Here is a 61,485-nt window from a genome sequence, read left to right as displayed (position 1 = left end):
TGGAACAGAACTGTCGTTAATCATCTTTGTTCCACCGATGCTTTTACTGTGCAGTGAAAATATCTGTTGTGGATATGAATCTGGCTCATATGAGAATGATTAAAGGTTGAATTTGTAGAATCTTCATTAAAAGCTATATTTTAAAAAACACGGGGTGTTTTGAAGGGTACAGAATGAAAGTATTGCTTTTCCATAAAAAAATATATTTGAATGAATTATTATTTAAACTTTTTCTTACGGGTTTGACAATGTTTTTCTGTAACGTTCTGTTTATATGGTACCATTGCAGGTTGCCAGGTTGTCTGTTCGGGGCGTAGCTACTGTAGGCTGGCACTGTTGAAAGGGAGTTTGCCAATCCTGCAGCTGCTTTTTTGTCCCAGCTGCTGAGTGACCGGAGACGGGCAAAAACCAGAGTCAAGGCCAAGCACTCACTTGATGGACTAACCCTAACATGGGACACGTTATTCAAATCCAAAACATGAATAAGCTCATCTTGCCCTCAATTTCCAAATGAGGCAATGAACAATAGCTTGGGAACCACTGAGGTCATTTAAGGCAAACATTTGACATGTCACAGTAGGAAAAGCACAAGTGTAAATAATGATGGCTGACTTCCATTCAGCGGCTTCAGTCTCAGAGTAAACTAATTGTGCATGCTGACTCAGTGTCACACTGTCATAACTTACTTATTAAGAACCTGTGCTTTTAAGAGCCTATTACCAAATTATTTTTTCACCACATTCAAACAAAGAGACAACCTCTTCTCAAACCAATCATGAATAACCAACTTCAGTTTAAAATCAGCGTCAAACAAGTGTATTTTAATACATGTAAAAAGTGAACATTCCACATAAAATACAGCCTGAGCGTCAAAATAAAACATTTTTACATACACTGCTTCATTGGTCAGTTAGCATACAGTTAATCATAGCCTACAGGCAGCAGTACACACTGATAGTAGCGCTTCAGTGGTGCTTCAGTCCAGTCAGTTAAGCCAAGATGGATATGAGTAAAACAGAAGAAAAGTGAAAATGTACTTTTAAACTTGAGAAATAAAGCTAATCAAAGCTGCAATAACTGATAATTGAAACCCACTCAATCACACCTTTATTCAACTGATGCACACATTGCTCCTTCATTTAACAGTCAAGGCTTGGTTTAGACTCCCCTCTGGGTGGCGCTATTTGGCCGTGCACAATAGACCAAGTTCAGTCATTTTAGTTTGATCAAGTACAATTAAAGAAAACAAAAGCAGCCTATCTTTGCCTCTAATTTAAAAACCACAAGACCTTGATGTGAGCTGTTTCTACTGTTTTTTTGCATTTCCAAACATTTTGTCTCTTTCTCAATCTCCTGCCTGGACAGAAGTGTCGGTGTGTTGGTGTTTGGTTTGGAGTGCTGCCTCTGGACCAGCCAGTGACTCCAGTTTCACTCCTTATGTGTCTTTTCCTCACTTAGAAAATTTCTCCATCTCTGCAAAGTAGCGAAAAAAAAACATCAGGTTAAAGGGGACCTATGCCCTTTTTTCAAAATTCATACATGTTATTCCTATTTAGCTAAAGATTAAAGTGTGCATTGTAAAATATTCATGTACACACATATTCATTATGCCGTAATAGATTATTATTATAATTAGCTTTGAGTTTCTTCCTTTTACAGTTTAATCTTGTTTGGCTGTAATTGCTGTGTTTTCACCAATTGGAATATTTTTTTTCTTTTACATGTTAATCCTGGTCTGGTCTACGACAGTCCAAAAATGTTATTGGACATGAACAACTCTCTCCCAAATCTAAAAACTATGATGTCATTAAATATAAAGTGTGAAACTGCTCCATATATAATTAATTGGGAAATATATAGTAATAGATGACACTGAGAGCACCCGGGGGGATGTTCTGAGTAAATGGGTCAATTTTCTGTTTCACATCAAACAACGTTACAGTAGGATAAAGTTAATTTGGGTATAAAAAGAAAGCAAACAAAATCTCATTCATGGATTATAGACCAGTGTACTTCTCTGGTATATGGCTTTGAGAGAGTAGCTTGTGTTCACACATATTGATTGAACTTTCCTAGGCCATGGAATTAACATACTGTAATTCTTAATTTAGGTGGTGTTCCCCTGGGGGATGAGAATGAGACAATTCATGAGCTGATTTTGCGTGTGTGTGTTACCTTCGTCAAGATCGATAACTTTAGGCTGAGTGTTCATGCGGACCTTCTCTTTCAGCAGGTTGTTCTTGTAGTCTAAAATCATACAGGAGGAGAAAGTCAAAACACACACACACACACACACACACACACACACACACACACACACACACACACACACACACACACAAAGTCGAAACAAAGTCCATTTTCTTTCTTTCCTGACTCACCAAAACTTCTCTCTTCCCGACTGCACACATGCACTTCAGTAACGTCCATCTCAAACTCTTCCGAGCTGCTTGGACTTCTGCTGGACCTATCACGGTAAGATAGAGACGTCTCAGTGTGTGTTTAAGGGTCAGGTGTGTGTGTTTCTGACTTAAGATACCTTAGGGGACTAAAGCCCAGTTAATTGGGGATGGTTTGTCCAACTGATAAAAGTTGTGTCCCCAGTTGGGAAAAAGATGACTTTTAGATCAGTGGTTAGGGTTAGGCAAGTCTCTGGGAATTTAACGTAACTCTATGTCCACAAAAGTGTCCTACGTGAACCGTGTGTATGTGTGAGTGTGTGTTCTCACCTCACAGATAACTGCGGATAAAACTCTGAAAGTACAAGAAAATTAGATGAGATTCAGTAATGTAAATCTAGTGTAAATCAGACTGAGGTACTGCAGATCAGACCTTTGGTTCTACGTCTGCGTGTGATGAGGATGATGATGAGGATAATGAATGCCAGGAGCAGGAAGGAGGTTAGGACGTAGCCCAGCGGCATGAGAAAGTGGTGTCTTTGATCGGGCAGAATAACATTGATGACTCGCGGTGGTTCAGCCTTAGTGGTGTCTGAGTAAAAAAGAAATCACAACAGTCAGCATTTAATGTTCCTCTGTTCTTCATCTTACTTTGTTTAAACTCTGACTTCCCTCCAGCCACCGACAGGTTAATGTTTTCAATAATCCTAAATATGACATCTCCTTATTGGGTTGGCACTGCAACTGCCCACTCTGTAATGGAAACATGTTATGTTTTACACATGTGCGTAGATGGTTGAGTTCATGGCGCTGGTTGAGGTGAGGCATTGACCTTGAATGGTTAAGGTCAGAATTAGCCCATTGGTCAGGGGATAGCTTAAAAATGGATTGGGTAGTGACATGCACAAACTTTGGCTCATACATCCATGGTTACCTGATGACATAATTGCTAATTAATGTACTATCTCCTGACTTTTTCTGCGGTGCCACCAGGAGTTTGAAATTTGTAGGTTTGAGTTAAATAACTAAAAAAAGAACTAGCCATATCCCCCTTCGAATGAATCGTAATAACTTTGGCCATCCCTTCATCTAGCGCCCTCATTAGGTCAAATATTTAAATATATTACCATCAATATTTCCGTCAACCTCATCTGAACTTTGTATTTACTGTTAAGTAGCAACTGTTAGCATGCTAACACACTGAACTAAGATATTAAACATTAGCGTCTAACCATCAGCATGGTACAGTAGTCATTGTGAGCATGTTAGCATACTCATGTTTAGCTTGCTGCTTAATACAGCAGCACAAAAAGAAGCTAGCAAAACATGCAGCTACGCTTCTGTGATAGTGACCAGGTTACAACTTACTTCTGTACTAAATCATTATTTCTTTAGTAAACAAGGAAATAATTTAAAGATGGAACATATTCTCTTTTCAATAATCTAGGCTAATTATTAAAGGCCCACTGTCACTTTGTCTTTCATAATCTCATTTTTGTCACCAATTTGTTTTGGACACTGAACACACTAAGGAACTTTTTAGACTAAATATATACTTAAATTAAACCTGCCTTTGTTCCGAGTTGGTGTTTAATAAGAGTTTGCATTAGCAAACTTCATCATAGGGGCCTCCAAGCCCAATGAAAATCATCTTCAGCCTGTGCATGTGGCTGCATGTGAGTACCCTTATCTTGCATGTGTGTGATGCCACGTAAGCTTTAACACCTTGCTAATTGTTTTATGGTTTTTTTAAACGTGCAATGATATTTCCTGGCTGTAAAATAAATGCTGAACACATTTCAAGGGCAGTGGGGAATATTTAAGCATTAGGTGATTCTGCTGAGTGTTGAGAAGCTAAGGGAGAGGGAAGGCCTGCTTTCATTTTGCCTTGTTAAAAAAAAGTGCAAGGCAAGAAGCAGCTGTCGACCTCAGACTCAAACATATTTGAGCCAAAATGAGATCCAGACAAAAAAGTCATGCAGTGATTTACTTTTCCTGGCAGTAAAACACAGAAAAGTGAAGAGAGGAAGAGGAGAGAAGGAAGGACAGAGTGGGGTGTAACAGAGGACGGGAGCCAAGGGAGAGGAAGGGGCGTTGAGATGTTTCTCCAGAGGTTTGCCTCCTCAAAATTAAGACAGAAAAGACCTTGATCCCAAACACAAACTTAACATGCATGTGCTCATCTGCCAAGTACATGAAAACAACATTTTCATTAACATTTCAAATCCTCTGATCCTTTCATTTACTTTAAAGACATTTTCTGCTGACTTGTACCCAGTTAGGAACATATGTGTTTGTGTTTAGAGTGGTTGCCCCCGTCCTCTTCCTGCTCAAACTGCACTGAGAAATAACTCTGATGGGAGCGGAGGGAGGGAGGGGTGACCTACATCTCTTCTCTACTATTTCAACTCCTCACCCCTGTCCCTCTGTCTCTTCTTTGTCTATCTCCCTCTATCTCAAACAACCTCAGCCCCTCTGTTTTATCCTCTGTGTTGCCAGCTCCCACGCAGATGCAGCAGACTTCCTGTTTTTTGCCCATAAACAACTGAAAACAGTTCTCTTTCTTTATTATACGGGAAGGCAAAAAGAAAGTTAGAAAAGTCATGGTAAAAGAGCAAGTGAAAGGAGGGGGGTGAATATAAACAAACCTGAGCATGTGGGATCTTCAAATAGGAGGAAAAAAAAACAGATTGCAGGTTGGTCAGAGGGAAAAGTGAAACTTCTGCAGTATGTCAAGGAGAGAGCCAAAGTCAACAGAGCAGCAGACAGTCAGACAGGGCAACACAGGAGCAGATAAGGAGATTAAACGCTACAGTGGGTTTCTAATGTCACAGAGGAAGAAACTGTACAAACTCACTCCTGAGACAAATGATTTACGCGTTTTGTTTCTAACCAGTAATTTTCCCATAGTGCCATCCTACTGTATTTATTACAGCTCGGGGAGTAAATGATAAATTGTGCAGGCAGAGCTAGACTTGATTACAAAGACGGTCTCCGACAGATTCCACTGAAATTACATCGGCTTTGGCACCATCTTTCCCACACACACACACACACACACACAGACACACACACACACACACACACGCAAACACACACACACACACACACACACACACACACACACACAAGCAGATGGGACTTGACCACAGGCATTTCTCATTTCTCTCAATGATTTTCCCACATTGATACATCTGCCATTATCGGCTTTGCTTTAGTTACCATACTGGAAACACAGACACATGCGTGAAAAAAAACTCTCTCATTCTACAAGAATTTGAGGTAGGCAGCTGGCATGCCAATGTGCCAATTCCCTCTTCTTCTCTTTTCTCTTCCACTTTCTAATGTGCACTCAGAGAAAGAATTTCCTTAGGCAGGTCAAAGCACTGAGAAATGTGAACTAAACAACTGAGAGAGGAGGAATGGAGAGGAACAAGAAGAAAAGAAAGTGGATGATGCACTAAAGACCAAAACAAAACAAACCACCCAATCGCATACCATTTCAAGATTAAAAGCAATAAAGCAAAAGTCTGTTGAACAGTGTCATAATGATGAAATAGTGAAGAGCGGGGGGTGAGAAGAGAAGGTGTGATGAGCATGTGGTTTTAGGGGTCTGGCGTCAGACATGCTGACAGTGCAAGAAAGAAATCTCTCGTGAAACAAACAGAAATGTTCAGAAATAAGAGCTTTTCTGAGGCAGAAACAACGAAACCTAACGAGAAGGCACAGAAGGGAAGGGTGAGGGAAAGAACAGATGTTTGTGGGTGTTTTTTTATCCTAATTGTACACATGATAGCTCAAATCCACTAAGTCATAAAACAGCCTATCCGCTGAGGCACTCACACTGACTGACTCTGCTTGTGTGTGTGTGTGTGTGTGTGTGTGTGTGTGTGTGTGTGTGTGTGTGTGTGTGTGTGTGTGTGTGTGTGTTTACCTTTGTCTTCACTGGGCAGTGCTTTGGCTGGCAGGGTGGTCTGAATCACTGGTGCTTCCACTGTGACCTGAAACTGTCTTCTCTCATGCAGACCACAGTAATGGTGGTGGAGGTGGCAGGAATACATCCCCTGGTCTGTGAGCTGTGCGTTGAATGTAGACAGACAGACAGGAGGTCACTAACACTGTACTTTTATATTTTCCAACATTAAACGAGAACAGAATTCGGATTGAAAGTCTGGACTGGAAAACTGGCCCCGTTCCACAGTGCGGTTGCAGCCTGTATTTAACATAAATATTCTGATTTATGAGCTCTATCATAAAAATAACAAAGAATAAAAACCCGGTACCCTTGAGATTCCTAGAATGTGATGGTAAACTTCTTTTCTCTGCTTGCCACCACTATAAATGGCACAGAGGGGACTGGTAGGGAGTCCTTTTTGACATATATTGTATTGTTTGTTATGTTACAGTTGTTATTGTTTTAAAAAGATGATCTAGTTGCTCAACTTATTGGGATTGCCAACCTCATTTTCCCAACAGAGAGATCAAGTTTGACTTGACAAGAGCTGCATTAGTAATGAAAGTTCCATGTGTTGTTGAAACACTGTTTAGCCTACATGTATACACACAGTAAGGGAGACTCCAGTGGGAAGTGTACCTCTTACCATAGCAGTATTTTTTTACTATGTGTACCTAAACGATCAGGCTCCTGTGGTGTTTTCTGTTAAGTTACTCTCCATATACGTACCCCCCCCCCCCCCCCCCACAAACACACACACACACACACACACACACCTGCAGATCATTTATGGAAAGTGAAAAGTCTCCCTCTGAGAAGGCTTGACTGCTGATGTTCATCTTCCTCTGAAGGAACAGCGGTCCATAGCTACGCTGCTCCCCAGAGGCGTAGAGGTCCACCAGCCGGTCAGCGCGGTCGTGGCGGACCCCTTGGGACTGGCGGTCCCAATGAACCACCTAGACGCCACCAAGGTAGGGGAAGGAGTTAGATTTTTCAATAAATACCACATAATCCCTCTAAATTAAAAGTAAATCTAGACTGAGATTGTTTGTCAGAAAGAAACCTTACAAACAATCTCGTGCATTCCACACACCTGCTGGTCCTCCTCCTCGTTGCTCCAGTCTGTCCACACGTTCCGCCGGTTGATGCACGGCAGCACCACAGTGCTCCCAAGCAGCACCACGTACACCGCCTTTTGTCCGTCCCAGAAGCGCTGTTCTTTACGACCTTAATGTGTGGAGGAAGACAAACCAGGTCAGCTTCAAAGTTGGTACACCTTGAAGACCGAAGCTGATAGGTGGCGATACGTACGGGATTTGGTGACGTTGAGCTGTACTCGGACTGTCTCATACAGGTGGCAGTAGAGATGGTGGAGGTTACAAGAGTACAGGCCTCTGTCGTTCATCGTCACGTCTGTGATCACATGCAGAAACAGAATATGCAAACATGCTTACTACGAAAAAAAATACAAGGCTTTATATTTTATGAGTTATAAATCATCCATACTACACATCACACTCTTTTTTTTTTCATTCAGCCGTTGGAAAATAAATCATGGCAGATGTGGAATAAGCATGTACGGATGTTAAGAAAATAATCATCTAAAACTCTTGAATCAAGACAGTTACTGCTGTGGAGTCAACTCAATTGTGCTATTGTGTGGATGTATGAAGTTTCCCAACAACCACTTGAATATACTAACCTCATAAACATGAACACTTAAAAATAATAATAATAAAAGATAAGAAGATGACTATTGTGTATCCTTACTAAAATCCTCCTCCTTAGATGGGATGCACTGAGATCTGGTGGAGGGAGCCCTTAACAGACTGTGTCAGAAATGTAACTTCAGCAAACCAAAATAAATAAATCAAGGCAATTTCAGGGTCACTAATAGATAACCAATCTCAAGAAAGATTCTTCTACATTTTGACTTTTGATTTTGTATCCGTATGAATTGAAACTGATGGCTGGCTGGAGGGTTAAATAGGGATCCTAGTTTAGCTTAAGTACAAGTATAAACAATTTGGTCCTGTTAAAGAGAGCTGTAAGATGAAAATGACATTCAAGCAGAGATGTAATGAATCAGACCAATAAAGTAATTTCAGTGGTAACGGGACCAGACCAAAGGAGTCAAAGACAGTGAGTGTGACCTTTGATGACCAAGGAGAAGTTTCCATCCCTGAAGGCTCTCGAGCTGAGGCCGACCCTGCCCGTGTTGTAGGAGTTATAGATCCTCTGGTCCCCTGCCGAGTACATGTCCAGCACTCTCTCCATGGCGTAGTCTGGACGGGCACGGTACATGTCCCAGTGGACCACCCTCTGCCTGTCCCTCACTCTGTCCCTGGTCCACACCATGCGTCCGCTCACACACTGCAGCACCACCCTCGAGCCGGCAGGGGAGCTCACGTTATACCCCGCCACCACCACACTGCTGCTGCTGTCAGACTGACCTGACACTTGAATCACAGGGAGTGTGCAGAGATTTCACTTGTCACTTGAGACATTCAGCATTTTAGTAAATCCATGGATAGAAATGAATAGATGTGATCAGCACGTGTACACACACACACACACACACACACACACACACACACACACACACACGCACACACAGCTAAACATACCTGCAGTGAAGAGGCAGGTCAGGGGGACTGAAATAGAAACAGTAAGGAAAGTGAAAAGAATAATCACTTAAACAGACCCTGCAGACTGCCACTGCATGCTGTCTTATAAAGGTATGACTCCTGCATGTTGGAAGGCTCTCTGAAATCAGATTAAACTTCAGCTGAAGTCGGTTCAGTTGATACAATGATTCAAGGGAAACAAATGAAATCAACAACATCAAACAATAACTAACTAAACATGCCAAATTGAAAACAATAGTCTCGATGCTTATATTCATAATGTGTAGTTAAGCAGAAGACTGTCTTACACCCTTGATGCTTTGGACACTGAGTCAGTAAAACTCATCTGACAGGAACGTGTGTGTTTGTGTGTGAATCATGAGGTGAACAAGAGGAAAGCATCAGGTATGACTTTAATATTAATCTGAACATATTCAGATAATTAACTACTCTCTAAATGTCAGCAGATGAACTTTAATGTCTTATAATATAAAGCTTAATCTATTCAAAGAAACTCAAACGGGAATAAAAACAAATCACAATAAAAACAACAACTATATTTTAAACTAATATATCCCGGTACTGATACAGATGTTTCCCTTATAGGCTACTGTTTTAAAACAATAGTGAAAAGTTATAGGGGTATGCATACTCTGCACGCACCTGAGGTATAAACAATGCACAACAGACCAAATTTCAGCCTACTTACTGTGGATGAAGAGGAGAGCCTGAAGAACGATGTCGTCCCTCACGGACTTCATGTTGAAACTGTAATGGTACGGAGACTTTTCAAGGCTGCGCACCTGAGGGTAAAAACATGTGTTGTGTATCCATCCGCAGAAGGGTTTCATTTGATCTCAGGGTTTAAGGAAGTAACATTCACCGCCACGTTAGTGCTTCAACACCGAACCAAAACAGGACCGAACTGAACTGATCCCACCCGGGAAATGAAACCTGACACCTGCATGTATCCTACACCCCCTAACAGAACTTAACTAAAGCAATTTAACAGGAGCCATTCTTATAGATTCGTCCACACAATAGGTAAGTATATAAAGTAAAGTACCAGGAGCTGAAAATATGAAATTCAAATTAATTTCAGATATAAAACTGTTTACAACAAGCTGGCTAAAAGAAAAACAAAGCCGTACCCATTAACTCCTCGTGCCCCGATACTTCACTTGTAAAGTGTTATTCGTATACAGTACTGATTTTGTGGGATGTTTATAAGTGTACAGTGTAATGTAGTTTTTATATCCTATTACGCTGCTTATATGTATTTTATCACTGTGTAATGTGGTTTTTACGTTGCATGTTGACCATTTATATTTGAGCTGTTTATGTACAAACCCAACTAGGAACACGAGTTGAAAATTAGCAATAGCTATAAACTCTGTACAGCACATCAGTTGCATTCTTTTATTGGAAGTATGTTAAACTGTATCATCCCGATTAAAATAAAATTATATTTTATTCTAATGAAGCAGCCAGAGGACTAGTCGGGTCAATGTTATGCATAGTGCCTATGGAAAGTTCTGATACCCTTTTGAAATAGTCACTTTTTTGTTGTTTCAGCCTGAAATGATTTTTCCGGCGTGATTTACACATTTTGCCTTTCAACATTTCTAAAAATTAATAAAAAATGAAAAACTAGAATATCAGGGTTGGAAAAGTGATGAGTCCCCAGATGTAATACTTTGTGGAGGCACTTTTTGCTTTAATTACAGTCATCAGTCTGTTTGGATTTGTCTCCACCAGCTTTGGGAACCTAGACTGGGGAATATGAGGTGGTCTGGATGTGGCACTGTAACTGCCACAGAAATACACCAACGGAGAAGAAGAGACGGGGAGTCAACTTCCCCAATCCTCATCCATCCTAGAGAGAAATCTGTCGACTGTTTCTGGTGTTTGTGGAGACTTTTGTGGTGTTTTGGACTCTGATGCAGGAATCACTCTGTAGTTAGTGTCCTTAACAAGCAACGGGTGCTGCTGTGAGCCTCTTCCCCGTCCAAAAGCACTCACAAGTGGGTGCTGTCTCGCGACTTTTCAGACGGCCTTGGCAACTTTATTAATAAAAAGCTACTAGGGACCGATTTAGCGACTTATTCAGATCATCAGGGAAAATAAAAATATATGGTCGGCCTAATTCATTCCCATGCAGCCTCTCAGAGTACAGTTCAGTCTGTGGATCCGTGTCTCTCTCCACGCAGCAGCAATGTTGTTGTTATGTGACACCGCGGGGTTAAAGGCCAGAGGTGGGGCGATGACTGCATTGTTAACAATGTATGCAGTTTCACTGTCTAGACGACAACACCACAGGGGGTGTTTTCAAATCTTCCCACTCTGGGACCCGGTTACAAAAGATACCGTTTTCAGGCTCTGATAACGCCACCTGCATGTGGATGGTCAGCCAAAATGATACTGAAGTTGTGCGGTTACAGGAAAACACGTCTTCGTGCGGACGGGCCATCACTGTGACATTTTTTTCAGAAAAGGCTTCTTTCTGGCCATCCTGCAATGTAGAACTCGTGAAATTGTTGTCACATGCACAGATGGACCAATCTCTGCCATTAAGACTTGTAACTCCTTTGAGGTCACCATGGACCTCTTGGTAGCAAACAAACAAACAAAGGAAACAAACAATAGAGGTGAAAACAAGGCTATAGCTACACAAGACTATAATTTTTCATTAATTGAATCCTCTAAACGTTTAAACACATAAAAGCAATACAAGTAAATGTGCACCATATCACATTTACCAGGGATACTGTATATTACAATACAATATGCTATTCAGCAAAGCCTGTGAATATTCTCATTTGTCCAGCTCATCGTTATCCCCAAAGCAATTTCAGTCAAAAGCAACTGGACTTGGTTATTTGTCTAGGAAGACGTTTCACCTCTCATCCAAGAGGCTTCATCAGTTCATGTACGCATCTGACCAGGCTGGGACTGGTCCAACTATCTGGTGTGGAGATCCAGGTATTTAACCTCTCACAAGGCAGATGATGTCACTGGAACCCTTTGTGCTCCAAGTGCCAACGACCGTCGTTAGAGTGGCAGTCGTTGGTTTCGACTTTGTTAGTGCTCTATTGGGTCTTAGCGACAGTCGTTGGTGTCACAGGAGGCCATTTGTGAATAGTTGTTCTTTGAGGTTAGATTGTTGAATCTCCTGGGAAGGGATGAAAGGGCAGCATTGTGAATTGGAGATAAGTGGTGTCTCAGACCTCCTCCTCTGTTTAGCGATGGTTTCTCCACTTTTACATAGATGCTTCTTTTACTCCTTTTTCAAACCATCTGTCCTCTCTGTCCAGGATGTGGACATTGTTGTCATCAAAGGAGTGCAATTTCTCCTTGAGATGTAAGTGGACAGCAGAGTCCAGGCCTGAGGAGTGAGCTCTCCTGTGTTGGGCCATGCGTTTATGCAGTGGTTGTTTTGTTTTTTCAATGTAGAGATATTTGCATTCCTCGTTGCATTTAACAGCATAAACCAGATTGCTTTTTTGGGTGTGTGGTGTTCAGTCCTTGGGATGTACAAGTCTCTGTCTGAGTGTGTTACTGGGTTTGAAATACACAGGGATGCAGTGTTTGTTGAAGATCCTCCTGAGTTTCTCTGATACCCTAGCCACACACCGAATTACTATGTTGTTTCTCTTGTTTTCTTTTTCTTTCTCAACCACTTTGGTTTTCTTTCTGGAAGCAGCTGCCATTTTCACAAAGGTCCACCTAGGGTAACCACAAGTTGTGAGGGCACCTCTCAGGTGCTTGCTATTTAGGAAAGCTTCTCAGCATTCGCTGTTCCTGCTGAGATTTATTCTTATTTAGCTCAAAAATGCCCCTCAGTGGCTTATAGTTGGATAAGAAGCTTGGATCATTGACGTCTTATGTCTTCATTTGATAAGGTAGTCAGTCAGGTGGTAGCAATGTACACATTTGTCCTCAGCTCTACATTTTTCTTACCTTAAAAGATAGTTCCCATACCGGGAGTCGAACCCGGGCCGCCTGGGTGAAAACCAGGAATCCTAACCGCTAGACCATATGGGACTCTTGCCGCGCTTGACTGCGTCCAAGAATCACTCATCATGATTACAATTGAACAGTTGAACACAACAACAATTGAAATAGCCTATTCTGATTTTCTTTACTTGATTTGGATATATAATATTGATTGATCTAGTCTAATTCACACGGTAGTAGGCTTGTAGTTAAAGATATAAAACTGGATCATTTATGTCACTCCCAGCTTATTATTCCGGAAAGGGCTTCTACGGAATTCCATTGCTAGGCAACAGCCTTGGTCCTTGTTAACTTCCTTTCAGTTGATGCCATTCACATTCACTGCAACAGGAAATAAACTAGGGCACATTTAGAATGTTTATACAAAGAGCTTATAATACTATTATTATCATTATTATTCTTCTTATTATTAATATTATTATTGTAGTATTATAACCTCTTTGGTTTTTGTTTACATCTTTGAAAAGGTCTATGCAGATTGTTAATCTGTGTTATTTTATGGTAGACTTTATTTCGTATCAGTACAAGTAAGTTATTTTATTGCAGATAGATTCTCCTCTTGTTAGGGAACCATTTTTTATTTTATTTTACATTTTGTGATGATACCATGGATGCTCAGGGGCGTGAAATACACGCGGAACCTTTGTTTCCGATTCGTTATGAACGGGGCGCATTTGGATGTTACACTTCAGAAGCTTCCCCCTGAAACCGCCTGAAACAAGCGAACTCATTCAAGTGTTAGTGGCTGAAGGTAAACTAGTCTTACTAGTGCAATTATTTAGAAGAACGTCGCCGAGTTGTTTGTATGTGTTATTTAAATGCATATGCTAATGTCGGGGTGTTGTTGTTGGACTTCTGTGAAGCGTTTTAGTGCAGTTACAGTGATTATCTGCGTCAGTTAGCACGCTGCTCGGTGTCACAGCTAACTAGCTAATCACCCGGTGTCACGGAAAATTATTGTCCTGGCTTTTTTTAATAATTGCTTATCTCATTTTTATAGTGCACGATTCTTGCTTAAACCAATGTTCTCTTTCCACAGGTCCCGTGTCAAACGCGAAAAGATGTTTTTGACCAGATCGGAGTATGACAGGTTGGCGCAACACAAACTGCTTTGTCATTTATTCAGCTCTTCTCTGCGGGAACTAATAATACACTTAACACAGCTCAGTTATCTTTAAAAAGTTGCTTGAAAAGGCAGTTTTTGATTTTGAATGCGTAATGAAATCTGGAAGTACCTTTATTTACAACCCTATAGTGTCTTTGTAGCTGGTGGTTAGCTAGCAGCTAGCCACAGTAGTCGTTTTGCAACAAGATAGTTAGCTTTCACTTTCGGTATCGCTAATAAAAAAAACAACTTTTAACTATGAAAGTAAAATGTTGGTGTCTTCTGGGGTATTGCACTCTGTATTAGAGATGCACCCGGGAGGATATCGGCTCTTAAATTGACGAATGAGATGGATCGGATGAGTGCGGCCGAGCCAGTCATATTTTTTTTTCAGGTACTGCGACCTAGTCACTTCAATTCTATGTTTGCAGCACTGGTTAGGGTTTTAGATCACATTTTAAAATATCTGTTTGCAGTGCACTTTACATGGAAGTGTCATTTATTTATTTTTGCTGCTAATATACACTTTATTTGTCAATAAATAATATTAAGTGCATTTATATCCCATAACGTGTTACCCTCAAAGCAATTTCAATCAAAAGCAACTGGACTTGGTTATTTGTCTAGGAAGACGTTTCACCTCTCATCCAAGAGGCTTCATCAGTTCATGTAGCATCTAACCAGGCTGGGACTGGTCCTGGTCAGATGCCTGGTCAGATGCGTACATGAACTGATGAAGCCTCTTGGATGAGAGGTGAAACGTCTTCCTAGGCAAATAACCAAGTCCAGTTGCTTTTGACTGAAATTGCTTTGAGGAAACGATGACCTGGACGAATGAGAACATTCTCAGGCATAATCTGTTACCTTTTTTTAACAAGGCTAAATGTTTATGTCAAGCCTGATGCAATCACTTACATGGACAGGTATACGGTTCATTTTACAATAGTATCGGATCGGTATTGGCCGATACGCTCAACCCGGTTATCGGATTAGATCGGGAAAAAACTGGATCGGTGCATCTCTACTCTGTATAGGCATCTAACGTTTAAACTCTTTCAAGCAGTGACCCTAAACTACAAACCCAACCTAATGCTAAATATATTTCAGAATTAATATTTACTTTATTGCCATTTTAAGAAGATACAACATTTAAAATGCTACTCTATGGTGCAGACGTAAAAAAACACACATCCATAAGAACACACATTGACTAAAACGTCAACAGGGAATGTGAAGATTTAAAAATATATATATATATACATATATATATGTATATATATACATAGGATAAATAATATAATTGTATTTGCATTTATTTAATAGTAGAACAGTTATTTCGATTTATTTGTTGGCAGCAGAAATTATTTTCCACTTGTGTTGAACTGATAACCAATGTTTATAATGATCATTATCCACATCTGTCTCACAGAGGTGTGAACACATTCTCTCCTGAAGGAAGATTGTTCCAGGTTGAATATGCCATCGAGGCCATAAAAGTGAGTATCATATGCGCAATCACCTCAGCTGACTATTATAGACCTTTTCAATGGAATTACATTGGTAGACAACAGCCTGGGTCCTTGTTAACTTCCTGTTAGTTGATGTAATTTACTAAAAAATGGTCTATACTTCTTCTGTCCGATATTGTATACCAAACTTAATATTTTAAAAAACCCACCTCAAAGCTCACACGTTTGTTTGTTTTTTGTCTGGCTTTGCTTTCCTAGTTGGGTTCCACAGCCATTGGTATCCAGACATCAGAGGGGGTGTGTCTGGCTGTGGAGAAAAGGATCACTTCTCCACTGATGGAGCCCAACAGCATTGAAAAGATTGTGGAGATAGACAGTCACATTGGTAAGTGGAAACACAAACTGAATTCCCCGCTGTCAGACTCACTGAACTTCAAATTTAGATGTTGATCAAAAATGAGTGCGTGAGTTTCATTTATTATGCTTGCCTCTGTAATAAGAAAGTAGGTAACGAGTCAGATAATCAGTTGTTAAATTAAACTGTTTGTATTGCGTGTATCATACATTAGAAATTCAATGCATGTCATACCTATTGAAAGAATGGGTGAATGGGTAGGGTAAAATTGAAATGAACAAAAATAAAGGAACACAGGGATATTTAAAAAGATATATGATAACGAAATGCTAATTCAAACTTGATTCAAAAGTAGGAATAAAATAGAGTGAAAGCATTTTTCCCCAGTAAAACACCCCCCTTCGTCATGCTCGATAAGAGGCTGTTCCAGTCATATCCCTTACATGTAACCTCAATGTTTGATCAGGGGCAGTGATTAAACCCTTAACCTGAATATTAATGTTCCCTCAGATGACATGGGATGGAATTACATTGCTCACAGTTTGACTGTGCTGATTGTTACTTTAGGCAATAGCCTGCACAGGACCTGCAGTTTTTTTCACTTTCTTTCTACCTCAAAGGTTGCGCCATGAGTGGCTTGATAGCTGATGCCAAGACTCTGATTGACAAAGCCAGAGTGGAAACACAGGTATGAATGCTGAGCACGGTATAAGCAGTCCCTTGATGTTTTGTTTTACCTGTGATTGACCTGTATATATTTCTCCTCAGAACCACTGGTTCACTTACAATGAGACAATGACAGTGGAGAGTGTAACTCAGGCTGTGTCCAACCTCGCGCTGCAGTTTGGAGAAGAGGACGCTGATCCCGGTGCCATGGTCAGTCACTTGACTCATTTCCATGCTAAAATACTCATCTGTTCAAACCTTTTTTTTTTTTTCTTCAAAGGAAAAGTGTATGATGCTTTTCAAGCGTTCTTCTCTCTCTTCTCTGTTCCTGTGCGCTGTCATCTCTACAGAGCAGACCATTCGGTGTAGCACTTCTGTTCGGTGGAATAGATGAAAAAGGACCCCAGCTGTACGTAAAGATCACCATTTGTGCACCTTACATACTTGGCATTTTAAACTGAAACATGTTCACCATTGATTCCGACTACACAGAGACTTGACTGTTATCTGTTTATGAATGAAGGTACCACATGGACCCATCAGGAACTTTTGTGCAGTGTGATGCTCGGGCCATCGGCTCAGCATCTGAGGGAGCACAGAGCTCTCTGCAGGAGGTCTACCACAAGGTACTTATCTGTTAAACAGGAACTAAGCACATTGGCCCTCATTTATCAAACGAACGTACGGCAGAAAAACGTGCGTACGACCATTTCCTGGCAAACTTTGGCATTTATCAATTTGGACGTGAGCGGGAGCTACGATCAAATCTCACGTCAGGTCTGAGATCGTGTATGCAAATTTCAGCCTGTGTATTTGCGGTGCAGCACAGCAAAATCCGGCTGAAAATAATGAACAAACCTCAGCTGTCATTAAGCATAAGCAGTCACATATTAAGAACAGATCAAAACGGATTCTTAAAACCAATAAAAATTGTGGTTGGAGCAATTGATTGTACTCATGTGCGTCTGAAGGCGCCATCCATGAATGATTACGCATTAATCAATTGCAAAAACTACCACTCGATAAATGTACAGGTGATGTGTGATGCCAAGCTATCGTTTTTAAACGTGGTGGCCAGGGGGGGGACACATTATTCATTTATATTTCAAAACAGCTCGGCTCCAGCCCCCCGCGACCCCGACAGGGACAAGCGGTTGAAAAGGAATAAATGAATGAATGTGTTGGTGCACGGCTGCAGGAAAGCGCATTGCAGAGCCAAAGTCATCTCCTCGTTTAGTGGCTACCCTCGATGAATTGCATTAAATCAAACAAGGTATCAGATGGTGACAAAGGTTATCCTCTAACGGAATACCTAATAACCCCGCTACAGAGCAGGAGCGCAGGTTCAGCAGTGCGCACACGCGCACACGTGTCACAGTGGAGCGCAGCTTCGGGTTGACTGCCTCTGTTATTCTTTTCCATACAGCGTTTTTATGGGCCCCTTTTATTCCACTCTTAAGACAAAAAGCACATCTTTATTTTGCTCCATCTCGGATGTCAGGATGCCGCTCTGTGCGTTGGAAAATTTTCTTTTTGTACCAGCGTTCTTCCTCTCCATGTTTGACCTCAGTGGGCGAGGCCTCCGAAACAGGAATATTTAAGGGCGTAACATGTTAATGACGATCGAATTCAGCCGCTGCATTTATCAAGGCCTGCTCATTCGTACGCTGAGATTGGTCCGATATGAATGTTTCATAAATCACACGTGGGTCCTGTCGTACGACCAATTCTACGCCCAGATCTGCGCCCGTTTTCACGCAAGATTGATAAATGAGGCCCATTGTAATGTTTATAGGCTGCTATCTTGTGTGGGATTTTCAAAGTTTTCGTTTTTCAAAGATTTGATGAAATTAAAATTTGTGGAATTTTTAAAACTCATATAGGCACAAGTTTAAAGTAAACAAAAGACATGCATATCACCAGGATTGAAGAGTTGTATCTTTTCTATTTGCCCCCCTCTCCCTCTGTAACTTGTAGTCCATGACATTAAAAGACGCCATCAAGTCGTCTCTCACCATTCTGAAGCAGGTGATGGAGGAGAAGCTCAACGCCACCAACATTGAGGTTCGTTCCTCATTTCTCACACAACTTCTGAATACTTGATTTTAGTACGGTAAGGTGCTTGAAGGCTGGATTTATCCACTCTAATGTGTTATTGAAACTACATCAGTACAAATGTCATCTGGCATCAACAGACTAGTTTGCAAACACGTATTAGTTTGGAACCTCTCAGTTAATTTTCGATTTCAAAGGGCTGTTATCAAAGCTGCAGCCCAAAATGCCTCATGGCACAAGTAGATAGACCTTCTTAAATTACAGCTAAACAGTACAGTAATTGTGTTTCTGAAGATATTTTAAGCAAGAAATAGGCAATACGGCAACAGATTCTGGCTTCCTGGTCTGATGTTTTTATCTGAGTTTAATGAACCTGGTAAGTTGTGCTAGAAGGAGAATGCCAGTTAAGTTTAGTATATAAATTTGGTAGTTACTACTGTGAGTCATCGTCTTCAACCCATCTCACATGAGAAACAGTCGTGATTGGTACGTCAGATACCAAGTTGATGTAAATCTGTATTAACAGGAGGGTGGCCAGACATTTTTGCCAGTGCAAATGAAACATGAGCTCAGCAGATTCGTCTGGTTCCTAGGCTAGTACAGATACCCAGTGCAATTATTTCTACTTCTGTTTGGGGAAAAAAAGACCCAACTCACTTAGCAGTGTTAAGTTTTCACTTGACTCCAAGACTTAAATCCACAGGTTTTTCATTCACGCTTTCTTTCTTTCTTTCTCTCTTTTAGCTGGCAACGGTAGAGCCTGGGAAGACCTTCCACATGTATTCCAAAGAGGAGCTGGAGGATGTAATCAAGGATATCTAGAGCAGAAAAGACCTGAAAGTCTTGGTTTGAGTTCTGGGCAGGAGGGGAGAGGACATGGAAGTACTTCTTGGGCTCAATGTCAGAGGAATCTTTTTGTTATGTGCTAATTTACGTCTTGTCTCTCAGTATCTGTACAACTCTGTACAGCAGTCTTACCAGCACTTACAACTGAGTGGCAAGAACAGTAGATGTGGGGGTAGGTGGTAATTTTTGTTACGAATCAGTACTACAATTAAACTGTTGTATTCACAAAGTGGTCTGACTCTTTGCATTTTTTGCGTTTCCTGTATACTTAGTCTAGTATAAGCTTTTAAAAATCATACTCGAAACAAGTATATTCTATATCACATTACAGAGTTGTAGTGGATGTTTTACCAAACTACTGACACACAGATTGCCAGGATCTGTTCTGACCAGTGTTTCAAAAGTTCAATCTTCTTTGTGCAGAACCCAGTGCACTCAGAATGCCTGACAAAGGTTTATTTATAAAGCACAGCGCCACAGCATGTGATATATCAGTTATCTCGTCCTGTCCACTACTGACTTAATGACCAACTTTACAGCCGCACGTCGTCGTTCATAACTAGACAACAACTTACTAGGATCCACACCTTTGCAAGCATCACCACAAACACACCTGTCCCCAACATATTATGGCCATGCACTTAGAGAGCCTGCCTTATGATACTTTCACCGGTCTTAAACGCTGTAACAAAGAAATAGCAACCAAAAACATAACCTTAGCATACCCAACCTATATTATGATATATAAACTATAAAACTGGCATAAATTTCAATGCTATTTGAACTTACCAAGTATGGCAATCCAATACAAATGTTTTTTACCAAAATAAAGAAGACACTTTTACAAGAGTGATACTCATGGTGAAAGAGAATTACTGGGGTCTGTCCATTACCTGAAAATAGTTTTGTTCAGTTGTTTATCAGAAACAAATACACTTTGTAGTGGTTTAAGCTGCTGATCTGTCATGTCATCCACCTTTTATCTGTTGATAAAATAAATTAAAACTTAATTAATTTTACCATTTTTATTTTTTTCTGCCCTGGCACAAATATTTCACTATTAAAACGTCCTATTTTACTCACCACATTTACCATTCACTTAGAAATAACAGAAAATTAATATTTAAACTTTTCTTCCAAACCAACTGGATATCTTTTTACACTGAAGGTTGATTACCTAACTAATAATAAAAACAATTGTAACGGTGAGTTGTCTTTTTGTCAGTTTCAGGGCTTCATAATCAGGAACTACATATTTCATAGCCTTTTAAAAGTGAAACAAAAACGAATGCTTTTGTTTGTAAATTAATCCCCCCATTTGTTTTGCCTGTCTTCTGTTTCTTCGAATTAAAATAAAAAAATAAATGGATAAAAAGAAGAGGGGTGGTTGAGTCTTGTCGCCCCATGTAAAGAGGCTGAAGGTCCTCAGGGTTCGAGTCCGACCTGCGACCCTTTGCTGCATGTCTCCCCCTCTCTCTCTCTCACAAGTTCCTGTCTGTCCTGTATAATAAAAGCCCCAAAATAAATAAATAAATAAAAATATATATAAATATGTGGTCTTTGCGCGGCCTTTCCACCAGGGGCCGGTATAAAACCAGAAAACCTTTGACATCTCACTTTGGGAAGATTCCTGCCGTCCAATGAGAGTGCAGGTTCTTCTGGTCCTGACCAATCTTCTGCAACGGTGGATGGGCCGTTATTGAAGATGCATTTTGGTGATGAGGGGGCCAGCATGTGGAGCCAAGTGCTGGGACAGAGACGCTTCTCGCTGAGTCCAAAGTTGGGCAGTCTTCTTGTAAACATGATCTCCGTATCTTGCATTTTGGCGCTCGGCTTGCTTTCGTCTGCCCTGGGCACAGACTTCCACCAGGGAGAAAACGTGTCCTTGTTGAGGAGGCTGGGGAGGGAGTTTGGCAGTGATGTGGAGCGACATAGTTTAGAGAAGTCGGAGGTTTCGAAACGCAGCGCAGGACTGAATGAACAGACATGTACAGCTCTGTCTGGAGTAGAGTCTGCCCTGCAAAACAACACCCATTCTGTAAGTGGCTTTTTCAGGTTTCTTTTTAAACCCACCAACACACACCAATAACACCTCTGACGAAGATTGTCTGTGTGTTGCTGAGTGTTAGCTGCAGTTTAAGTTAACTCTGTGGTCACTCAGCAGCACATGGAGCTGCTCATACTGTCCACACTGTAAACTACTTACCCAACATTTTCACATCACACAAACCTACAGCTTTTCCCGGTGCAACAGGATGTAGTTAAGACTCTACAGCTCTGTGATATGAATGAGGAGAGAAGTGAAGCCATGTTTATGGATAAACGGTGAAACGATCAATCGACTAAGTAAAATGACCATATTTGTGTACTCAAAACTCAAAAAGTGTCACAATGTCTGACCTTAGAACAAATGTTGAATTGATTAAATATCTAATCTGCAGAATAACTGATAATGAAAATAATAATTTAGTTGCAGCCTTGATCAAATTATCTTGATGTGCATGCCTAAACTTTAAATAATGATACATAATCGATTAGGCTATTTACTCAATTAATTGTTTGGTCTTTATGCTCGTTTTGTTATTGAAGAGTTCCCCAGATAATGATACAGTTTCGGGCAGCAACTCACAATTATTTACATTATTGTTTAATCTGACAGTTCATATATTGATTAATTACACAATAGTTAATAATTAATCAATGGACAGGTTGATCAGTCGATTAATCATTACGGCCTCTAATCCATTCTAATATCATACAAACCAGAAAAAAATCAACATATTTGAAAAGGCGGAACTGGCAAATGTTTTGCTTGTTTAAACAATCTAGTCACAAACTAGTTTATACTACTATTTATTTTAACTAGTTTCTAGTTTATTTTTCGGCCGATTAGCTTCCTGTTCCCCCTGGTACATCCTTTATAATTGATCTAAATTAATGTAGGTCATCAGTACGGGTCAAATCCATTAGTCCTGCTAACTAATTATGATGAAGAGTGAATGGAGGATGAAACTAAACAGCCATAACTATTTAGTTGTGTTCTTCCTTTCATTTAATACCAGTTTGTAAACTGTGTGACGGCATCTTTTGTTTTTCCTCTTTCTTCTTCTTTGAACTCTTTTGCACCGTAACCCTGATCCCATATTATGATAGACCAAAGGACACCTTCTGTTATTTTAGTTCTGAACACGATGTAATAGGAAGCATAACAAGAACAACCCAGATGTCCAGAGGAATGTTCAAGAATAACAGCTTGGTCCAACGCTTCAGAGCTCCACAGGACAGTCTTCCTGCTGTGTGTGTGTGTGTGTGTGTGTGTGTGTGTGTGTGTGTGTGTGTGTGTGTGTGTGTGTGTGTGTGTGTGACACCTGGGCTAGCTTTTGAGCATGAAAATGATTCTGCATGCTCCCAGACAAATATTTTTAAAATTGCCACATCAGACGAGTCTTGCCTACTCCTATGCTTCTTTATATGCTATTTTATGCCCTGATTGACTACACAGGAAGTGTTTTGTCAGCCAGCCCAGGCTTTGCCTTATTTTCTCTTTTTTGAAGGTTAATTTAGAAGACTGTCTGGTTTACAACCTAGCTTGTTGTTTCTTTCCGTCTTTTTTCTTCTCCTCTCTACGTCCCATCCTCTATCCCCTCTGGCCAAAAAAAGGTAGAGAAAAAACATGTTTTGTTTTCAGGGTGAAGCGTAACTGGGTCGCAGCCAGCTGTGGGAGCACCAAGTAAAGCAGCAGAGTTGATGTTCCACATGGTGTGAGCAAGAGTGAGAGAGAGAGAGAGTTTTGGAAAGTATGAGTTTGTTGATCTACAGGGAGAGAGGTCCAATGAGACCAACAAACTGGTGAAAATAGAGAGGCATTTGTACTTCAATCTCCAATCTTCAGTTACGATCAATTATGTGTATAGTGGTAACCAACCTCAGGGGCTGAAAAATGAAGCCAATGCGGAAGATCCTTGAATGGCCACTTGAGGCTGGCGCCAAAAAGGGAGTCAATCCTCATAGACCTCCATGTTAAAATTTCGAACTTTTTAGCAGAAATAAACACATACAGTCTGGTGCAAAAAACCCTTCTTTGATCTCCATAGCTAATTACATGTAATTTCATCAACTAGACGTTAAAACAACTGTACGGGAGGTGAATATTTTTTGCAACTCACCTGCTTTGATTAAATTAAAGCTATACACAGTTAAGGGTGTGGCCGCTTTGAGTGACAGATGGGTGCCGTCACAAGAGACCGTAGGATTCAATGCCACAAGTACAGTCAATAATTTTCTTGACTAATCAATTCATTGTTTGGTTTATAAACAAAATCAGAAAACAGTAAACAACACTAAGAGTCTATAGTCATTAGGGTTGCAAAGGTGCAGAACATTTACGGTAAATTTCTCGAAACTTTACCCAAATGTGTGCTTCAGTAGTCCAGGGTTCTAGAAATCATCTGTGCATGTGATGGAGGAATGTACCGTGCACAAAGGGGGCGTGGCCTCAATACCCCTGCAGTAAGCAGCTTGCTATGTGCATTGAGGAATAGCATGGATACTCTCAAGTTTACTTGCATGGACTGTTATTTTTTAGTAAAGATTATGCTAAAATATTTTTTTTCCAACTATATTTAAAATCCCTGTTGGGCCAACCTTCAGTTTTGTAAATTCCAGGTTTATTTCCGTTCATTCACATAAACTCTCGTAAATTCCCGTTCCAATCCCATGGAAAGTCTCCAACGTTAAAAATTCACAGTCTTGTGCAATCCTAATAGCAATGCTAGCATCTTTGAGGCTGCACAGTCGTGCTTTGAGCTAATGCTAACACTAGCATGCACAACATTCAAAGAGACAACACTACTATGCAGATGTTCAACATTTATAATGTTTACTATGTTCACCATCTTAGTTTAACATGTTAGCATCCAAATATTTGATAATTAGACCTTAGTATAGAACAGATTCTGCCAGCATAGCTAAAAACAAGTTAGATAATCAAAACAAGTTTGGCTTGACTGACTAATCAGTTATGCAGCTAATCATTCCAGTAATAGATATATTACATATTTTTACTTTTTATGACATTTTATAGACAACCGAAAACACTTCTGCATTGTTTGTCCTGGTTTTGGACAATAATAATCTAATGGCCATAAATACGGCCCTGTTTACATCTCCGCAAAACGTAGCCAAGCATCAGAGGACTGGTGTACAAAGCTTCATGTGTTAGATCAGAGCTGAGAGTGTTTGACCTCCTCTTCTGAAGTTTTATGTGTGTAAACATGGCTGGAGCAGAAAGGTTAGGATCCAGAGCAGAGGGAATAAGGAGCTCATTGTGTTGGCATCTAAACTCTGAGAGAGGACTTTGCTTTGCTCCCACCCACCCACAGTGTATTTCTGAGTCTGCATGAACCTATGTGTCTGCCTGTTCATGTACAGCAGCAGTTCACCTTTTAAATTTGAAAGTTGAATGTACTGAAACGTCTTGATTGTCGTGAGTTATTGTGCAGCTGGCACTTAGAGGGGCCTTTTCAAAGCAGATGATCCCTTAAATTCAACATGTGATACAGCATGAGGTCATGTCTGGCTAGTGAGGCCACATCCAACCAGGTCAAACATTTATCTCTTGTTTTTTTTGCTGACTAATATGTTTCTTTTCTTCTCTTTATTGTATCCTTCACCACTTCTGTTTTTTCCATTACAGAACAGGACAGGGTGATTTACATTGACTCCCTTTCTCGCCCTTGCTTTACCCTTCTGCAGTCAGCAGTTTTCCCACAGACACACTTTCTCAGCCTTTGATTTATAATGCAATTGTTGATTGTTTGGGTTTCGGTCTCAGTAAACTGTAGCCAGTCAAGTCAGCATTTGTCCAGTCAGGAACAGATGTGCAAAACACCCTGCTGCTTAGATCTAACACAGGTGTACAAGCAACTGGCAGATATATTTGCAAAGAAAACAACTTGAAAACTGTTGACCTGCAGTGACCCTTCTGCCTGTTGGCCTGTTTGCGTTCTTGTTTCCTCTCTTGTAGCATAGGGTTTATACAATACGGCATAGCCCAGCGAATGTTTGATACCGGCGAGTGTTTGAGTTTTAATAATCGGACAATGATATTTCAGACAATACTCACTTTCAAAAATGTGGAGCCGATCCCAGCTGACAGTGCTGACCACCACCCCACTGTGTCGCCAGGGTGGAGATTTTTTTTATTTATTTGTTTTTACAATTTTTTTGGTAGTTTTTCTAGCCTTTATTAGATAGGACAGACAGGAAATGGAGTGAGAGAGAGAGGGGGAGACATGCAGCAAAGAGCCGCAGGTCGGAGTCAAACCCGCAGCCGCTGCCTCGAGGACCTTCAGTCTCTTTACATGGGGCGGCTCTAACCACTCAGCCACTGGCCGCCCCGGCAGATAATTTTTTGATATTTTCCCCAATTCTTCAGTGACCACTGTACCACGGTGACATTGACCACTGACAAAGTATTATGAGTGTGTAGCCATAACACTGACATTTATTCAAAAGCTGTGATAATGCTTTACTTTATAAACTACATAGAAACATGGATGGACTATGAGACCCTGGCCACAGACCTGTAAGAGGCCTTCCACCCATGTCAAAAGACATTCGACTTTCTTATTTTATTAATTTATTTTTCTGTTTTTATTTTGTGTCCCTTTGTGGTCCTTGTAAATCTCCATGTACTGGTAGTCTTTTCATCCCTTTTTTCACCCATTTTAGTTTGATGTTACATTGCAGTCATTTTGTATCTATTTTAAGTGGTTATACTTTTCTATGAGTCCTCTTTGTGCTTGTTTTAACGTCTATTTTTTGTTGTTTTCTCCTTGTAGTCACTTTGGGTCATTTGTAGGTGATATGTTGGTTTATGTGTATGTTTTTGATGGTTCTCCATGTACTTTCAGTCATTTAGCTTCTCTATGTGGTTTTATCATTTTGTGAGTCTTACCAGTGCCCGGTAAGCCCATTCAGTAATCTGTCCATGCATGGAAAGGGAGAAGATCAGGACATATGGGGGAGAGAGAAACAGACAGATTTAAAGCCAACACACTATGGTTTAATGGTATGAGTCTGTTGGGAGGACAGGACAGGTCATGCTTTACATTTTTTAACTGATCAACAGATTGACTGGCAGACTGCAAAGGAGGGGGCGATAAGTTGTCAAGCAATCAACCTATTAAGAGACGATGACATATTAGTTTGATGCGATGAAATGATTTATGCAGAGAAGAGCTGGAAAGCTGTGTTCACACACTTGGACAGCCAGGGCCAGCCAGTTTCCACTGGACCTATTTATTACGAGGAGTTTCCAGCAGCCAGACCTGGCCGGCTCCTGTGGCTTTATAGAGCTGTTTGCAGACTCTCCGGGGCTGGACTCACCTTGTAAACATCTCTGCCCTGCCAGCGAAAGAGAGGAGTGGAGAAACCTTTAAATGGCTAAATACGTTGCTGAAATGACCAAAGACTTAAACGTCATTCTGGATGAATAGCCTGAAATTTTGTTTGCAGTCAGCGCACTTGCTGTGAAAGTTCAAGTCTAAACTCGTTCTATTTATTACCTCTACTATTATGTAACACTGAGGTTTGTGTTTTTAGATTTTAATTCAATAAATGCGTTAAAAGTAAGTGTTTTGTATTTTGTTTGCTCTCAGAATAGAATACTTTCAGTCTACATTTACTGTAACGTGTGTGTGTGTGTGTGTGTGTGTGTGTGTGTGTGTCTCTGTTCTGGCTGTGCTCGGAACATCAGTAATTGCTTTGTTCTCTGGCCTCAGCTTTGTCATTTAAGTAGGGAATGTAGGTCACACACGCAGAGTGCATCCAAATGGCCGAGTTACTTTGGACAGTAAGAACAATTCATTCTGCCCTCGCGTTAAGCAAGTGACAGAAACACAAATAATAATAATCATAATCTGGGTTTTCTGAAAACTTTTCTTTTTTACTTCCATTCCAGTTCACCTTCAAAGTGAGGACCATGGGTTCACTGTCACTGGCCTGGGTGGGAGATGCATCAGGGGTGAGTTTGTTTACATGTGTGAAAATATATGACTAAACCAATAAGAAAAAAAAAGACAAACATGTTGTAGAGATGGTTGTGTGATACCTGCTCTCTTCTCCTAGGTGCTGTTGGTGTTGACGACATTTCAGGTGCCGTTGTTCATGATGCGTTTCGGCCAATCTAACCTGTACAGGAGGTGAGAAACGCTTTGTGGTTGATGACACACTAAACAGAGCAGTAAATCATTTGATGTAGCTCTGGTCTGAGGGTCTAATTGCAACTTTGTCACTGTGTCAGTGAAGACTATGGGAAGACGTTTAAAGATGTGACTCACCTGATCAACCACACCTTCATCCAGAGTGAGTTTGGCATTGCCATCAGTCCTGACCACTCTGGCAAGGTGAGCTGAAGTGTATTATTCTTAAGTGCTGAAGATGCAGGACCTTTAACATACAGACCCCTGTTTATGCCATACATGGGTATTTGTGTTTTATTGCGGTTGGTCTATGTAGTACACACTATACTGTTGTGGAATATGACAGATCTTCTCTGTGTTTGGTTTTAGGTGATGCTCACTGGTGACGTGTCAGAAGTCGGTGGGTTTAAACTGTTTCGCTCACAGGACTTTGGCATGACCTTTGTTCCAACAGACCTGCCATTTGAGCCCCTCATTCAGATGCTGTACAACCCTGGAGACTGCAAAGTACTGCTGACGCTCAGTATCACGGTAGCAATTTTCATTCTTCAGACCAAACTAAACCTCAGATCTTAGTTTTGAGTTTTAATAGCTGGATGCCAAACTTTCAAGCTACGAAATTCTTGATTAGGCATAAACTGAATTTTCCCCCTCCAGTTGGACCTGTGGCTGTCTGAGGACTTTGGGGCCACCTGGAGGAAGATCCATGACAGTGTTTGCTTGGTCAGATGGTGAGAATCATCCTCAAGATCATCCGTCATTGTTGTAATAAGTTAGAAACACACACAAGATACGTGGGCACTAGATGCTAAATATATAATGGATGGCATATTGAATAACCAAGTCAAACATCAGGGACTGTAAGAAAATGTTTGTTTTTTATTTTGTTTTTTTAAAAGAAAAATGCAGTTTTAAATGTTTGTTTTGGTCCTTCTACATGACAACCCTGATGATATCATAGTGAAGGTTTATGATTCAAAACCCTCATATTGATCCTATTTCCTACAAGAAAATAAAACCCTGACGTAACTCATCACTTCATCCAACCCTGAGACTTGATTGATGTACTCTACATGTGGATAAATGTATACTTCTGATCCATGGAGCACACACAGTAGTTAATTAGTAAACGATAGATGTTGCTAGAAAAGCATGAAATTAAATATATGCATCTGGGGCATGGAACAATTAAATACCCACTAAAATTCAGACTATGCTTCCTTCTGCAAAAGGAAAAATACCCCACCTTCTTCCCTGATAGCTTTTAATACTTTTATACATTTAGTTGTTAAGTTTTGTGTGTGTGTGTGTGTGTGTGTGTGTGTGTGTGTGTGTGTGTGTGTGTGTGTGTGTGTGTGTGTGTGTGTGTGTGTGTGTGTGTGTGTGTGTGTGTGTGTGTGTGTGTGTGTGTGTGTGTGTGTGTGTGTGTGTGTGTGTGGTCGTGTTTTTGTTATTGCAGCTGTTTTTCTCACAACAGTTTGGATTACTCTTGACTGGTTTTATTCGGGCACCAGAGTTCACATGAGGTTGTGGTGTCAGCCTGCAGTTGTTAGCGCAGTATTGTGGGAACATTGTGATAGCTCTGCGTGACCACAGCTGTTATTTAGGCCCCAAACTAAATTGACTGCAGAGAGAGGGAGCTGAGGCTGCTGTCAGAGTGAATCATGAGTCAGCAACGGCATTCTTATTCAGCCCACAGTCCTTGAACCAGCAGAATCTTTCCTGTGTGAAAACCTTCGTCCCCATTGGCAGCCAACAAAGCCAGTGAGGGCTTGGAGTGCGGCCCGGCGGGGTCGAACAGCACTTAGAAGAAACCACAACTATAATCTATGATCTCTACAAAAAGTGGATTTACAACGATCAGATGTTTAAAAAATGTGAGCAGAATTAGATTGTTCTTTTCTTCAGATTCTTCCTTTCTTTTTGTCACATACAGGGGTCCAAAAAACAGCATCTACTTTACAACAAACTACAATGGGTCATGCAGTAAGACCATATATTTATATCTCTCTATATATATGAAATACATATATATAAAATTCTGCAACACATCTAGTAACTCTTTCTTTTTGTTAGGTGATAAAGGAATGTTGGAGTTAAGGAAGACAGCAGACTATGGTCGAAGTTTCCAGACCATTGCAACAAGAATTTACTCCTTTGTACTGGGAGGGCGCTTTGTTTTTGCCTCCATCATGACTGGCATGGTATGTATGTGTGTGTGTGTGTGTGTGTGTGTGTGTGTGTGTGTGTGTGTGTGTGTGTGTGTGTGTGTGTGTGTGTGTGTGTGTGTGTGTGTGTGTGTGTGTGTGTGTGTGTGTGTGTGTGTGTGTGTGTGTGTGTTTGGATGACTGCAAGTGTTTCTTCACCTTTATTGCACCTAAGAGCAGTGTGTATAATGTTTCTTTATAGGCATAAATGGTAACAAGACATATTTAGACCTCCGCCTGTGCATTTTATGATGTAAAGACTCAGTGGTAGTGGTCTATAGCCATTCTTGACATGCGACCTGTATCTGGATAAGGAAAAACATGTTAATGCAGGCACGCAAAATATGCATTGAGATGAGAATGTGAGTGGATCAGCCAGACGACATCTGGAAGTGGTTTGGCTCATATTGTGATCAAATCTCAGTCAGGTATGATTGTAATTTGTACAGTATGACCACATTCTGAAGAAAATAATCTGCCTCAAATCACGTAACTCTGCCTCTTCGTGCTGGCTGAAGATGCAAAGCTAAAGCTCCATTAAATAGCTTTATGTGATTTGTGTGTGCTGGCCCTTTAACATGGCTTAACAGTGAATATTTCTGTCTTAATTTGTGTGTGTGTGTTTGTGTGTGTGTGTGTGTGTGTGTGTGTGTTAGGGTACAGAGCGTGTGATCCACGTGTCAGTGGATGGTGGTGAGGTGTGGAACATGGCTCAGCTTCCGACAGTCAACCACGAGCAGTTCTACTCCATCCTGGCAGCCAATCAGGACATGATATTCATGCATGTGGACGACCCTGGAGGTCAGAACCAGTGAGGATGCTAACAGTGATGATGATGATGATGATGATGATGATGATGATGATGATGATGATGATGATGATGATGATGATGATGATGATGATGATGATGATGACTATGTTGGTAATTACAGATGATGCAAACGATGAACAATAATTTTGATACTGCAAAATAACGTTTATGCAAACAGTCTAATTAGGTATCCCTAAACAAGATCCTGAAGCTGCAGAAAGTTTCTCTCTGAGGATCAGTAAGCAGCAGCGGCTGTCACACAGTGTATAATACAAACCAGTGTGTGTGTATACTGTGTTGACCAGACTCTGGTGTTGGAACCGTCTATGTGTCCGATGACAGAGGAGCAGTGTTCTCCAAATCTCTGGAGCGCCATCTTTACACAACCACAGGAAGCGACACCGACTTCACTGCCATTACCTCACTCAGGGGCGTCTACATGACCAGCATACTCACACAGGGTGGGTCAGCGTGCTACGTGATATGTACTTACATGTTTAAGAGGGATCTTCTGGTTACAAAAAATAGATTTTATAACATTTAATTACAAAGAGTTGCAATAAAACTGCATTTCATTCTAAACACACTTAGATGTGATATAAAATGGTCTTATATATTGAATTTGGGGCGAAACAGTAAGAAGGACAGCACTGCCTACTCATTTTCACAGAACACTACACATTAATGAATCGATTTCTTGGTTTTCCATCAGTGAAAAATGTATTTAAATGGGAAATAATTTGACTGTACTTGAAACTTGTTTAGACCACCCTGAACATCTCATCACCTGTTTGCAAGTTATTTTATTAATGTACAGTAAATTAGTGACAATGAGGGAGATGGTTGGAAATCTTTCCCTTCTTGGTACTTTAATTCCAGCATTCAGCTAAGACTGAGCTGCTGCAAACTGCAAAGTTTTAAATGAATATTGTGTTTCCATGAATTTCGGATAGTGTAGCTTGTAAATACAGTTTTTTTCTTCTATATTTAAATCTTTGAATCTTTCTTAAACAGACCATAATCTCTCTAACCTAAACAAAAAATAAGGCAGACTAAATTGTGCTGCTATTGATAATTTCTCTAAAGCAAATTCCAGATTGTCTTATTTGGTTGATTTTCTCAACATAGTGATGGTGAACTAGGAAGCAGGAGGGGATCAGTCTAGAAACTGCGGAAATGTTTGAAAAAAGTCTTAAGTGGTGTGTAAAGTTTGTATATTATTGTCTGCAGTCTGTGGGCTAAACGTGCAAAAGAGATCAACATGGACCCTGATGGTGATTGAAGTGTTTTTTACTTCAGATGGTGCAGTGGAGACAGTAATCACCTTTGATCAAGGAGCAAAATGGCAGACGCTGCGCAGACCGCAGAACAGCCACTGTGACACTGATACCTCTACCAACAGGCCGAACAGAGTGAGACATACATTTCTATACAGTCATTTGAAATATAAACTTTGTCAATGAGATGTGCATGTACTTTTTCAGTATATCTGGAGTGTTTAATTTACGTTATGTGCTATTTTAGTTTTTGTAATTGTATTTAAAATGTTCTGTTTTTTGCTTCTATGGAATTTTAACGTCAACATTAGACAGTGTGAGTGTCTGCAGTGACTCGTGAGCATGTTGACTTGGTACCAACAATTAATTATTATCATGTCTTTACAGTGCAGACTTCACATCCACGCCTCCTACAGCACCACAATGAAGATGAACGTCCCCATGCTGCCTCTCTCACAGCCCAGTGCTGTGGGCCTCATTCTGGCCCATGGTAAAAAAGAACAAAACACAAATATATCTTTGCACTGATTAATTTCGATGCATGGTTAAATGTCTCCTAATACCGTTGTCCTCTATTTCTTCAGGCAGCATCGGAGATGCGGAGTCAGCTCTCTCCCCTGACGTGTACGTCTCTGATGACGGGGGATATTCGTGGCTGCTGGCTCTCAGGGGCCCCCATCATTACGCTATACTGGACTCTGGAGGGTTGCTGGTAGCTGTGGAGCACACCAACTCACCTGTCAACCAGATAAAGTGAATATACAGTAACTGAGTGTACTAGACAACTTATTATTATAGTATTGTTTTTATACTTTTGATCATGTTATGCCCCACACACACACACACACACACACACACACATACATACATTCACACACACACACACATACACACTAACACACACACACACACACACACACCTCAGGTTTTCAACAGATGAGGGGCAGTGCTGGCATACATACAACTTCACCAGCGACCCACTTCACTTCAGCGGTATGGACAGTGAGCCCGGCTCTCGCTCCATGAATGTCAGCCTGTGGGGCTACAGGAACGACTTCAGCAAATGGCTAGTGATCACCATAGACTTCAGCAAGCTCCTCACCAGAGACTGTGAGTATGTGAGAGGATATGGATGCAACACGAAGTGTTTCACCTTTTTTGACTTATTTAGTGCATGTGTATGTATATGGGCAGGTACTGAAGGGGACTATGTACTGTGGCTGGCTCACTCTGAAGACCCCAGTGGATCCAATAATGGCTGTGTGCTGGGCTATAAAGAGACCTTCTTACGCCTGAGGAAAGACTCTGTCTGCTGGAACGGGAGAGACTATGGCGTCACTAAGAAGCTGTCCCCATGTCCGTGTACGGTGGAAGATTACCACTGGTATGTTTTTGTGAAATACCAAAATAGATAAAGTATATAGTATTTCACCCTGCATTTAGTCACTTACAATGTCGCCGTCATTTTTTTGTAAGAATGCCACGTGAGCTTCTGTTTTGTCTTACAGTGACTTTGGATATTACCGGCCAGAGAACAGCTCCGAGTGTGTTGAGCAAGAGGAGATGAAGGGTCATCCTCTGGAGTTCTGTTTAAATGGGACCACCGAACAGCTGCAGACCAGCGGGTGAGGATGTTTGTTTTTAATCTTTTCTCTCTCTTTCCTTTGCTATACATTAGGAGACAAAATCCTCTTATAAGCTTATGCAAAATATACAGTAATTATGATTGTGTGATATGTGTGTGTTTCAAGTCCTATCCCTGTATTGTAAAAGGTAAGAGGTTATAATAATTGAGTTACAAGCGGCGTAAGAAATCGTAGTTTCATCACCTAACTTCCAGAACAAATGCTGTCTTAGTTTATTCACTAATAAAGTGTAAAAGATAAAGAAAGAAAGATGAAAACTTAAGCCTGAGTCATAAAACTGGTTAGCGTGCTTCCACTTCTGCCTCCACATGTCTCTCTGTCTCTCCTTACATTTCAGCTACCGGAAGATTCCAGGAGACCAGTGTGAGGGAGGTTTCCAACCAGACAGGAAGGAGACAGACCTGAGGAGGATGTGCACGAGCAATGCCCTTTATCCAAATTCTCTGGTCAGTTCTGCTCATTCTGAAAATGAGACTAGGTGGGCTAGCTACACAGTAGAACAATATCTACCTGGTTTACTGCATATTGGGACACCATGAAAATCAATAGGGGAACCTCTGATATTCTGCATATTCTGTCAACACTGAGGGCGCGAGTGGGTCATCTAGTGGCGATGTGACATGTGCCAGTCAAATGTGCACATTTTAACTAAATTTCTAAAAAAGAATCAGCAAAAAGTACAAATTAATGTTTCCATCCACTAAGGTGACGTGAGTATTAGGGCACTTATTCTCCAGTCGGATGCGATTAAACTATTGCTGCAGAAAGTTCAATTAACAGATGGAAAATGGCATTGATGTGTGTGTCCTGTATTCATTTGAGGAAGATTACAGTCTCCTTGCTCTAGAGAGATCTGATGTTTTCATCTGCCACTCTTCAGTGGACATTTAGGTCACATGATTTTTGTATGTCTTGAACTATATGATTTATAAATCTTTTGTGTTTTCATCGCACTTTGTCACATTATCCTTTTATCAGTAGACTTTTCCACCTCAACCAATCATAAAACAGTACATAAAACAAGTGAATCGTGTAGTTGGGATTTTCCACTTCAGGAAAAGTCCCTTCTGAGTTTTATTGCAATTAACAGTGTTTACATTTGCAAATGGTTTTCCAAGCTTGTATGGCAGAGAGACCCAGAAACAAATCCTATTGTGCATACAGCACCCAGTTATTCAAATAAAACAAAATAGCCAGTGAAGCAGAATTTACACTGGTCAGGTCAGGCGTGAGTGAGTCAACAATGGCTGTCCACCTTCCATTGGTGCACATGGGGACCTGCATTGTTACAGGCCCTGATGACAGTGATACAGTGTGATAATCTCTCTTGCTGCATATTTTGCCAATTCATGCAATGTGAGCACATTTGTAGCTGAGAAACATTAAATCTGGTGAATCTTTTATAATAACACTTTTTTTTTACTTTTCAAAACATAGTTACAAAGTGCTTTACAACACAACAAAACAAAATAGAGCAGACTTTACATGAAGCACATAAAACATACAAATAAAACAAAACAAATAATTTAAAAATCAGTATAAGACAACTTAGGAAAAGTCAGGGCAAGCCATGCAATAAAAATAGGTCTTTAACTGAGATTTCAAAGCTGACACTGAGTCTGAAAGCCTTTTGTCCTCAGGCAGGTTGTTCCAGAGCCTCGGGGCCCTGATAGCAAAGGCACTATCACCCTTAGTTTTCATCCTGGACTTGGGAACAGACAGGAGGCCTCTTCCTGAGGATCTAAGATTACGCTCAGGCTTGTAGGGGGTTAAAAGGTCTCACATATATTCTGGAGCCATGTCATGAAGAGCCTTAAAATTAATTCATAAAATCTTAAAATCGATCCTAAAACTGACCGGAAGCCGGTGCAGTGAGGCTTAAATAGGTGTAATAGGATCGACCTTCTTAGTTTTGGTTAGTAGAGCCTCTACTAACTCTAGAGCCTTAGAATTTTCTGGTTTAGGCAGGAGGAAAGTAATTTACAGTTTCTGCGTCTCTGAAGTTTAAAATCGATCCTATTTTTGCAATGTTTCTGAGATGGTAAAAGCATGTTCCAAGCCTTTATTATATAGGACTGACAGGAAATGGGGTGAGAGAGAGGGGGGGAGACATGCAGCAAAGGGCCGTAAGTCGGAGTGGAACCCGCTGCCGTTTTCTCGAGGACCTTCAGCCTCTTTACATGGGGCGACTGCACTTACCATTCAGCCACCGGCCGCCCCGTCCTTTTGTCAACTTTTGTCATGTGACTGATGCAATATACTTTCAAAGGTTGTTTTCAGTTATTTCTGTTTCATGTAACTCTTAACAGACTGAAGACATCTCACCGAACACCGCAGTCATCGTGATGGTTGTCATAGCGATGCTTCTGACGAGTGCTGTTGCAGGCGTTTGGCTGGTTAAGAAATATGTCTGCGGAGGACGGTCGGTTAACTTATGTTTCATCTTTCCACACACAAATAAACAGTGGGAATACTGCATTTCTACTCTGTTTCTAATATGCACTCCTGTTCTCATCAGGTTCCTCGTACACCGATATTCAGTTATGAGGGAACATGTTGAGGCCGATAAAATAGAAGGAGTCGATGACATTGATGCTAACTACATGGAGACAGGAAAAGCCCAGTACAACGAAGACTCAGATCAGGTATGATGCTATTTAAAAGGCTCTATTTTTAGTTAAACTTTGTGATTGTCTATTAATCAATTTGTGTTGTTTGTGTCCACAGGACCTCTTAGAATAAGGTGGACATTTCTCCCCACTCAAAAGGCTCTTCAAGACAAAATTTAGCGCAGTCTTTCATGATGCCTGGGCATTCCTGTTGCTCCCACACACCGATTAACATTCGCTTCTCACCTCTTGCTATCCCCTGGTGGCTGGAGCACTCAGCAGCAACTCACATTGCTTCCTTGTACCAGTTGAGTCTCCCAAATGGCGAACTGGTGTTTTGGGAGGGGGGACAAAGCCGGCGCAGAACAGAAGCCTCGGGGGTCCCTGGAGAGCTTTTGTTGTTTCTGTCACAAAGAGTTCTGTGAAGGCCACTGAGTCTGAATACGTGCTCTGTTGTAGGTTTCCTTTCATGCTGACCTGAGAAAAGATGGCCTTTCATATCATGACACACTGCAGGAGCACAATATAGAGGCTAGATACAGAGGCTTACAGACAATGTTCTACGATAAGAGTTAGGAAACAACACAGGTATATTATGATACGTTTTTTAGCTTAGAGATGATGTCTGCTGTCAGTTAAGTAGTTTTTGTACTCGGTACATTTAAAACTCACATGATATAGTCAAGTTTTGCATGGCGGCCTTTTTAATATTCATTTTGTCAGCTTCGCCAGTCACTAAAATTAGGCTAGACTACTCACTCAGAAAATACACAGCCTGAATTCAGGAGCTGTGCCTTTAAATGAGCCGTCACGACTTCTGTCGGTTGTGATGTCACAATTGAATTATATATAGGTTGAAGTGCTGCAACAGTGAGGTTACCGTCATTCATGCAGTGACGGTGCAGACACTCAGATAGCGCGGATGTGGAAAACCTGTAAAAGCTGACCAATCAGAGCAGACATTTTCAGGAGGGAGGCCTTAAAGAGGCAGCATTTCAGACAAACAGTGCAAGAAATTTAGTGTGTTTTTGAACATTAAAGTATGTAAACATGTTGTAGTAGAAACCCAAAATACAAATATGAACCTAAAAATGAGCATATATGGGACCTTTAACATACCTGGTCACTATTTCTAACTATTTTTGTTTTTACCATACACAGTATATATTTTTTAGTGGTAGAAATTAATCAAATCAATCAAGTGATGCACTTTAGATATGAACCTTTCATGACACTATAGTAGCTGTCCTTTTGTATTTCATGCCACTTTCCCTTTTAAATGTAGGGAATATATATAATCAAATATTTGAATAGTCAAATATTATGATCCATATATGTCAACATTTTTGTTTTGATCATTTTAATTAGTATGAAATAGTTTAAATTGATAGACAAGTCAGACTAAAATATAAACAAGTACACATACAAATACTTTTTAGCCAAATTAGTGACTACTAGTTCCTATTTTAGAAGATATTGTAACTATTATCAGCTACCAGATAAATTATGTCGACTAACAAGAAGAACAATAAACAAAATCACTGAAGAATTAACGTTAGTCTTGTATTTCCAGTGCCTATTGAAACTTTTGAAATAAATGTTAAAAGAGCCTGCCTTTTGTTGTGAAGATATAAAGCAAACTCATTTTTATACAGTGCAGCTTCAGATAAGCAATATCTTCTACTCCCCTGTATGTGTGGTGAAAATGAAAGACTTGAATAATTGCCAAAGCACTTTTACTGTTTTGTTTTCTAATTGTAGAGGTGAAATCTAACCTTCGCCCAGCATTATATGAGGTATGAAAGTAATGCTACAGTAACCCAAACCCTTTACTTGAACCTGCCTAACAGGGTGCACCAATATGTTTCTGATGTGTGTTATTATTATTATTTTTGGCTGATATTTTCCCCATTCCCATATTAGCCAATACCAATATGCATTTGTCTAACAATCCCAATGCAAATGCAGCCACATTCAAGTTAATCAAGTGTTTTTATAGAACATTCTGGCTCGTTTCTGCTACTGACAGCAGAAAAACACACGTTTGTGCATCTTAATATTAACAGTACAAACATTTCCAGCTTTACACTGATCAGCCAGTCTTCTAATAATGTGTGCATTTGAACTTATTATTAATCTGACAGAGCAAAATATCCACAATAACAAAACTAATTTATCAGATTAATGTGCCTGGTGGCCATAGTGAGCATATACTTTATTAAAGTAATTGAGTTACAGCTTTTCCCAATAGACACTTCACTGTTCTGAAATGTTAAGATGAGATATTGACTGGCTAACATTTCTATTATCTGCAATGTAAGAACTGTAACTTTTGACATGTGCAGGGCTGATGGCCAGTGCTTGTGTTCTCCGGCAGAGTCAATAATATCCCAGCCAATAAGCTATTGTAATAAGCTGGCCTAATATAGAGGCATATTCTCAAGGACTGTTGGGTGGACTTTGTCAGATATGAAAGCTACATATGCTTGATGCTTCTTTATTTACACAACTGTCAGTAAGAACAAACCCTGCTATTTACTGGACTCGATTTCTTTTTTGCACTGCATCTACAGATCTGTGAAAAAGTTGCATTTGTGCCTCCTTGTACATCTATTTTGTTTAATATTCAGGCAATGAGTTGTAATCTTCATTCCATCTTTCATCATTCTTCAGTTTGCTAGAATATCAGAGATGAGTATCTCTGAATTAAACTATTCTGTAGCACAAATGTTTTATGACCATGTTTGCAGTTATTCAATGAAATAACACAATTGGTCTTACATCCGTTCAGTTCTGTTTGGGTTTTGTCAAAGTCAAGTCAATAAACACATTGAAAGTCTGTCAATAGCAAAGTACAGCCTACTAAAATGAAAAAAGGAGCCAGTTGTGTCTTAAACAGTGTTTTATTATTGTAATTGCATGGGTGAAAAGTATTGGACCGTATGATGACCACCAAGATATATTTAAGATAAGATAATCCTTTATTAGTCCTATAGTTGGTGATTTTTTCAGTGTTAAAGCAGCAAAAGAGGATAGTGCAAATAACAAAAGCATCAGTAACAGATGCAAAATATAATAGCCCATGTTAACAGTAAAAAAGTAGAATTGTTTTTTTTTTTAAAGTGACACACCAAAAAAAGATGACTCATGTTTTAACCAATAAAACTCATCAGTTACTTAAAACCCCTTGAAATGGGTTTATTGTGTGCTGTAATGTTTAAATTCTAACATCATATTTTATGAAAACTGTACATAAATTGTTATTCAGCAAAATAAATAACATCTTAAATGTATGTAAAAGTAGCCCAAAATATCTCTGAAGTTCCGAAATTTCATAAAGTAGAAGAGCTACAGAGCTACGGTTTCCCATCAAACCCAATGAAAATGAAAGGCTGCAGTGATCTACATGAGGCTATTAACCCTCAACAGACACTTTACTGCGATGGAATCCAGTTTATTAGTTAAAAAAACATATTAGACGGTGCTTTTATAGCAAAAGAAAAAATAACCACTCTTGGAAAGACTTGTGTAAACTCCCTCTTCAATGATAGAAACTGGAGTAGAGCTTTTGTCACATTTAAATTCTTAATTTCCAACAAAATTAGAGAATTATACCTCAAGCTATTACATAACTAATCTACTAATGCATACATATCCAAATGTTCGACATTGATGACAGCTGTTCCTTCTGTAAAAAAGTCTCATTCATTTAATTTTGTGTCACCTTTTGGAAAGATTTAAACTACAGTTTGATGAGAAAATTATTATTTTTGGCTCCTTCTCTCACAATAATAATTTTAACATAATTCATCTCTTCATATCACAGTACAGTTATTTTCGCCATGCAAATTATATAAATGGCCCCTCAGTATTATACTGTACAGTATAAGCCATGTTATAATTCACATTACATATTGTGATAAATCCTACTGTATCAATACCAACACTCAATATCATATAATTATACTATATATTAATATCAATATCACAATCAAAATCTACTCCATACTGATGTCAGTATCACACAATCATACTATATATCACATCAATATCAATAATATCAATATCAATGAGTCAATGACTCTCTGTCTTATGTTGAATCCAACAAAAAATGTTTATCAGCGATTGAATTCTATTCAAATTACATTCAGTGGGATGAATGTCTGAAAAGTATACATGACTGTTGACTGCCAGGCATTGTCTTATGCAGTTTAAGACACTACATAGACTCTGTTATTCTAGAGAACAACCGCACAGTTTCTTTCTTGATGTTTCACCCCTTTGCAGCAGATGCAAGTCAGCGAGTGGTAATTTAGTACATTCTTTTGGGTTATGCAGTAAACTGTACACAGACTTGAAAAGTATTTTGAATTTCTTCTCTTTGACTTATTGGAATTGTTGGGAGCCTGATCCGCTCGTAGCCATTCTCAGGCAACTACCCCTTTGTCTTTTGCAAATAAATATCAGATAAAGGATATTCAATTTGGAACTGTGATTACAAAAAAGTTAATCCTCTGGACATGGAAGGCGGGCACTGCACCCACATACGATTTGTGGCTAAGAGAAATGGCGAAAATGCTTCACCTGGAGAGACTGCGACTATGTAATGAAGACAGAGAAGAAATGGTTAAAAAAAATGTGGGACCCTGCTCTGCAATTATTTCAAAGAAAAGATTAAAGTGTCAATGTGAAAAACCAAGCCTTGTGTACTTCTTATTTTACTTTTTCCCTCTGTACAGTTTTCTTTAGATATGTTTAATTTATTGTAATGGCTGTGGCCTTTATTATATTATGAGATGATTCTGTTCATGTTTCATTTGCTTGTTTTAGGGTGGGGGCAGGGTTTTGTTTTAGTTTGTTTTATCTGTTTGTCCTGTGTTTTTCTTACATTTTTAAAAGCAATAAACACACACACACATATATATAAATTACATTCAGTGAATTTGTCTTCCATTATAACTTGCCCTATGTGTGCCTTTGTCATGTCTTAAAAAGTCTGTCTCTTTGTTTTTTCTTCCTTTTTCAATTGTTCTTACTATTTGACCTTTCTTTTAACCTTATTTGATAAATAAGGTTAAAAGAAAGAACTACAAAGCTAGTGAGCTCCCCTGAATCCACCAGCAGGGGGCGCCTCCTCTCGGCCTGTCTAGCTGTGCAGACGGAAGTCGTGTGGCCACACTCATCGTTTTGAATCTGTAGTTCAGTTATGCTAACTTTGTGCTAGAGTAGAAAAGATGCTTTAACTATATATTTATATATATACATATATATACATAAAGATTTCGGCTAGTTGTTAAGGCAACTTCGCGTGGAACAATGTAGCGGCTGTGAAGTAATGACATCACGGTGAGATCATTGTCATTAGCCAGCTAAGTTAGCTAGCGTTAGCCCTGTGGTTACGACAGCCACCTTAACACGCTACTAGTAGCGAGAGCAGGCTGTCTCCTACCAGTTTACCCAGATGTTTCAGGTCACACACCGGTAGCTAGTTGATGGTTGCAAGTGTGCTTTGTTTTTAAACATTGTATTCGTTTAATCCAGCGTTACGTTACGCTAGCTCGGTTTATCGGGGGATGTTTGGCCTTGTTGTTTAAAGACGTAACGTTAACTGAGTAATGATGCCGTGGTGTCTGCCCAGGCAGTCGTCTGGTAAGATAAGATAGCTCATTGTTTAGCTTAAAATTAGACCATTTGACATTGTAAACTGTTTTTTTTTTTGGCCTCGTAGGCGTTGTCATGAAATGCAACGTCATTAGCATAAATAATTAAGCAATGTTAAGTTAATGACGTGGTGATGATATTGTAAAATCAAGTCAGAGATCTTTAACAGGGGGTCTTCAGTTACTGAAGGGGGTTTGCTAAATTGTTTGATCATTTAATAACCTTTCAACGTTTCTGTTTCACAATTATGTCTAAATTGACATGAATGCAACGTATTAGCTAAGATACATTTGTGAAAAAAGAAACAAATACAGTTACACAACCTTGAGATTACTGGCTATAGCCGCTAAGGTAGCCATGCACAGATACAATTGAGCTGAAGGATTCAATGTATGTTACATGTTAACATAATCATATGACATATAAACATATGTAAATTATGATTATTGTAATATCTTAGTATTGTATGAACCATAAAAAGCTGTATAGGCTTTAGACTGCCCTAGTTGTTAGGCCCAATTTAATATGCAACTTAATTTAATACAATATTTGCATTACACGTTCCCTGCTTCATCTCTCTTTCAGCTAAGGGGTCCTTGGCCTGACCCCCCCCTTAAAAGACCCCTGGTCTAAGTCAAGACACCAGCTTTATCTGACTGATGATGATTATCAGGAATTTGAAGACTGGTTTATCTTACATGTTTTAATTCTTTTTTTTTCAGACTTTGTTTATTTACTATGAGCTCCCTATCAGCCCAGCCAGCGGCATCAAGCTCATCATGCAGGACTCTACCTGGAGAGGGAAATCAGGTACAATTAAACAAAAACTATGACAGCTGCTTTGCCTTAATAATCATCCAAAATTACATATGTAGTTCATACTTAATGTGCCCCTCTCCTCCCCTGCAGGTTCAACCAAAAGCCCCTCTCCTGCAAATCCTGCGTGTTGCCGGAGCCCAGGAAGAAGTCTTCACACTCAAAGAGGTTAGCTGAAATGTCAAGTATCTTTGTTATGTTGTGTAGTGCAGCCTGTTTTACTAGCTCAGAACAAAGTGTCATTTGAGAAGTTTTGGTTCCAGCGTTCAGTAGTCCTTCATACTGGGTTCCTACAGATAAAAATGTACTCTGTAGGTGATGTCTGATGTCTGACACAGTATTTTTGTTATGGTAGGTGATGCACTACTTGGGTCAGTACATTATGGGGAAACAACTGTATGACAAACAGAGGCAGCACATAGTCCACTGCCAGGATGACCCATTGGGAGAGCTGCTGGAGGTAGAGAGCTTCTCCGTCAAAAACCCAAGGTATTCACCCACACCAAAAACAGCGCTTCTTTGCAACATTGAGTAATGCTCGACTATAAATCTAAACTTATGCATTTAAAATAAGGACATCCATTCTCAACTCTCTTATTGTCATTTTACAGCCCGGTGTATGAAATGCTCAAGAAATACGTAGTCGTACTTGGTTCTTCTGGTAAGTGACATATTCATTTTATGTGAACTAACTAAGTTTTTGTCAGGGGGCATCATCAAAGAACAAGCATTGTATGAATATAGTTGGTGTACATTTGTGTTGATTTGAAATTCAACTGTTGTTTTCTTCTTTGTCTTTGATGAATTCAATTTTTCATTAGCATCTTTAAAGTAATATGTTTTGAAGTGAAGATTCCTGAGGATGTGGTGAATATTTAGAATTATGTTATGTCTTTTTGTATACATTGTGAGTGCTTGTGATAGTTGTGCATCTCTTGGAGATGCGGGGACCAGAACAACACCATTTTCCAGCTTATCCAACAACAACAAGAAGGCCTTAGGCTTTAGTAAGAGAGTGAATGTTATAATTAAAGGGTGGGGGTGTCCTTTTTCTGTTACTGTGTCTCATCTGAAATGCAGACGCTGCAGAGAATCTTTCTGTGAGCCGTGAATGTGTAGAGGGCGGAGTGGAGGATCATGGTCAGGTAAAACCAAAGCATGGTGCTAAGGAGAAACAGAGACTCCCAGTCTTTCTAGCCTCGTTATACACAACACTTGTGAATACAAAGAGACAGGGCTCGTAGGCTATTTGCAAAGCTGCTAATAATTAAAAATGTGACATGCACTGATCACAGTGTTCGATTAAAGCCAGTAGTAGGCCTTGGTGTAGCACCAGGTCACTAAGGCTATAAAGTGAGCTCCTGTCTGCTTGTGTGTAACGAGGACGGGAGCTAAGGGCTGCTGTCTTCGTTGGTGTGCATTTGTACAGAGTGGCACCGTCTCTGTACAACCCCATCCTTGGTTTGGCCTGGTGGTATCTTCAGCACTCTTTTGCGGTCCACCAGCACCACCCAGTGGATGGGGAGGCAGAGTCACTCTCTCTGTCTGTCTCAGAGTTCTCTTCTCTGCTCCGAAACTGGAGGATCACAGCTCCCGATCCAGCCATAGGCCTAACAATAACCCTAAACCTCTTATCCCACCCCCATGTTCCTACACCTCCCTTTCCGACTCCTTCCACAATCCACCTTGAAGCACCTATGTGTAATTATGTATGTGATTCATTGATTAGACTTTGTCTAATCATTCTTCATCTACAGTCAGATTTTGGTTGGTTCTCGCTGACTTTATGAATCAAATTAGTTACTGTATTCTTAGTTACTGTATGTGTTAAATCCACTTTTATGTTATTAAATGTAAGATCTGATCTAGAGCCTGACTGATAATTCGTCTGATATGTGCAGATATTAAAATTAGTTTTTACAGAATATCTAATTCAGAAAACAAACTGTACGAACTATACTGAACAAACAGTACTGGTCTTTATTTAGATATCTATTTCATTTCTATTTATTCTTTTTCTCTGCGTTCGTTTATATAATTGGTACACAATATGCTTTTTTAAAGTCTATATTTTATCTATCTTCTGTTTTTAATGGTAGAGATGAGATGCACTCTTAACTATTTCTGCTTCTGTTTCCTTTTTCGTGTGAAAAAACTATTTTCCATAGATATATACTGTACCATACTGAACATTTATCTTGTACAGTATATATCTATGGATTGTATCTTAGATTAAGTCATTACTTAAATCCTATGATTCAGTTTGCACAAACTACACATTAATACAGTTTTGACTGGACTAGAATTTGATCTTTGTTTATACTTTGACTCACTAGTTTGAAGTTTCATCACTTTCTTAATGAGTACACTGGCATCACCTTTTTGTCTGTCCTAAATTTATTTTGAACACCCTCCCCCCTCCTCCGTACCCTAATTGCCCAGACCCTTATTTCCCGCACCACCACCACCAGAGGCCATCTTGAAAGGGAGCTGTGAGTTCTCCAAGTATCCAGTTATTGCTCGGTGTTCTAATTTTTGGCCTTCACATTTCTTCCCCAGATATGTGGAGGTGTGGTCAAAGCAGGGCTGCAGGCTTGCAGTGATGGGCCTCTCTTGCAGACCCCCTCCCAGCGACGACCTCGGGAGCCAGACGATGGTATGCAAACAGTCTGTTATATATTCAGCAAAATGCTCATGACAAGACCTTCTCCAAATGCTGAAAATAACAGTTCAAACCCTCACCAGACTCTCTTGAAGGACTGCCACGATCTGCCTGCAAACGGCCTAAACTGGATGTTACTTTGGACGATTGGGATCTCTCTGGCCTGCCCTGGTGGTTTCTGGGTAATCTTCGTAGTAACTACAGCCGCAGGAGCAATGGGTCCACTGACATCCAGACAAACCAAGTAAGAAACCTCATGTGTTGTTAGAAAGTGCATCGGATAACATTCGACTTCAGTTTCAGGGTTAAGTTGGGAGGTTTCAAGCTTAGAAACACCTAAAAAACATAATTAGTTTTTGGCAAATGGCAGTAATCGGAGTGTAACAGTGGTGGTCTGACTGATGGGTCAGCTGTCTCCTGCACAGGAGGACGACACAGCCATCGTGTCGGACACCACAGACGACCTATGGTTCCTGACCGAGGGTGGGAGTGAACAGGTGAGCGTGGAGATGAAAGAGGCTGCACTGGAGGAAGGGAGCGAGGGAGAAGGGGAGACTTTTCCTGAGGACGATGATGGAGTGAAGGAGGAGAAAGCAGATCTAGAGGTAGGAAGTAGTTAGTTTTGGACCTGGTCTTCAATGATCAGGCTCATACACACAAATTCAGCTGTTAATTATGTACTGATTTAAAAAAAGTTGTAAGAGAATTAAATCTATTTACCATTAAGAGAGAGGACAATGTTATTAGATGTTTGGTAAAATGTGTTGTATATTTATTCAGATGCAGGAGGAGCCAGATGAAGACTCCCAGTGTCTGAGCGACACTGATACAGAGATCTCAACACAGGTGTGTATGATCTGTTATCTATACATATTTAATTGGATGTAGATGAAAAGTTAAATAATGAAGATATCTACCTTATCCTTCAGGATGCGTGGCAGTGCACAGAGTGCAGGAAGTATAACACACCTCTCCAGAAGTACTGTGTTCGCTGCTGGGCTCTACGTAAGAACTGGTACAAAGATGTCCCGCGACTCGCCCATTCCCTTTCTGTTCCTGATATCCCAGCATGCAGCACTCTCACCACCCATGATGAAGAAGATGACAGTGACGCAGGGATTGATGTCCCGGACTGCAGCAGGACAGTCTCCGACCCTATCATCCTGCCCTCCCACTCCACAGCTGACCGACCACTGCCCACTCTGATTACAGGGAAAGGAAAGGGGCCTTGGCCCTCCAGCTTCCACAAGGATGAGCAGCTCTCAGGAGGGGAGAGTCAGGAAAATCTGGGGATGGAGATTGAAGAAGTCAGGCCTGAGGCACTGTTGGAGCCTTGCAAGCTCTGTCGAGTGCGACCACGCAATGGAAATATAATACACGGACGCACGGCTCACCTTCTAACCTGTTTCCCATGTGCAAGGAGGCTACACAAGTTCCATGCTCCTTGCCCAGGATGTGGGAAGATCATTCAGAAAGTTATTAAGATATTTATCCTCTAACACACACACACACACACACACACACACACACACACACACACACACACACACACACACACACACACACACACACACACACACACCAGGCTCTGGAGACCTCAACAACAAACAATACAACAAGCATTTTCATACACATTCAGCCATACAGATGCATGCACTCTGGTACACACTCTACGCTCATAGACACCGCAAATGAGACACCTTGCCCCTAAAACCTACGCAGATTTACACAAAGTAAAGCACTTGGTGGAGCTTGCTTTTGCTTGCATGGTTTATTCTGCACCACACTTCCTCTGAAACTTCGGAGAAGAGTGTGATATATCAAATGTTTGTTTTGGTGCCACATAAGGGACATACAAAGACAGAAGTATTTATTCATTTATTAGAAGATCACATGAGTGCACAGTTTGCGAGAGCTCTTATTTGAATTCATGAAGGCTTGTGTTTTTGAGGCTGTGTGCATTTTCTCATTGGTTTTTGCATTGGATTGAATGGTGCCATTTTAAACTTGTATTGCCAATACAAGTCCCTAACTAGTCATGTTAGTTTTGCTTGACTTTTCTTTCACCAGTCACTTCAGTCATCATCTGGACAAAAAATGGAAATAACTCAGTGCAGGTTTTTTACTACAAGAATATTCCTTTAAGTATCTTCAAGGTCATTTTGTTCTTTACTTTTAACCATTTTTATATCCCTTTAGGTCTTGTGGTTCTCTTGAAGGAAGAACATGAAAGACAGTCTTAAATCAATAATTTTCAATAGCTGCAGCTCCATTAAAGTGTCCTCATAAGCCTTTATTTTGAAAAAAAGTTATTAGCATAATTGAATGTACTGTAAAATATAAATGTGGTGGCTTAAGTCCTGTTTCTCTCAACATAGTATTTTAAAATTAGAATTGATTTTAACCGGCTTGAGAATGCACAGCTGAAGTATTTACTGTAATTTTCTCTTGGGGGGCAGTAATTTGATGTTAATATGTATTCAATGCTCTATTTACACTTGCCAGCCTCTGATCAGTTATGCCTGCAGTATGTTATGTCATATTATTGTTGGGTAATGTTCAAATGTTAACAATCAGAAAGGGTACTTCACATCTCTTCCTGAACATATAATTAATGAACAATTTTTGTATATGTTGTATTTAATTTATTTATGATACAGTTATAATTGTCTAGATGAGTGCCAGCTCGAATGAAACAGAAAAAGGCTGCACTTGTTACCAAGCTCTAATGTGTAACTTAACAGCAAAATTATTCTCTGAAAGATATACGGAACGACTCTAACGGCTAAGTTACGAAACGTACCCGCTGGGAAATGGACTGCAGAGTACTTAGAGGTTTGATTTCAGCGTTACACTGCCATGTAATGACCCTGAACTTTAATTTGTATATTATAGATTTTATTTTGATGGCTCTGCATTATTTGAAGATTGTATTGCTGGACCACGTAGATACGATTCATACACTTTCAGTAAGTGTGTGAGCTGTCTACAAATGTGCTTGACAAGTAAGATGTTACAGTAAGCATTTAACTCTTGGTTATCACAGTTATCACAGTTCAGTTGATCTGGTCTGTACTTGCGCTAAATCTTTCTGCCAGCAGGTGGGATGAAGTCTCAATATTGTATCTCGTGCCCACAGAGGCCGTACAGTGCTATCATGTGAAGCATATATAGAGCATGCCTCTTGTCGTGACTAGAGCCAGCACTGAGCTGGTGCAAGTTATATTATCTATATAAAAGCTATAAAAGATGAATGTAGCCTTTTGAATTTAATGCCGTAATTGTGCATCGAGACAAACAACCTTACTCTAGATACAGACCTCAGAAGTGTGCTTGTTGCAATTTACATTAAGACTGTAATGTGCTCAAACATGGTACAGCCAATTTTGTTTTTTTATGTCATGGAATAAAATAATTTGTTTTGTAAAGCAATAAAGAGTTGACAGTTAATTGTTTCATTATAGTTAATTGTTTCATTTAGTTTAATTGCTGTGTGTGTGTGTGTGTGTGCGTGCGTGCGCAGAATAAGGCATTGTAAGACAGACCAGCTGTCATGCGTCCTCTCCTTGTTGACTGGGTTCCAGCATCTGCAACTCTGCTTACTCAGTGTCCTGGTTCCTTGTGTCCCCGCCCCCTTCTCTTAGTTGTGTTGCTGACTGGCCGCTGTGCTGTTTGTCATTTTGATGATTTGGAGACACATCAGACAGCCACTCTAAGCAGAGCATCAGTCCCGAAGCCATGGAATCAATGGAGATTGCTGAGAATTTTTTTCCTGCTAAACATTTTGATGAAATAACACTTAGAGGAAAAATTATGTTGATGTATATTTCAAGTGTCGTACAATTATCATTGCATCCATATGATTTAAAATTAAATCAGGCTTTTTTTTGCATTAACTAACTCAATTAGCAATATTCTTTTTCTTTTCGAACCTTTTATGGCTCTTTTCTAAAATATTGCTAACAACACAATTAGGCTCTGATAAGGATACTATTACAACACTCTAATTATCCGCATTACAGTATATATACTGTATGTTTTTAACATTCCCCATAGTCTACAGTATGTTTTGTATCAAATGCAAACTTATATTCCAATGCTAACTGGAGTTTTCTTGTTTGAGATATTCATTTATTTTAAATAAGCATTGATGCAATTTATCATGTTTGATACCAACAGTTCAGCAGCATGGGCTCTTTTATCATATTGTGGCAGATTAACAATTCAATCAGATGTATGTACTCCTTGGAGTTAAAGGACTGCAATTAATGAAAGCCTCAAACATCTTTGAGGCCGCAGAAAAGGCCTACCGGTGGCTGTGGATCCGTAGGGAGGAGCACAAGCCGGGGTCTGATCACCCTAGATTAAAGACCACGAATGGCCTGCCTTGGGAGGGGACAAGTGACGCAACGCTCAGGAACAGCAGCCAATGCAGCAGGTTTTGCTGTGCCGGATGCAGAACCTGGTCAGATGGAGGAGCAGCCAGGTGGCCTGTCGCTTACAGCAAGGAGTGGACCAAGCTGGACGAGGATGTAGAGAAAACCCTGGAAGCCATTTTGAAGGGTGTTGCTGACCAGAAACTCCAAACCATGTGCTCCCTCATTATGAGCGTAGGAGCTGAACGTTTTGGAGTGGAACAAAAGCAAGGGGCAAGAAACTCAGCAAAGCCCAGTCCACAGGAAGTCAAGATAAGCCAGTTAAGGCATGATCTGAAATCCTTGGGGTGCCAGTTCAAGGCAGCCAGGGATGAGCAGAGACCAGCCTTGTCAGATCTCACTAACATCACATTGAGGAGGGCAGAATGGCACTGAAGGAAAGGGAAGGAAAGGGCTCGGAGCGCCTTTATTGGCAATCCCTTTGCCTTCACAAAGAGGCTACTGGGCCAGAAGCGGAGTGGCCACCTCGCTTGCCCTGTAGAAGAGATCGACCATCATCTCAATGCCACCTTCAGTGACACTTCCAGAGACCAAGCGCTTGGCCCTTGCAAGGCACTGGTGACTCCTCCGGAACCAGTGTCCCAATTCAACAGTGATGAGCCCTGCCGGTCAGAGGTAAAGTAAGCTGTCAAAGCTGCAATATCTAGTTCGGTTCCCGGCCCTAGTGGCGTACCCTACAAGGTCTACAAGCAGTGTCCACGGCTCCTTAAACATCTGTGGAAGATTTTGAAGGTGATCTGGCGGAGAGGGAAAGTCACAGCCCAGTGGAGACACACCGAAGGCGTTTGGATCGTAAAGGAAGAGAACTCAAGCAACATCGAACAGTTTCGTGTAATCTCGCTGCTCAGCGTTGAGAGCAAGATTTTCTCCAAAATTGTGTCCCAACAACTAACGGAGTTCCTCTTGAAGAATGCCTACATAGACAATAATCACTGACTGTACAATCTCAGTGTCACTTTTCTCCTTGGCCATCAACATGATTGTCAAATCTGTGGGCCTATGCAGAGGGCCAAAATCAAGATCTGGGACCTGGCAGCCCCCCATTAGGGCCTTAATGGATGACTTGAAAGTGATGAACTCATCTGTTTCTGGGTGCAGATGGCTCCTTCAGGGGCTTGAATGGTTCATTACATGGGCAAAAATGAGCTTCAAGCCATGGAAGTCTAGTTCTCTGGTCCTGGAAAAAGGAAAAGTGGCCGATCATTTCGGCTTTACCCTAGGAGGAACCAAGATACCAACGGTGACCGAAAGACCTATCAAGAGTCTGGGCTAAAATCTTTGACAGCTCCCTGGAGGACACAGTGGCTTTGCAGCAGACCAAGAGCGACTTGTCGTCTTGGCTCACAGCCATAGACAAATCTGGTGTCCCAGGAAAGTTCAAGGCCTGGATGTACCAACAGGGAGTCCTACCTAAAATACTCTAGCCTCTGTTAGTCTATGAGGTACCAATGACAATGGTAGAGGCACTAGAGAAGACCATCAGCCAGTTTCTCAGGAGATGGCTGGGTCTCCCACAGTCCTTGAGCAGCATTGCCCCGTATGGCCACTCCACCAAGCTGCACCTTCCCTTCAGTGGACTATCAGAGGAGTTCAAAGTCTGAAGAGGGACTGACAATACCACCTGGGGACTTGCACCCCAGGAAGTAAAGAACAGAGAAATTAAACGGGTATAATGCAGAAATTATAAGGACAGGTTCAAGAGACCAAGGAGGCAGAGATGGTAAGTAAATTTAATTTTTTTTGATTGCAATAATACTAAATAAAAAATAGAACTAAGAAACCTTGAGCTGTTGTGGAAAAAAAATGACTGAGAAAGTGAATAACAGGACAAGGTCACAGTGTACTTGGGACATAGGCCTGATAAGCACACATTCTGTTTTGAGAATAATAGGACTATTTTTGGGCATGATGACGTCTGAACACTAAGTAGACTACTAATGGTAAATGTATGAGTGTGTATTGGAAAACCAGATGGGGCGTGTGAACATTGTCAGATCACGAACCTCAGTATAAGAGGGGAAGTTCTGTTAAGAGACACTTGGAATTCTGTGATGAGAGTGTGTTGACCTTGATTCAATAAATTCCCCTTGATGGCTGCGAGACTTCTCTGCTGACTCCTTCTTGTAGACCTTTCTATTTCATAATACATTGTTCTACCATACTGTCAAGAAAGAAAATGAGAAACACAGGACGAATATAACAAGGTAGTTTTATAAGTTGATGGTGCCTCTCTGGGAACCATCACCTTATCGTGGTGGAGAGGTTTGTGTGTCCATGTGAACCTGAGGGCTGTGTTGTCTGGAGCCTAGTGCTCCTGGTAGGGTCTCCCATGGCAGAGTGGTCTCAGCCGAGGGGCCGGACTAAGAATGGTTCACAAAGACTCAATGGACAAATGAGGGAGAGGAAAAGAGACCCTGCTCGGAGGAAGCCTGGGACCCCCGTCTGGAGCCAGGCCCAGACGGAGGGCTCACCGGCGAGCACCTGGTGGCCGGGTTTGCCCCGGAGCCCGGCCGGGCACAGCCCGATAAAGTGACGGGGCACCTCCCTCCTCTCCATCCTGTGGGCCCACCACTCGCAGGAGGAACCACTTGGGTCAGGTGCACTGGCTCTGGGGTCGTGGAATGTCACCTCTCTGTCGGGGAAGGAGCCGGAGCTTGTGCGGGAAATGGAGCGCTACCAGTTCGATCTGGTGGGGTTTACCTCCACACATAGTCTCGGTTCTGGAACCGTACTCCTGGATAGGGCTTGGACCCTATTCTTCTCTGGAGTTACCCAGGGTGTGAGGCGCCGGGCGGGTATTCGGCCTTCTTGGAGACCCTGAATGGAGTCCTACATGAGGCTTCAGTAGGGGACTCCATAGTTTTGCTGGGAGACTTCAACGCCCACGTGGGCAATGATGGAGACACCTGGAGAGGCGTGATTGGGAGGAACGACATCCCTGATATAAATCAGAGTGGTCGTCAGTTATTAGACTTCTGTGCTAGTCACGGATTGTCTATAACTTCTACCGTGTTCGAATATAAGGATGCTCATAAGTGTACGTGGTACCAGAGCACCCTAGGCCAAAGGTCTATGTTCGATTTTGTGATCGTATCATCTATATGATATATATATGTATTGGACACTCGAGTGAAGCCTGATTACCATCTGGTGATCAGGCTTCAGAGGTCAGAGGATGGGGGAAGATACTGGACGGACCAGGTAAGCCCAAACAAGTAGTGCGGGTGAACTGGGAACGTCTGGAGGAGGCCCCTGTCCCTGAGATCTTCAACTCACACCTCCGGCAGGGTTTTCTGGCACCCCTGTGGAGGTTGGGGGCATTGAACCGGCGCGGGAAATGTTCAAAGCTTCCATTGCTGAAGCTGCAGCAGTGAGCTGTGGCCTCAAGGTCTTAGGTGCCTCAAGGGGCGGTAACCCTCAAACACCGTGGTGGACACCAGTGGTCAGGGAAGCTGTCCAACTGAAGAAGGAGTCCTTCCGGGATATGTTATACCAGAAGACTCCGGAGGCAGTTGCAATGTACCGACAGGCCAGAAAGGCTGCAGCCTCTGCTGTGTCAGAGGCAAAGCAGCGGGTGTGGGAGGAGTTCGGAGAAGTCATGGAGAAGGACCAAGGTGCTTCTGGAAAACCATTCGGCATCTCAGGAGGGGGAAACGGGGAACCATCCAAGCTGTTTACAGTGAGGACAGGACTCTGGTGACCTCAGCCGATGAGGTAATCGGGCAGTGGAAGGAGCACTTTGAGGAACTCCTTAATCCGACTAACACGCCCTCTTTTGTAGCGGAAGTCACTGAGGTAGTCATACAACTCCACAGTGGCAAAGCCCCAGGGATTGATGAGATTCGTCCAGAAATGCTGAAAACTTTGGGTTTGGAGGTTTGCCTTGGTTGACACGTCTCTTTAACATTGCCTGGAAGTCTGGGACAGTGCCAAGGGAGTGGCAGACTGGGGTGGTAGTTCCCCTATTTAAAAAGGGGGACCAGAGGTGTGTCAATTACAGGGGTATCACACTACTCAGCCTCCCTGGTAAAGTCTACTGCAACGTGCTGGAAAGGAGGGTTCGTCCTATCGTCGAAGAAGAATTCCTTTATTAGTTCCGCAACGGGGAAATTTTTCACTCTATTATTGTTACACACAGAGGCCCGACATACACACACGCACAGACAGACCTATATACATGCAATTAATGGAGAGATGTTAGAGCGAAGGTGACTTGACCTTCCGTTTCCCGGCCAAGTCACCTATGGACTGAGCTACTGCCGCCTCAGATTAAAGAGGAACAATGCGGATTCCGTCCTGAACGTGGAACAACGGACCAGCTCTTCACTCTCGCAAGGATCCTGGAGGGGGCCTGGGAGTTTGCCCATCCAGTCTACATGTGTTTTGTGGATCTTGAGAAGGCATATGACCGGGTCCCTCGGGAGATACTGTCGGAGATGCTGCGGGAGTATGGGGTGAGGGGGTCACTTCTGTGGGCCATCCAATATCTGTACACCCAAAGCGAGAGCCGTGTCCGGATCCTCAGCAGCAAGTCGGATTCATTCCCGGTGGGGGTTTGCCTCCACCAGGGGTGCGCTTTGTCACACTAATCCTGTTCGTGATTTTCATGGACAGGATATCGAGGCGTAGTCGTGGTGGGGAGGGGTTGCAGTTCGGTGGGCTGAAGATCTTGTCTCTGCTTTTTGCAGATGATGTGGTCCTGATGGCATCGTCGGTCAGTGACGATGCCATCAGTGTGAAACGGCTGGGATGAGGATCAGCACCTCCAAATCTGAGGCCATGGCTCTCAGCAGGAAACCGGTGGATTGCTTACTCCAGGTAGGGAATAAGTCCTTACCCCAAGTGAAGGAGTTCAAGTACCTCGGGATCATGTTCACGAGTGAGGGGACGATGGAGCATTAGTTTGGCCGGAGAATCGGAGCAGCGGGGGCGGTGTTGCAGTCTACGGCACCGTTGTGACGAAAAGAGAGTTGAGCCGGAAGGCAAAGCTCTTGATCTACCGGTCAATCTTCATTCCTACCCTCACCCTATCTCTAAGGGAGACTCCAGCCACCCTCCCTCACTGGCACAACTGTGCGTGCAACCACCAGTCCCATGTTGTCATGCACCTCAGGCTCTAAATAGCCCAGGTGAGAGTCGATTTGTCCAGCAACACAGGGAGGGGGAGGGCACCCGAACAGGGGCAATCATTTCACAGAAAGGTAGAACAGTAGCATCAGTAGACATAGAGATGTTACAACATTTTGGAATATAGTCTCGAGCCTGCAAGAGAGGAATGTTAATGTCTTCGAATGCTAAGAAGACGACGACCCACATCCATAATTGCATGAGTCTGCCGCATGAAATCAAAACCGAGCAAAATAGCCTTTGTAGCCACCCACACAACATGCACAGTTTGTTCATAAGACCTACTCCCAGCTTATAGAATAGAAATACTATATTGATCCCAAGCAGGGAAATTGAAGTAAGTGTCAAGCCTGGGAAGGAATGAGGACTCAGATGCGGAGGTTCGCAATTCAAACTGGTATTTATTTTTAAAAATCCAAAGCGTGAGGCACAGAGCCCATATACCACAAAATAAAAGCTTGTTCCAAACAGGAGGAAAAAACAATTATCAAAGTTAACAAATTAAATACAAAAGCAAAGTTGCTCCGACCAGGAGGAAAACAGGGTGAACAAAAGGGCATTCAAAAAATCAAAGTTAATCTTACAAGGAAAACAGGGAATACAAAAACCTGAGCGAGGATACTTGGAAGACATGAACAAGGCTGTGGAAACGGGCTGGAAACATTCAGCTTAACGGACAAAATATTCTGGCAACGAGACAAGGGAAGACACAGTCTATATACACATGAAAGGAGGGGGGGCACAGGTGGAAACAATCAAGGATCAGGGAATGACGTCAGACCGGTGACACAAGAGGAAGGGCAAGTGACCTGGAACGAGAGGAGAGTTACTTTTCAAAATAAAACAGGAAATTCACAAGACAAAACCCAAAGACAGGACAGACCTCACTGCCGCGTGACAGTAAGTTTATTGGGGGCACAGTACCTAAAGTGTCCAGTAACTGTCCATTCACTGCATGTGCATACATGTACTGTGTATTCAACACACGTTTATGTAAAGTTGGGATGGACATCCTGAACTCAAAGAAACATTAGAACCAGAGTCAATTAACACAGTTACATCAACTACCTCTACCAGTCAACAAAGGCCATAGAGTCGCTGCTGCAATGTTGTCATTGTGCCCCTTTGGTGGCGACACTGGCATCCGGGTCTCAATGCCAGCTACTGGAAGTTTCCCTGCTCTTCTCCGTGCAGGGATGGAGATGGTGACCGTCGCAAGGGGGATAGAAACCTCACTGCCTGTCGCGGCTGACGTTCCTCTGTGAAGCGTGGCTCCCTCTGGCCCTTGCTGTTCAGCCAGCGTGGTGAGAAGCCAGTAGTGGTGTCACTGGTCCCCCGCTATCGTGGAGACCATTCCCTGTCACCGTATCCTCCCTGAAACCTGCACTGTGGAGACTGGCCTCTCACACTGTCTTCCATCTGGAAGTCCCTGGAGGTGGACCTGCATCCAAACCTGCCACAAGGGCAGTGACAGGCACGCGGCTGCTCCTTGCGCTCCCCCGGGCTCTTCCGACAGGCCCCAGGAAAAGGGAAGCCAGGACCGCCACACACATTCCCACAGGTATGTGCTCTCAAATCCCTCACCTCCATCTGTAAATTTTCCATCTTCGAGGTGAGCTGTTCCATAGCATGAACGAGCTTCTCTGTGGAGTTAGCATTACAGTCCAACACACTTGGTGGTACCAGATTGAGAGTGGCGACAACAGCAGGATGTGGGTTGGAGTAGAGCAATCCAGGTGTGCTTGCCCTCAGAGCCTGCCTGGCCCGTTCACAACGGCCTGCTCTACAAAGGCTAAGTGCAGTAACTACGAAATCTCTAATATCATGTACAATTTTGGGCCTGAAAGGACCATGGGGAAAGGAATGGAGGCTAGAATTGACAGTAAACACACTTTAAAGCCATTATATTTGCTTAATGTTTTCGTCGTTACTGCACTTATGCTTTGTAGGGCAGTATAGTCAAAGCCACCTCCACATGCGTTGCCCCCTGCTCATGGCACTTAGTAGGTTGAAGGGCAAGGTCGAGCAGAGCAAGTACACATCTAAAAGTCACACTATTTCTGGCAGCTCTGTCTGAAAGCCTCAGCGATGAGCCGGGAAACATCGGCAGCATAGACCTCCAAACTCTCACACGTCTGACAGGGCGCGCAGAGATGTCCTACAACAGGAAAGCTGCGACATCGAGCCTTGTAGAAAGGAGATTCTCCAAAGCAGCAGTGTAACTCCCACTCCTGTACCCCTCGTCTGGGCGCGGACTGCGGCTTCAAACTGCTTCACCCACGTAGCATACGGCTTCTCTCCTTCACCACGAAACGGCGGCAGGAGCTCCACTCTCACGCCACTCACGCCACTCAAACCACCAGTCCATGCAGCAGGACTGGTGGTGGACCCCCGAAATAATCTTCATCCATGACTCATAGGTAAGCTGTGGTACAACCAAGATTTAACTGGGAACATTATATTTTATCATTAAACTCTCTTTATTTTATTGAAATAATATATGTATTAACTTGCTAGCAACCACTAACTTTTATACAGGTGTCTGAGAAGAAGCCTGTTTAATATGAAATTAGTAGCAAAAGTCAGGTGATGCAACTTCAAGGAATGTCACTGTATGACATAAATGATGGTATCTAAAGCTATTCAATTGTGTATTTCATTTTACAATGTGTATTAGTTTAAAATGCAATCTTTTGTAATTTCAAAAACGTTTTTTTCATTTAAGTGTATTAATACTTTTTCAATAATTTTAGATACCACTTTCAAATAAAGAAAAATCAGCCCGACACAGGAAGCACATTAAAAATTATCCAGCTGCAAGAGAAGAATTCTTGCTCAAAGGAAAGAAAGGTAATTATAGGCATTATAAATCAAAATGAAGGTCTGAAGAACAGTTTATTTTGTCAAAGTCTTGTTTCAGGCTCTGTGGGCTACATAAAGACGGTGGGACGAGCCTATCGCAGACGAGCTACTTCCAGTGTGGCAGGCATGGGAAGGTGAACTCCCTCAGTTGCAGAACATAGTCTTACCTCGGTGTTATGTTCCAGCAACCGCTGATAACGATTCATCAGTGAGACAGATTCACATTTTTTGTGATGCCTCTGAGAAGGCATACGGATCAGTCACGAGGATCAGTCGTGAGGATCCAGAGGGATGCATCACTGTGTCATTTATTATGGCCAGAGCTGCACTCACAGGAGCCCAGCTGGTAAAGGTGCTACAGACCGAACTTTCTTTGTCTATTCAGTCCATGGTGCTATAGTCAGACCCAACCACGGTACTGAGCTGGATACAGTCGGAGTCCAACCAGTAAAAAGTATTCGTCGGTGCAAGAGTTACTGAAATACTGGGCTTTACCAAACCTGAATCATGGAGATACATTAACACAGACTTGAACCCCACCGATGATATCACTTGTGGGAAGACCCTCCTCGAGTTATCCCAGTCAAACCATTGGAGTCAGGGGCCTTTTTTTCTGTATCAGTCCTCAGATCACTGGCCAGTGAGCCCCTCAGTGCAAACAGATGAACTTGATGAGTTGAGAGTCCAAACCTTCTGTTGTCACATCTCTACTACCAGTAGCGATGAGGCCGATCCTGCTAAATACAAGACGTGGACTGAACTACTGCAGGCTACAAATCAGTCCCTTCATGGGGTGGCTGCTCCAGCTATGTCTGCCGCTGATTGTATTGAGATGGAGACTGCTCGGCTGAGAAGGATACAATCCGATAGTTTCCCTGAAGAACTAAAGGCACTTAAACAGGGCAAACCAGTCCATCCAGGCAGCCGTTTGAGTGCTCTCAGCCCCGAATACGATCAAGTATTAGGCCTCATTCGAGTTGGTGGTCGACTATGCAAAGCAGAGAGCCTGCTAGAAGACAGCCTTCACCCTGTTGTTATCAGCCCTGATCATCTGATCACATAGCTCTTAGTGAAGGATTGCCACAAGCGTCTGCACCACTCTGGTCCTGAGAGAATCTTTGCAGAAATGCAGAGAAATGACTCGATCCTACATGGTCGACAGGTAATTAAGAAAAACTATGCAGAATGCTGTTTGTGGCGGAGCACCCCTGTGGCACCGATGATGGCCAACCTACAGCACCAATGATGGCCGACCTGCCTGCTGAGCGGATCCGTATCAACAAACTCTCATTCTGGTCCTTCGGGTGCGACTGTTTCAGGCCCTGTACAGTGAAAATCGGAAGAAGGCTTGAGAAACGATGGGGCATTATATTTAAATGTCTTACCTCAGGATGTGCCCACCTTGATCTTTTGCCACACATGGACACAGACTCGTTCTTACTGGCCTTGCGTCGATTTATCTCAAGACGAGGCAAGCCATATGAGATCTTATGTGACAGAAGCACCAACTTCCGGGGGGGAGAGAGAGAGCTCAAAGAATCGATGGGAGGTCTCAATCTATCATTGAAGCAACAGTTGGCCGACCAAAGCATCACATTCAAATTCAATCCTCCTCTTTCACAACATTTCAGTGGCGCATGGGAGAGGGAGGTAAGGTCAGTTAAAGCCTCCCTCCAAGTCGTGCTGCGGGACCAAGTTGTATCAGAGGAGGTGTTGTCGACCATTGTTGTGGAAGTAGAGGGTATCCTTAACTCAAAGCCCCTGGGGTACTCCTCTTCTGACCTGACTGGTGTATGGTGTAAAGTCATGGATGTATCTCTTTGCCATTTGGTAGGCACTCGGCAGTTTGAGGTGATCAAGGTATCCTTGGTATTTATAATCTTCAGTTAAGCGTCTGTGTGGACCAAGTAGGCTATCTAGTCCCCTTTTCAACATAATGAAATCACTCTCCCTTCCAGAACTGAAAAGAGGCAGTTTGGGCTTTGGAATACCATATGAAGGTGCAATAGCCATTTCTGTCATGGTGAGTGTTGCACGATTGTTGTAGGGAGAGATGTATCCTGGTGCTGTAGGTGGAGCAACCATGGGTGTAAGCTGTGGGTAGTGTACAGCTGACTGAGATCCAGACTGGTATAGCTATAGAGTTGAGCTACAAGGGGATATTTAGTATGTGGGGGTGAATAGGCTGCTCCTAGATCAGTAGGTGGCTGATAAGACGGGCAGAGAAGGTGAATATATTCACTGGGCAACTGAGGTGTGGTGAGCCAACTGAACTGTACGCAGCTGTGAAAGCTCCGGTGTTGGTCCAGTTGGGGTAGCCAAATGATGGGTAGACTCACTGAGGTCCAGTGGTTGTGCTGCTACCTGGATGGATGGCTGCAGAGCAGCCTGAGTTGTTCCCCATGCTGTATGGGCTAGGTGAGCAAGGCTCGCGGTTGTCTAAGAGCTGACGATATTCTCCATCAGCTGATCTCCAACTCATCCGATTATCCATGAGGGGGTATCTCTAGGCCCTCTCACTCCAGTATAATCAATATGAGAGGGGCTCGAGCTCCGGAGAGGATATGATAAGTTGGATGGATGCTGCAGGGTGAGCTTTACCTTTAATACTGTCCATGGCTGACTGTAGCTGTTTCATCTGCCTAGTTATGTCTTTCATATAGGCTTCCATCCCTTCCAGCCTCAAATCTTCTGTCCCAGTGAGCAGAGTATGGTCTTGAGGCTCTTCCTGATGCGCTTCTATCACTTGGTGTGTTGTATCCCGTCTATTCAGATAGCCAGGGTTATCAATGACAAAGTCATGTAGGTACCTGGGGAGTTGATGAGACTGGCTTGGGTGGGGCACAACTGGAGGTTGTTCATCTGTATGTTTGCCTTAAGTTCCCATGCCGCAGTACTACGCACAATCCGGCTCCAGGGACCACTTGTAATGGAACAGCTTTGGTGATGATATGCTGGCTGTTTATATACTGGCTTAATCCTCCGTTCAGAGAAGACGCAGCAACTTCTCCACTTAGGTGAATTTTTTGACATCTATCCAAAGGAACCGGACACTGTACTACACTGTAGTATGTGTGTGTGGTTTGTGAAGTATCATTGCGGACGCACACTGTTGTACAAAGGAATAAAGAAGAGCCCTGACGATCGGTGGAAGATTAACTCAACTAGTTAACTGCACAGAATATTTTTATCGATCACACTGCACATGTGTCAGTAGTCCGTCAGTATCTGCATGAAGCAGTTTGCTGTGACGTGTACTCCTGCCAGCAGGGAATTCATAGCGTTGTGAGTGTAACTGTCAACGGCAGAGAACCCCACTTCTATCCAAGACCATCCTTTATGGTGCCATGTGGTAAGAATATGATATCATGACATAAAATAAGGCCTGAGCACTGTCACTGACGACCCTATATCCACCAGGGCCAAGTACGGCACCCCTACCAAAGCTACAGGTCACCCAGTCGAACCACCACTAGAGCCGTCTCTGAAGCTGTGATGTCGTCTGTGTCTGAAACGGAGCACGGGGCCCTGCTCCCCCGGCTGTGCTGGCCTGGCCCCCCTGTCTGGTGCAGTTTAAGAGGGGGGAGTGGGGGAGGTGTTCACAGTCCGCACTTCACCCCCGTGCAGGACCTATGGCACTTCCCTGACTCCCTCAAGGGCTGGGGCAATCTCT

The 61,485-nt window shown here is 41.8% G+C and overlaps 5 protein-coding genes across 7 annotated transcripts in view; 4 read left to right on the top strand and 1 right to left on the bottom strand.

The window, feature by feature from the left end:
- Nucleotides 1-800: 800 nt before the first annotated feature.
- LOC310965330 (matrix remodeling-associated protein 8-like) lies at nucleotides 801-9,832 on the bottom strand (the record flags this gene model as incomplete). Its single annotated transcript, XM_083938855.1, has 12 exons — nucleotides 801-1,473; nucleotides 2,176-2,247; nucleotides 2,382-2,467; nucleotides 2,730-2,754; nucleotides 2,833-2,991; nucleotides 6,334-6,475; nucleotides 7,131-7,310; nucleotides 7,448-7,581; nucleotides 7,666-7,767; nucleotides 8,508-8,813; nucleotides 8,982-9,008; nucleotides 9,691-9,832. The coding sequence occupies 12 exons, from the start codon at nucleotides 9,830-9,832 to the stop codon at nucleotides 1,451-1,453; spliced, it is 1,398 nt and encodes a 465-aa protein (XP_083794981.1). The 3' UTR covers nucleotides 801-1,450.
- A 53-nt stretch (nucleotides 9,833-9,885) lies between these two features.
- On the top strand, nucleotides 9,886-19,717 carry psma5 (proteasome 20S subunit alpha 5). Of its 2 annotated transcripts, none has more exons than XM_083938857.1 (10): nucleotides 9,886-10,025; nucleotides 14,038-14,088; nucleotides 15,533-15,599; nucleotides 15,831-15,957; nucleotides 16,548-16,615; nucleotides 16,696-16,803; nucleotides 16,944-17,002; nucleotides 17,117-17,219; nucleotides 18,571-18,657; nucleotides 19,393-19,717. In XM_083938857.1, the coding sequence occupies exons 2-10, from the start codon at nucleotides 14,060-14,062 to the stop codon at nucleotides 19,468-19,470; spliced, it is 726 nt and encodes a 241-aa protein (XP_083794983.1). In that variant the 5' UTR covers nucleotides 9,886-10,025; nucleotides 14,038-14,059; the 3' UTR covers nucleotides 19,471-19,717. The 2 variants fall into 2 exon arrangements, with proteins under 2 accessions (XP_083794983.1, XP_083794982.1); XM_083938856.1 differs by lacking the exon at nucleotides 9,886-10,025 and adding an exon at nucleotides 13,682-13,749.
- A 1,578-nt stretch (nucleotides 19,718-21,295) lies between these two features.
- Nucleotides 21,296-39,418, top strand: LOC310966015 (sortilin-like; the record flags this gene model as incomplete). Its single annotated transcript, XM_083939802.1, has 20 exons — nucleotides 21,296-21,532; nucleotides 27,458-27,520; nucleotides 27,625-27,698; nucleotides 27,800-27,902; nucleotides 28,068-28,229; nucleotides 28,356-28,429; nucleotides 29,635-29,684; nucleotides 29,775-29,902; nucleotides 30,562-30,706; nucleotides 31,022-31,177; nucleotides 32,016-32,128; nucleotides 32,381-32,483; nucleotides 32,578-32,746; nucleotides 32,919-33,103; nucleotides 33,188-33,377; nucleotides 33,502-33,618; nucleotides 33,977-34,085; nucleotides 35,949-36,061; nucleotides 36,158-36,284; nucleotides 36,367-39,418. 20 exons carry the CDS (start codon nucleotides 21,296-21,298, stop codon nucleotides 36,379-36,381), a joined length of 2,433 nt encoding a protein of 810 aa, XP_083795928.1. The 3' UTR covers nucleotides 36,382-39,418.
- Nucleotides 39,419-41,421: 2,003 nt separating this feature from the next.
- mdm4 (MDM4 regulator of p53) lies at nucleotides 41,422-48,817 on the top strand. 2 transcript variants are annotated; one of them, XM_083939311.1, is made up of 11 exons: nucleotides 41,422-41,594; nucleotides 42,632-42,719; nucleotides 42,819-42,893; nucleotides 43,081-43,214; nucleotides 43,337-43,386; nucleotides 43,806-43,870; nucleotides 45,285-45,381; nucleotides 45,471-45,631; nucleotides 45,813-45,992; nucleotides 46,168-46,233; nucleotides 46,317-48,817. In XM_083939311.1, exons 1-11 carry the CDS (start codon nucleotides 41,584-41,586, stop codon nucleotides 46,884-46,886), a joined length of 1,497 nt encoding a protein of 498 aa, XP_083795437.1. In that variant the 5' UTR covers nucleotides 41,422-41,583; the 3' UTR covers nucleotides 46,887-48,817. The 2 variants fall into 2 exon arrangements, with proteins under 2 accessions (XP_083795437.1, XP_083795436.1); XM_083939310.1 differs by having other exon boundaries at nucleotides 45,798-45,992.
- Nucleotides 48,818-58,997: 10,180 nt separating this feature from the next.
- Nucleotides 58,998-61,485, top strand: part of LOC310965845 (myosin light polypeptide 6-like) — a gene marked incomplete at both ends in the record, with an annotated part of 8,905 nt that continues 6,417 nt past the window's right edge. The window contains one exon of the mRNA XM_083939598.1: nucleotides 58,998-59,116. Within this exon, the coding sequence (XP_083795724.1) occupies nucleotides 58,998-59,116 (119 nt within the window). The remainder of the gene's footprint in view (nucleotides 59,117-61,485) is intronic.

The sequence above is a fragment of the Echiichthys vipera genome (genome assembly GCF_963691815.1).
Source record: "Echiichthys vipera genome assembly, chromosome: X".
NCBI lineage: Eukaryota > Metazoa > Chordata > Actinopteri > Perciformes > Trachinidae > Echiichthys > Echiichthys vipera.
This window is presented reverse-complemented; position numbering and strand designations above follow the sequence as displayed.

Excerpts from the sequence above, each read along its gene's own strand:
- psma5 (XM_083938857.1), top strand. The coding sequence starts at position 14,060 with ATGTTTTTGACCAGATCGGAGTATGACAG. Across the intron at positions 16,616-16,695 it reads AAGCCAGAGTGGAAACACAG|AACCACTGGTTCACTTACAA; the intron begins GTATGAATGCTG and ends ATTTCTCCTCAG. Across the intron at positions 18,658-19,392 it reads TCAACGCCACCAACATTGAG|CTGGCAACGGTAGAGCCTGG; the intron begins GTTCGTTCCTCA and ends TCTCTCTTTTAG.
- mdm4 (XM_083939310.1), top strand. Across the intron at positions 42,894-43,080 it reads AAGTCTTCACACTCAAAGAG|GTGATGCACTACTTGGGTCA; the intron begins GTTAGCTGAAAT and ends TTGTTATGGTAG. Across the intron at positions 45,632-45,797 it reads CTGACATCCAGACAAACCAA|CTGTCTCCTGCACAGGAGGA; the intron begins GTAAGAAACCTC and ends CTGATGGGTCAG.